Below are 72089 nucleotides of genomic sequence, written 5' to 3' on the forward strand. Positions count from 1 at the left end.
CCTCTTTTTTTAGTACACCACGTGGGAATATATGATTGAACCTCCAACCTTTAGAGAAAAGAGTAAAATACCTTAACTATTTAGATAATACTCATGTTGGTAATTTTTACCGCTCTTTGAGTCGAGATTAAAGCATTATCCCTTCAACTCTTAGGGATAACTACACAAGTAGTCCATTTAGAGCTTATATTTTCATTAGTGTCCATTCTTAACTAAAAAGTTCACAATGGTTTGAAGGCTCACCCGTTTGTAGTAGAAGGTCAATAAAAATTACACAATTTTCTATAGGTAGATATGTTATATTTTTCCAACTGTTGGAAGACACCATTGGAAGGACGCTGGAGGAGGCAGAGTGGGAGAAGAGAAAAATGGGGAAGTGTTTGAGAGGAAGTTTCTCTTAGTTGAAATCGGGGAGAAGTTTCTCTTAGTTGAGGGAATTGGCTACTAAATCGGCTGCTACTAGAGAATAACGGATTTCCATTGATGGATTTTCCAGAAAGTTCTAATTTTCTAAAAAAAATGTGCTACTAAATTAAAATTTTTTGCCATGGTAATCAAAAGTCGTTTGAAAAACAAATTGAAGCAACTGGTGGATTCTTCTGTCACTTGTGATTTCAGTGGGGCTTTGTTTAAGTACTATCAAATTTTGTTCAAGTACAACAAGAGAGTTCATTGGTTTGCAGCAACTGGTGGATTTTTCTGTAGATCATTCATATTTCTACTTGGGCAAGTCCTATTATTATGACCTTTTTCATTGCATAGTTTGCAGGTGTATGTTCTTCGAGGGGTTGAATCGTTGGCTTTCCCGTCAATATCGGGACAGTTTCGCCGATTGTGACCCTTTTTATTGCAGATTCTACAATGATACTGCCTCAATCTGCTATTTTCATTAGCCATCCTATCTCCATTGATCAATTTCATGTTATCCGACTTCAGGCAGTATCTCCATTCTTAATTATAATGAAAGCTGAACCTACGCAAATAGAAATTTGAATACAAAAATTGACCTTTCATTGCAACGCTTCACTTTCGACGATTCTCTGGATCGCTGAAGAATGCTTTCAAAGCTTCAGAAGTACGTTTTCTTGCTTCAGCACTTCCTTTGGCTTTCTGTGTTACAAAGAAAAGATCATACATTTGAAGGACTATAAGGATTAGGAGACTTGAAATTGTTTGACAACAAACATGCATTGAAAAAACACTGCAAAATGAAATTTAAGTTCTTTTAGCTAATGAACCAACCCCTGGTATTGAGGCATAATTCCCATAAAATAAAATTAAAAAAAAAAGGAGAGAAAGAATAAAATCAAGAACAACCAGAACAAAACCCAATTTCACTTGATTTAATGCTTGCAGTAACCTTTAAAGGAAAAGCATCTTATAAGAACAGGTTCAGTCTTCTTTTCCTTTTAGGAATATATTTGAAACATCTCAAATTTGTAAGAAAAAGTAATTTGGTAATTTTGAACCGTTATGTTTCATATCTGGCTACCAAATGACTCTCTGAAATTTTAAGAAAATCGTATAGATAAATTTAAATTAAAAATTAGTTTGCATGTCAAAACATGAAACCAGTGCTTTTGATTTCACTAACTTGCCATTTTTGATCAGAGTGATAATCAATTCAAATTGCACAGTTGGGACAAATTGGTAATTTGAGTGTCTTAATCATTCTGTATAATGAGGACTTGCATAAGCTTGTAAGCTCACTGCTCAGCTCTTTGCAGGTAGAATTTTCGTTCTTTTATTTTCGAGCTGAATAATAGGGCCAAGACAATTACCACACCACAACATACATGGCTCAACAAAACACCCATACCCCTAAACTTAAACTTTATATTGTCCTTGATGCAATAGGGGCTACTAGCCTGGGTTTTAATTAATACATCAATATCAAGGAGTGAAAAAGGATAATTCTTTAAGAAATTGAACTAGGATATTTGAGTGGCACTGGTTCTGAATATTTGAGTAGCAGTACGTCTGACAACTGCCCTTGTAGTAAATGGGCCGGATAGGGAATCTGTCTTTTCCATATATCCTCTTAAGATAGGAGCGATGCTCACTAACGCTGATGCTTGAACATCTCATCCATTCAGCTAATCTTGATAATTCATCCTTCTAATGAAATTCCTGTGCAGTAATTCACCATGGGCTGGGGTAGAATTCTACTTGATAAGATTTTAAACTACTCTATCTAACCAAATGAAATGACTAAGCTCAAAGGTAAAAGCAGAACTCAACATGAATTAAATGCAGTAAAAGGAAAATTAAAAGTAAAGTTAAGTTACAGGAGGTGAAAATGATTTTGCAAGAATGATACTCCCCTTTGTATTCAGCTTCAATTTTCTTCGAACCTCCTTTAGATGGTGAGATGATTGGCATCTCACCATCTCCCCCAGTTAGGCTTTAATTGCTAACCATTCATAGTGAGATAACTCCATATGAGATGATCGAGATCCTTTGTCACACTCACACCCTTACAAAGGATACAACACTCACACCCTTACAAAGGATACAACACTGCGATCCTATCATGAGGGGAGACTTTCTCCAAACCAGATCCTACGTATTGGCTATGTCATGTAGTACCTGTCACAAAAAATTTTACCTCCTTGGGAATTTTAACTTCCCATAGTGAGGAAAAGACGTGACTATTGGAGGAAGAGGGATCCACTAAACAATGGAAAAAATATCTACAAGAAAGCCCCTCTAAAGGATGGGGACCTTGACGAATATTTCTTCTCCTCGGACTACCAGAGAACTCCCCAAGCAAAGACAAGAGCCACTAAATCCTTTGCTTCCCTATTGGATACAAGACGGCAGAAACCCAAAGCAAGAGAGGTGAGTTCCAAAAAGAAGGTAAAATAAAGACTACTGATTGATTTCTCGTAGAAGAAAGAAGATATAAGAGAGGAAATGGTGCTCCCCTCATGACAAAAGCCACAAACTGCTCAAGGATGGCCAAGCCATGACAGAGGCCACCAACTGCTCAAGAGGGTGGCCTAGGGATGGGGAACTTAAAGATTAAAAATATCAGCCTCTTAGCCGAATGAGGATGTGAGACCTCCGGTGGTGAATAACTATAGTAGACGAGCAGAGTAGAAACTTCCTACCATGAGTATGGATGTTTGTAGGAGGGGCGGGGAGGGAGTGATATAAACCTGTGGGCATTCCCTTGTGAGGTAGGTTTCATTTTGTTGAATAGTTTGAGGCTATTGTAAGAGAGACTCCCAGCACTTTCGAATTGGATGGTTGCTTGTATGCCTTCGGGTGTAAGTTTGCTATCTAATACCATGAACTTATGAGGGGTTACCTTCCATATTGGTATCAGAGCATTCATCCGGGGGAAATTGAGCAAAATGGCACAAAAGAAATTGGAAGAGAGGTGCGAAGCAATGGAAACTAAGATAAGCAGTATGAAGAAATCGATGACAATCATTCGTGAGCAGCTAACGAACATGCAGAAACCACTGAGATGTTTATGGTTGAGATCATCGGCAGGAAAACACCCCAATCAGCATCTACCATTGGTGAGGGGTCTTCATTAAGGAAGAAGAAGATGGAGGACATTCCGCAAATCTTGGAAACACACGAAAAGGGAACAATAACAGTAAATTCAAAAAGATTGAGATGCCGATTTTTACAGGAGTCAACCCGAACTCGTGGTTTTTCAGAGTGGAGCACTACTTTGATATCCATAAGTTTACGGACTCGGAGAAGATGGTAGTGGCGGTGATCAGCTTCAGCGGAATTGCGCTAGCGTGGTATCGATGGACAGATAATTGATAGAAATTCATGAATTGGAACGATCTGAAGGCATGTACCAGAGATTTCATCCATTGAAAGAAGGTAAGCAGTGTCACGCCTTTTACCCATTAAACAGGAAAGTATCGTTGCGGAGTTTAGGGAATGGTTTGAAGCACTGGCGACACCCTTACGGCAGATTTTGGAGGAGGTGTTGAAGAGTGCACTCTAAACGGGCTGGACCTAGTTGTACGAGAAGAAGTGTTGGCTTCGAAACTTGAGGGATTGGACAAAATCATGCGAAAGGCACAATTGATTGAGGATATTAACCTAGAAGTCCTAGAATCAAGTGAATCGAACCAAGGTAAGAGTGAAAGCAAACCAGCAACAATGGCGACAAAGACCCTAAGGAAAACAATAGGGTTAACTCCAGCGGGCACTGTCACATTAACGAGTAAGGGACTAGGGCCTACGCTGCCAGCGAAATTGGAAACAGTACAACGGAGACTCACTGAGGCTGAGTATCAGAAACATAAGGGAAAGGGGTTGTGTTTTTGCTGCAAAGAGAAATACTCAATTCATCGGTTGGTCATAAATGCAAAAATCCAGAGCCGAGAGTCTATGTGGTTCACAATGATGAATCAGTAGAAGAGGAAACTACAATTGAAACCATCTAAGAAGGACAAGGCATACTAGAGGACAAAGAAAAGATAGTTGAATTCGTGGCTTTCAACACCATCGTCGGATTTACAACTTCGGGTACAATGAAACTCGACGGTACACGGCAGGGAGGTGGTGGTGTTGATCAACTGCGAGGCCACGCGTAATTTTATATTGCAGTGACTGGTAGAAGACTTGAAATTACCTCAAATATAGACCTCCAATGCTACCCTAGATCAAGATCAACAACTACAGCTAGCTTAACGAGATGAAGCTATTGATAGACTGAAGGAGCATATGAGGCTGGCACAAGAACATATGAGGAAGTGTACGGTCAAGAGCCGACATGATGTGGAATTCAATGAGGGAACCAGGTATTCTTGAAAATCAGACTTTATCACCATAAATCATTGGCCAAATGCCAGAATGAAAAGCTACCTCAGAAATATTTTGGCCTTTTGATGATTTAGCATTGGCAAGGTAACATATATGTTGAAGCAGCCAAACGAAGCCCGAGTTCATCCGGTGTTTCATGTGTCCCAGCTCAAAAAGGCTATAGGTGCGACGTTGATAGTCCAACAGATCACACCATGGCTGACGGAATAGATGGAATGGGTAGCTAAACTTGAAGATGTTTTGCCACACGGATCAACCCAGATTCGGGGACAGTGGAGGCCTTAGTAAGTTGGAAGAATCTAGCGAAAGTAGAAGCCACGTGGGAGGCAATCCACAAGTTGGAAGAGCAATTCCCTAACTTCCATCAACAACACTTTGCTAAAAGGTTTGGGAATAGATGGATATCATGGATCAATGGGTGTATTAAGGACACCAAGTTCTCCATTTTCATTAATGGCAGGCCAATGAGAAGAATTCATGCTTCAAGGGGCTTAGGCAAGGTGATCCTCTCTTTCCATTTTTGTTCTGAATTGTGAGTGACATATTGAGTAGTTTGCTAGATCACATACACTCTATAGGGGCATTTTAGGGGTTCATAGTTGGCAGGAATTTGTTGCATATTTCACATTTGCAATTTGCTGATGATACACTCTTGTTTTGCAAAGATGATGATGATATGTTGGCTGTATTGTTTGACACAATTAAAGCTTTTGAATGGCTTTCGGGTTTGAAGGTTAATTGGGAGAAGTCTTCTCTAAGTGGACTTGAAGACCCAAAACATTCAGCAAATGGTATCTAGATTTTGTTGCAAAACGGAAAAGCTTCTGTTGTATTGTCTGGGAATGCCATTAGGGGATAATCCAAAGCACGACAATTTTTGGAGCCCTATTCAAGACAACATCATGAAGAATTTAGATCGATGGAAGAGGTACCAATTATCGAGGGGTGGAAGATTGACTCTTTGTCAATCGGTTCTTGAACATCTTCCATTATATTACTTTTCTTTCTTCAAGGTTCCTATGCGAATTTGCAAGTAGATGGAGAAAAGCGGTCGTTCCTTTCTTTGGGGAGGTTCTTCGAAAGGTTCAGTAAATCATCTAGTGAGGTGGGGCATAACCTCTTTAGATCGTGAGGAAGGAGCCTTGGCATTGGGAACTTTGCTAAATGAAATAGAACTTTGCTTGCAAAGTGGGGGTGGCGTTTCAGTGTAGAATCCTCAAGTTTATGGAGGCTGGTGGTGGCTAGTATTCATGGTACTAATTTTGGCGGCTGGTGCACTTTGCCTAAGTCGACAGGTTCAGGTAGAAGTCCTTGGAGGAACATTTCCAAAGCTTGGAAGCAAGTGGATTCTTTCTCCCATTTAAAAGTTGGGAACGGTAAAAGGAGTTTGTTTTGGCATCAACTTTGGGTGGGAGATGTTTTGCTTAAAGATAGATTTCCAGCAATCTTTAGGATCTCGTTTGATCTTCTCATTGCGGTAGCGGATGCTTGAGATAGCATTGGTTCTTCTTGGAGGCTACCTACTAGGCTTTCATTGAAGGATGAGGAAGTCATTGAACTGGCGAATCTTTTATCCTTACTCTCTTCTATTTCCCTCAATGATTCAGAAGATCATCAGGTATGGAGTTTGGAAGCTTCGAGCATCTTTTCCGTTCGTTCGTTGAGTTAGTCCGGGCACTCAATCTCTAATATTCCTAAGGAAGTTTTATGTATCTTATGGAGCTCTTTTTGTTCAAAGAGAGTTAATTTTCTAGTCTGGATTCTTCTCAGGGGCAAAGTTAACACTATAGAGATGTTACAAAAGAAAATGTCCGATACTTTGATGCAGCCATCGATTTGTTTAATGTGCAAGCCAAGTGGAGAAACCCAAAGACATCTTTTTTTCATGTAGCTATGTGAAGATTTGTTGGAAGAAATGCCTTTCAATGTTTGAAGTTTCATGGGTGTGGGATCTGTAGGTGTCTCAAATTATATTACAACTTCTCATTGGTTTGCAAGCAAGCTCTAAAACCAATCTTCTTTGTGCTTTTAGGATAAAAGCTCTCCTTTCGAATTGTGGTCGGAAAGAAATCAGCTGGTCTTTGAAGGCAAGAATCGTTCTCCAATAGAGTGTTTCTCAATAGCCAAATTTAAAACCTCATAATGGTGTGTTCGTTCCAATCTCTTCTCTTCTTATTCTCCTAGTATGCTTTGTATGAATTGGGAGGCTTTTATAACTCCCTTTTAATAAGGTTTCTTCATGTTCATGGTTTTTTCCCTCTTTATCTTAATTATTTCTATTTGTTCAATCCTTGGGAGTTTGTATCTTTGAACAATTTTGTTCCTTTTCATTTATCAATGAAAAGTTCGTATCTTGTTCAAAAAAAAAAATCACTTTCTTGAAACGCACCTTGGGACAAGGTGCTTCTAGAATTAGGGGGTGATGTGAGACCTCCGGTGGTGAATACCTGTAGTAAGAGAGGCAGAGTAGGAACTTCCCACCAAATTGTTAATACCTACACTAGGAGGGGTAGAGTGGGAACTTCCCACCAAAGTTAGTTAGAGAATGAGTATGGATGTTTGTAGGGGGGGAGAGTGAGTGATATAAAACTGGGGCACTCCCTTGTGAGGTAGGTTTTATTTTACTGAATAGTTTGAGGCTATTGTAGGAGAGACTCCTAGCACTCTCAAAAAATATTTGAGGATTTTAAAATTTGTAATTTTGTATTTAATATATCTGTGTAAAATAGATCTCTAAATTTTTAACAACCGGGTATCCTAGGATGCTCATACTTAAGGCATTTGAGTCGATTGGGATACCCTTTCGAAACATGGGTTTCCGAGATTCTCAGGTCCAAGGCATCTTCTCTTTACATTTTTGCCCTTCATTCGTTTTTCATATATTTTCTTCCATCAATTTTCTACATTTTTATTTTTAATTTTATAATTTAAATAGATTATGAACTCATTGACTAATAAACAACTTTATGCAATTAAATATATTTATATATTAAATTTACATATAAAATAAACTTCAACTAAATTATATAATATCTCAATTTATTTTTAATATTTGGAAGAATTTATTATCTTGAATATATAATTTTAAAGCAACGTTTTTTTAACAACCAACATACATTTTTTATTGTTCTTCTTAAAAAAATATAATTTTATAATATAAATATTGAAAGTGAAAACCGAGCAGGACGTATGTTAGTCATAGAGGGCGTAGGACCACATACGGTTATGCATCCTACGCTGCAATGACAAGGAAGACGCGTTTCCACTACCCCGGTACAGGGAGCACGCCAAGCTCGTGCCGGGCGGCAAGCTCACAGCCTCACAGTCGGCAAGCGGAGGCACCACACGCCTATTGTCGGGGATGCACAGCCCCGACATGCACCGTACACCACGACGCGCCCTTGCCATCCTAACCGTTATCCTCCCTAGTCGAGCATCCAAGCTTATATAAGGGAAGACCTTCACCTTCACCAAGTAAGTGAAAAACCTAGTTAGTTGTACTTAAGATGTCATTTCCTATTTTCTACTACGATTACTGACTTGAGCGTCGAAGGTTATTAGGCGGCGCACTGCACTGGTGTCGAGTTTTCTGGTTGCAAGCTCATCAGTTCTCCGTCAAAGCTGTTCACACGAGATTTCCGAAGAAATTATATTTCGTGGAGTTGAACTTTTATATTGTTTGTATGTATTGTATAGTAGATTCAATCTCTAATCTTTATCCTCCGATTCATTCTCTCGAACTTGATGTGAAGATTGAGATGCTTGTACTTGAATTTGGATCTAAGTTATATGTTCTTCGAGAATCTTCAATTCTTCAAGTTTTCAAAGTCTTCAAGTTGGTCTTCGAATCTTCAAGTCTTTCGAGAATCTTCAATTTGGTGTGAATTCTCTCAATTCTAAAATTCTGAACCCTTGAAAATGAAGTAGACTCCCTTTATTTAGAGATAATATCTTGGGATGGCTGTTTCAGAAACTTATTGACACAAATGTCTAAAGTTTTCTAATTTTACACTTTTAGAATTCTGCAGGTAGAATTTTATTTTAATACTGATTTTACCCTTATTTATTGCATTTACATTTATTATACTTATTTGTTTTTTAAAAAAATATAAAAGATTTAATTCCATAAATTGTTATCACAATTTTTTAATTATTGTGGGTCTCATACAATTTTTCAACATCAATCTCGTAATTCATTCTTTCAAAAAGATTCATTATCTTGATTTACCACTATTATTAATTACAAAAATATTCAAATCATTCTCTTTCCGTAATTTCCCAAAGGGATCTCCCCTTATTCTATAACAAGTTCATCTCTTCACTAACCTCCTCTTGTTCCTTAACTTTTTTGAGTGGTTGTTCCTCTTTCCTATTTAAGTGACGTGCAAGCTTTTTCTATTTAAGTGGTTGTTCCCCTGTCTTATTTAATTATATATATATATATATATTTCTTATTATGATTCATGTTGTTTCGTTATTTCATTTTTACGTTTATGTTATATATAGGTTATAACATATATTCTATATGTACTTTTGAAATCTACTATTATTCGCGATGTAATTAACATTCTGTATATACACCTTTTAAGTAGGATATAAAGTACATTTGACTATTGAGTTCTTATAACTACCCAATTTTACTTAGTTGTAGATATATATTATATCCGCATATATACAAGAATTCATGCCTAAATCACATTTGAAACTTCAAAAATATGGACTAAGAAAAAAAAACTGCAGTCTTCGACAATATCAATAAACCAAGTGTGTAGTCTAGTACAGTCAAATAATTTCAGAAATGACATGTGTAGTATAACTTAAGTAGTTTGATGAAAAATCCTTCAATATATCAAATCAAGTGAAGTCACAATTAAGAAGTCATAGTGAGTCATATTGAATATATCTAGCCTCAAAGGAAATAATAACTAACCAAAAACTCAAATGTAATCCAGTACATAAAGTCAATACTTAAAATTGTTATAACAAGTTGAAACTTGGAGCATCAAAATCTTGAACACTAGATAGCGTAGATCTCTTATCTCCTGCTGAACCAAACTTTGTAGTGTACGATAATTGATTGAACTTAGAAAGCAGCACCACTCTATAGTTTTTATTGTGTATAAAATATATATATATACACATACACACATATTTATTATAGTTTTTATTGGATTTGTAATCACGTTAATTATTGTATATAATCATCTTTTTAGTTAAAGTCAACTATGGTGTAGTGGATTTGTACTCACCTTATATTCAAGAATTCTCGTGTTCAAGCTTTGATTGATGTGTTTCTCATTTCTTATTATGTTTTTAATGTTGACCAATTTATTTTTACTATCAGATATCTCTTTTAACGAATTGCCTGATTGCGACAGCTTACCGAGACTTGTTACTAGACCAAGAAGAAAAAATTCCTTAGAAGAGAACTTAAAGAGAGCTGAAGTTTAAGGAAAAGAGACCATAGAAAATTAGTCCTTAACTCCAGAACGAAGGAGATAGATTGAATACTGAAATCGTATTTCACTACTGAAAGATTGAAATTAGTCGAGAAAAAGAATGCAGGAAGCGGAAATGCCAAAGAGAAGAGGAAAGATTCCCGACCCAGAGCATGTTATTGACTCAACCACAAATCTGTTGAATGAAGGTAGCTTGCTTACTCTCAACTGCTAGTTAGAAGGAAATTCATTGACTTTGTTTATGCCCTTATGCAGTAAAAAAAGCAAGTGAGGCGGGCTAAGCTTCCGTTCGAAGTAAGATAAGAGGATTCGATCTTGCACCATCTTCAACTCTTCTCGGGATCTGGTGTTTTTCAAGTCATCCACTGTGCCACTAATTAGTATCCCAAACAAATGTCTACTTTTTAATATATAATAAATAATAATATTTATTATTTACTAAAAATCTAATTCGTCCCGTGAAGAAACGACCGTGACCAACAAGAGACGACCATGCCTTGATTTTTTTTAAAAATCAGACATGGGGCCAATAAAGCGCCACGTCCTTATGGTCGTCTCTTCAAGAGACGACCAAGTGGGGGACTAATTTCAAAGACATTGTTTTTGGAATAAGTTTCAAAAGAAGTATTTTTTCTTTAATTTTATTTAATGTAGCATTATTTTAAAAATAAGTTTAAATAAAAACATTATTTAAAAAAATCCCAAAAAGTCTTTCGATTATTTTACAAATATATTATCATTTGTCTACTCTCATCATTTTTATCAGCAAATATTTAGTAAAGAATCAAATGAAAAAAGTATTGTCAACATGGGAGGAAACATGTCAACTATTTTCCTTTTTTTTTTCTTTGCTTATGTTTTCTTTTTCTTTTTAATGAATGTCTTCACTTGATATGAGATATATGCATCAAGGTAATTTCTCAACCATATCAGATTTGGTGGGGGACGCTTTTTTAGATGTATCTCATGTACAAGTTTAGAGAATCATCAAAGGTAATTTATTAGCATTGTGCATCTCGTTTGATTAAACTACTTCATAACATCAGCTTTGTAACTGACAAAAATGTTGAATACAAGAGAACAACTTTTGACATTAGAACTAATGATAGAAACCATGATTTTTCAACAAAGCTTAATGATGAAGAAAAACAGTGAGCTTCTTTCTTCCTGGAAGAAAGGGAAGAGAAAGATAAGAGTTCAAGGATATCATTTGACAAATATCTTGAACAATAAGAGATTTAATAGTTTCTAAAGATTTAGTATGAATAAGAGTTAAAATGATCCAGTTTCTCTGGATAAATAACCTTGAAAATTAGTTGCATAATTCCCCAAGAGTTCACCTCATATACCTCATTCCTTCCTTGAGCTTAGTTGGGGAATTTTAGATGCCCAAAATTTTAGATGTCTGACATCTTCAGATATTCATGTTTGTTTTGTACGAAAATTTATAAGGATGAGAATATTTGGATAGCTATGTTTATTTTTTAGGATTTATTTTTGGAATGTTGTAAATTTATGTAATGTTCAAAAAATGCCCTTACTAATATATTCATATAATTTATATAATAAATTTGTTTTTTATTAATTTAGTATTTTTTTAATATAATTTCGTATATATTAAATTTTTTTTTTGTTATTATGTTGAATTCATATCAATATAAGATCTTTTTAAAGAAGAAAAGTTATTAATAGTAAATATAAATTTCATTTTAACTTTAATATTTTTTTATATGCAGATATAAATCATATCTAGTTTAACTAGTTTAAAAATGTTATCTTAGATGAAGAAGTATTAGAATCTTTTGTTTGTGTGGTGCAAAATTTAGGTGAATAAATACAATCTGTAGACTGCCGTTATGTTTTTTCTTAATCCATATTGTAAAAAGATTCAAATGTGATTTTTGTGGTACAAAATTTAGGTATGAATTTTTGTATATATGCAGATATAATATATATTTACAACTAGGTACCAATTGGGTAGTTACAGGAACTCAATAGTCGGATATATTTTATATTTATCGTATAAGTTTATCTTGTAATTGTATTTGATTGAATTTTCTAGGTTAATGTTATAAAGATTAATTCATAATAATGAAGCATGTGCTAGGGTGTCTAAATTGATAGAATAGGTTTTCGATCTTTGTTTGTTAATTGAGGATTGATGTAACACTATATAAGTTTATATCAGGATGTATTTTATATCTATCATTAAGTACCAAATTGCAAAATACATTCCAATTCTGTTGCTTTTTGTTGCAGCTAAAAACTTCATAATATTACTTTTGTCGTTTCTGTATCTGTCTGCTGAATTGTTTCCACTAATGAAAATGAAGCAAAAGATTGGTTTGGAACATGTTAAACTTTTGATGTCAGGTTTTATGGTTTTATACATTTATATTCAATGTCTTTTTAACTTGTTCCTGCATGCTAATGCATCATTTCATTATAAGTTGTTATTAATATCCTCATAAATATAAAGTTAGTTACCAAGTTGCATTTTCACTATGCTGAAAATAATATGTATATCCTAGACGTGTAGTTGCATTATTTATATGCTTTTTACTGTCTATTCAAGATGTACAAAGTATTTTGTTATGCAATATATTTTTATTTAAAAGAAGTAGGGAAGACATTAATCATCTTGAATTGTGACTCGTGCAAATCTCGAGGTTGGGCCTTTAATGCTGTACACTTTTGTTTACCATATTTTTTACAAAAAATGATGTTCTTGCCCATTGTGCTCTTACACCATCCTTTCAGAGGAAGGCTAAGGTTGTTTGGATCGACTCCATTTTTTCACTTTTGTGCTAACTTTGGACAGATATGATGAAAAAAATAATCAAAACTGAGCAAGGTACGTTAAAGAAAGAAAGATCTTTAACTATTTGTTTGATGTTTTTACTCACTGTTACAGTAAGATTAGCAATCTATGTTACTATGATTTCACAAAGTAATGAAGTTATTTGTATTAGTGCATTTTGGCTTCAAGTTGATAGGGGAGGCTTCATATTTGTTCTATATAATATATAGTTGTACGATGGAAATTCTTAGCACGACTAGATTTAGGTTCCAGTTTTAGACTTATTCGAAGTTCCTTTCCTCGTTGATAGAGAAGTTAAGACAGCAAGTATATGCTTAGGTTCAATTTTTGTATTCAAATTTCTATTTGCCTAGGTTCAGCTTTCATTATAATTAAGAATGCTAGTGTTATTGTTAAATGCTTTCAAGTGATTAGATTGATGTAGAAAAATAAACATTTGACCAAAGTGATCAGCACGTTATACAAACGCTCACCTTCTTTCAAGTACATTATACTGGAGCTGATATTGACTGCCTTCTTTTTCAATGTAGGAGTAAAATTTTACTGTACAAACTGCGGTCGTGAAGGGCATCGAAGACACTATTGTCCCGAACTTATTGGCAACCTCGATAGGCGATTCAGATGTCGAGCATGTGGAGATAAGGGCCATAACAGAAGGACCTGTAAGAGGTCTATATTGAGTAGTAAACCAATCACTGCGACAATGCAGCGTTGTTGTGGGATATGTGATGTAAAGGGCCACAACAGGAGGAACTGCCCGAAGTCGGATAGCATGAAATTGATCAATGGAGATAGGATGGCTAATGAAAATAGCAGATTGAGGCAGTATCATTGTAGAATCTGCAATAAAAAGGGTCACAATCGGCGAAACTGTCCCGATATTGACGGGAAAGCCAACGATTCAACCCCTCGAAGAACATACACCTGCAAACTATGCAATGAAAAATGTCATAATAATAGGACTTGCCCAAGTAGAAATATGAATGATCTACAGAAAAATCCACCAGTTGCTGCAAACCAATGAACTCTCTTGTTGTACTTGAACAAAATTTGATAGTACTTAAACAAAGCCCCACTGAAATCACAAGTGACAGAAGAATCCACCAGTTGCTTCAATTTGTTTTTCAAACGACTTTTGATTACCATGGCAAAAAATTTTAATTTAGTAGCACATTTTTTTTAGAAAATTAGAACTTTCTGGAAAATCCATCAATGGAAATCCGTTATTCTCTAGTAGCAGCCGATTTAGTAGCCAATTCCCTCAACTAAGAGAAACTTCTCCCCGATTTCAACTAAGAGAAACTTCCTCTCAAACACTTCCCCATTTTTCTCTTCTCCCACTCTGCCTCCTCCAGCGTCCTTCCAATGGTGTCTTCCAACAGTTGGAAAAATATAACATATCTACCTATAGAAAATTGTGTAATTTTTATTGACCTTCTACTACAAACGGGTGAGCCTTCAAACCATTGTGAACTTTTTAGTTAAGAATGGACACTAATGAAAATATAAGCTCTAAATGGACTACTTGTGTAGTTATCCCTAAGAGTTGAAGGGATAATGCTTTAATCTCGACTCAAAGAGCGGTAAAAATTACCAACATGAGTATTATCTAAATAGTTAAGGTATTTTACTCTTTTCTCTAAAGGTTGGAGGTTCAATCATATATTCCCACATGGTGTACTAAAAAAAGAGGGAAAAAATACACTTTTCGTCCTTGAAGTCTCGAGTAGGTGTCTATTCGATTTTGAAGTTTTAAAATGAACACTCTTGGTTGTTGAAGTATGGAATAGGTGTTTATTTTTTGTCCTTGAAGTCTCAAAATGAATACTTTTGGTCCACTACGATGGGAATTTCTTTGACAGTTAGTTGACTAATGTGAAAATGAACACGGTGGTTTAACCTGTTGATTTTACAAAATAATCAATTTAATAATATATTTGTACTATTTTCCTTTCTCTTCCCCATCTCTAGCGAACGTTGCCACTATGCCAGTCGTTCCTATCCTCGCCCACCGACTGTCGTCATCCTCGTCAAAAGTCGTTCTAGTCACCCTCATTGGAGAGAAGGAAGAGAATCGTTGGAGATTGGGAGAGCTCCTCCTTCTTTCGTTCTAGTCCCTACGCTAAAGAGGATAGGAACTAGAATCATTTTCGAAACTTCAAAGACCAAGAGCATCTATTTTGAAATTTCAATGACCAAATAGACATCTACTCCAAAATAAAAAAAGGTTCTTTTTAAACTTCAGAGATCAAATAGACATCACCTACTCTAGACCTCATAAGTAAAAAAATCAAAAAGCGTATACGTGTACCAAAAATTTTCACACCTTAGTGTTCCAATCCAAAAAACATCTTTCCTCGTTTGCAAAATCAAGGTTGACAACGACGGGAGCAAAATACTATTTTACAGAAATCTTGAATCATTCGAAAGATACAAACCACATAGTGGAAGAACAGGATCCTGTCATATACCACTTTACAATTTACAACATGCAAGTGTAAATTTACCCATTTGTCCTTAATTAAATAATGTATCAAATAATTTAAATTTAATACTCAAACTATAAAAGGAATTAAATTTCATGAGTATGCGACAACATTATTACACATTTCCTAAAAACTCATCCTCAAATGAACTTTGAACTCACTTTCCTAAAGCCTTCCCAAAATTGGTATTGAACTGTGCTTCTTCCACAGGTTCCACAAAGAATACAAAGCATATCTGCTCAAAGACTACTATTTTTTCAATATGTAAACAAAATTAATACAACATTTCAGTGATAATCTTTCAATTGAAATTGAATCACACAACAACCAGAAGAGTTTTTATCTCAGATATGCAGTAAACTGCACTTCTGCATTGCAGCAAGGTCACAACTTGAATTCCAGTTGGACGAGTTACGGTCAACACCCAAAGATCTCGACAACCTTGGGAAAGGAATAGTAGCATACAACGGATTGGCGTATAAATATGCATTCGTCAGAAAAATGTGCTAATGTGTAAGATATATTCTGCCGTGCATTCTAACTATTCTTCATACTCCAGGACTTCGCCATCTGCAATAGGAAAGATCACCTTAGTAACTCGTAAAGTTTACGGTTACTAAAATTATTTAAGAGAAGCATTACCAGCAAGAGTGATAGCCAAGTTTGCTTGAGCATCGGCTTCAGAATTAAGATTCTTTCAAGGATGGAAAAGCAGAATGTTAAGATTTTAGAGGATGAACGAGTAAATATCAGCAGCTAAGAAAATGGGGATCTAATAGTTGCTTGAAGAAATTGGCATCTAGTTTCATTCACTTCTTCCTCATTCCTCTTCTCAGATAAGAACTTTTTCCCTCATTTTCAATAGAAATGATTATATCATCGACAGTTTAAAGATGCTAAGAAGCACAGACACTACAATTTGAGCAAAGACACTGATTCATGTTTCGGACATTTGTTAGCTCAATACATGTGTGTCACACACTAGTGGTACAAAATAAATATGGGCCGGACACTTGTTAGGTACATTTCACGCACTTGTTAAGCATAAGAAATAGACATAAATAGTAATATAGGGCAAAACAATAAATTTTGAGAGCAAACATACATTAAATTCATTTTTTTAAGCATAAAAATGCATAATTTTATTGACTTTGAATTTTCATCTTAAAAATTGTATTTTTTAACAAACGTGTCTTTGTCATATCCGCATCCCAAATTTTCTAGGAAATAACGTGTCACCGTGTCCATGTCATGTCATGTCCGTGTCATGCGTGTCCGTATCCGTGATTCTTAAGGTTTAAGAAGCAGACATAAGTGTCTTTTATATGGTAGGGCAGATGGGAAGAAAGCAACGTGCAAACTCTAACTTGACTGATAAGGTCACTGGTTTGCTAGAAACTGAACTCGAAAGCGTACAGTTTAATCCTATATTTATATGGGAAAAAGAACGCACGCTTAAGTATGAATGAAATCTAAACTAGAAAAAGCAAAAAAAAAAAAAAAAAAACGTATGAATCAGATCAAAACTGTAGTAATGAACAAACGCGGAAGTGCTCAATTAACTGTAGAAATCAACGAGTGGGATTAAGGTTCAAAATATCTTTTACCAACCTTCAGATCTCGAATAGCAAAGAGCCTACACTGAATGCTTAAGAGGACAAAAACAGTAATATACAGAAACAAACTAACATCACCGTAAGATATGCAAATAGAAAAGAATTAATGCACTGACCCGTAGTACATGACTGATCTGGAACGAGAGAAATTTATCCTTCAGCTTGATTACTTCATTACATAACTCAGAGATGTTCTCATTTTTTACCTTCCACAATCCTTGGACCTGTTAAATGAAATATGCTTGGTTTAAAATATTTAAGAAGTTGGGGACAAACGAGATGCCATGGGATCAAAATACAGATGAATCCAGGTACTGCACAGAGAGCTAGAACTGATAGATTAGGTTGTTTTGATATAAGGAGGCTGAAAATTACAGAATACTAGCAGGTTTAATCCGAGTTTAGAAGTCCCACATACAAAATATTCAAATAAACACTGTATTAGTATTTCAACAAAACCATGCTACTAGAGAATGAAACTGAAGATGAGAACTTGTAAAATAAAACTAACCACAAGATGGAGCTGGATGCATTTTAGTTCTTTAATTGAAACGAGCATGCCTAGTAATTATAGAACAACATGTAAAAACTGTGTTTGGGTTCAAATTTGGATCTTCCCCAACACTTTCTATAGAACCTCCAAAATGCTAATCCACATAACAGAATACTGGGAATTCAAAAGTACTCACAACGTTATACTTTTCAAATCCAAGACCGGAATTGTTAACACCTCGAGGAAAGGTCTTCCACCCCCCACCGGCAAAGAAGATTTTAAGCAATGAGCTAGTTATGATGAGTGGTGTGGCATCAGATCAGATTCAACTCCATGCCAAGAGGTCGTGATCCACTTGGCACTCCATATTTGTGTTTAAAACATCAAGTTGGCAAGGTGAGCTATTGGTTCATCCTATCCTATATTAAGACATTGGCTTTCATGCAACTTGGAACATTCTTTACCTTCAACACAAATGTTCCCTACAAAATAATAATAATTTCACAAGATTTGACAAAAGAAATCTTTTAAATACGAAGTTTTCAGCTTTGTTTTTCTTGCTGAATCCAAAGATCGACAATTAAACCCATCCCTACGAATTAAGACAAAAAATAATTCTACCCAACAGGTTCATGGATTTAGAAACAACAAGAAATGAGTTGACCAGGTTCAAAAAATAACACAACAAAGTTTGTTAGCGAAAAAGATTTTAACTAACCTGCATACAGACAAGTTTGGAGTCACCTTGGACATGGATCCTAGTAAACCCTTTCTGAAGAGCATACTTCAACCCTAAAAGAATAGCTCGATATTCAGCAACATTATTGGTTGCTGTACCTAAGCCTTCACGCAGTCTACATATCTACTCCAAGGGAGAGAGAGAGATTAGACATACATGAAAAAGAATAAATAAATAATGTGGGTTCCAAAAGGAATAATGTATACCACACTTCCATCATGTGCTCGCAGAACAGCTCCTGCTCCAGCTTGCCCAGGATTTCCTTTCGAAGCACCATCGAATTCTAGAAAGCAACATTCCTGTACATGAAATATTATGATGGCAACCAAAATCTGTTGTTCAGGTAAATTGAAAATTTAAACTAATATTTTAAAAAGATCTTTTAAGAATTTGGACACTGAGATGAAAGCAAAAATAGCAGTTAGTTTAGCAACAAAACTAAAAAGAGATTCCACTAATTTTCATCCTCGCATTTTTTAGTACCCAAATAAAATATGATAATCATTAAGTAACCATTTTTTTTTTTGGATAAGAAACTTTATATATAGATGAAAAGCATAGAGATAAAAGACAGCCTAAGGGCGGGGGAAGAGGGCTCCCCCTCCCAAAAACTAGTGAAGTAAAGCACTCTAATCTTGCATAATTGACGAGAGGCTATAATTACAAAAGAATTTTCTATGCTTATAACACCACCAAGACCTGTGTAATTGAACAGAGTTACAAAAAATTTCTAAAGAGGACTTATCTTTAAAAATTCTATTGTTTCTTTCCATCCAGAGGTTCCATATAAGGGCTCTAGCTGCACAATTCCATAGAATTTTTGCTTTCCCTTTAAAATGCCACCCCCGAAGAGCTTCATTCACCCACCCATCAATATTCTGAGACAAGCAAATGGAGTACCCAAAGATTTGCAGCAGAAAGAACCACCCCCGAAGAGCAAACTGGTAGTGAAGAAAAATGTGATCTATGGTATCCACATTCTGATTGCAAAGAACACAAACGGAAGGAGAAAGAGCCCAATTTGGACATCTTCGCTGCAGTCTATCTGTTGTGTTTACAGCTCGGTTGGCTAGGATCCAAAGGAAAGCTTTTGCCTTTTTTGGAATTGAGAATTTCCAAAGAAGGGAAGTTAAAGGAGAGTTCAAAAACTTGGGGAGTCGGAGCTTTGCTCCCTCATACCCAGAGGCACCCGCACCCGCCCAAGGCTCGAACCCAGGAGACATTAAGGATTTTTGGTATTAAGCTCATTGGAAGGTTCGAACTTGAGACTTCTAAGCCAGTATGACCAAGAGATCCCAAGTTATTGCCAACTGGGCTGCCCCTTGGGGCCGATTCTAAAATTATATACTTGTATCAAAACTACCATCATACCATGCATGCTAACAAACTTATCATGATCTAACTTGATATCTCAGTTGACAAATGCAACAATTCCGCAGATTACTGTGCTGGCAGGTTCTGAATGTTACAACGAGACAAGGAAACAATCAAACAAATAACTAGTTTAGAAACAGAAATCAATAGTTTCTAGCTGAAGGTCTAAAATAAAAATATTTCCCAGGGCTGTTTGCCATTTCTTTTAAACCTGAAGCTGTGATAGCAGATTGCTGGTGTAATGTTCAGAGAACTTGGGATCTAGGCTTCGGAAGAGGGTTGTTCGACAGAGAAATGGAGAACTGGATGAGAATTGTTCAACGTTTGGAAGCTTTTGAGATAGGAGATGAAACAGATGTAGCAGTGTGACCTTCGGACCCAAACGGACACTTCACTACGAAGTCTGCATACCTCAAGCTAAAGGAAAATTCTCCCAAATTAAATTCCTCTCTAATAACTGGAAGGACCAAAAAAGGTGAAGGTCTTTCTTTCGTCCCCAGCTCATCGTGCGTTAAACACCCAGGAGAAGCTCCAAAGAAAGTGTCCGAATTGGTCTCTGTCCCCATCGGCTTGCTGTCTCTATTGGAAAGGGGCAGAGACTCTAGATCACTTGTTCATTCACTGTCCCATTGCTACTAAAGGATGGCAGTTCTGTTTCAGTGTTTTGATATTAACATTTGTATGCCAAAAGACTTGGAGAGTTGGATTTTGGAATGCTTTCATGGTTGGCACTTAAAAGGAAAGGCTAGAGTCTCATGGAGATGTGCTTTTCGAGCTCTTTTGTGGAATTTATGGCTGGAGAGGAATTCACGCTCCTTTGAAGATAAAGATAAGTCTTGGGAATCTTTTTGTGACAGTGTGCAAGTCTTAGCTTCCTGGTGGTGCATACGAAATACGAAATTCTTTTGTAATTACAGCCTCTCTTTAATCTTACAGGATTGGAGAACCTTTTTGTGATTAGTTCGTTTTTTGGAAGGGGCTGCATTGGCCCCTGTCCGTAGGCTGTTTTGTCCTCTCTTTTCATCAATGAATTGTTTCTTATCCAAAAAAAAAGTCTAAAATAAAAATTGATAGAACTCAAAGGCCAATAGACACATGTTAATAATTTACTTATTTTTTAGTTAGCCACTTAAGATACACTAGGCAATAGATACTGGATTACATGCACCCAATTATTGCTCTGCACCCAATTATTGAGCTAGAGAGCAGAGTATACAGTTGATAGTATTGGTTGATTGTTATGGCAGTGTCAAGACTTTGACTTACACGGTTAGAGGATATTGCTCGGGACACCATGGAATCGTGCGACTTGACATGCTTCCTCAAGGCATCTTTTGGTGTAGAAGCTACAACAGTTTGACCCCCGCAAACATTTAAATCTACATAAACCACAAGTAAATAAGCATTGATAATCAAAGACCATAAGTTGCATACTAGAAGAGCGAAGAAAGACACAGTGCACAAACATTATTTTCTTCTATTAAAATTTCAGTTTAGAAGATAACATGAAATCAACTTACAACATCTTCTGATACAAGAGCTTCTCTTGATCTCTTCTTTGTGGCAGCCTAGTCAGAAGCTTCACCTTTGAGAGAAGTAGTTCCATCTTGGCACAGGAAAAGAACTATATATATACACTACTGTCAAGAGTACATAAAGACAGTCCACGTAGGAGATTGGATAAATTAGGATTATTTATTTTTTTGATAAGAGATAAATCAGGATTATGAAGCCCATATAGAGCCTTCTTTAGTTACAAACTAGATGGCCAGATCTAGGAGCAATGAAGCCCATAGGTTGTTCCATGAGAATTATGAAGTAATCAATGTAGAAAAGCATTGTTGATGTCGATTTGCCTTAGATCCCAACTATTAGCCAAGGCCAAAGTAAAAAGTACTCGAATAGTGATGGGTTTCACTACGTGGACTGTCTTTATGTACTCTTGGCAGTAGTGTATATATATAGTTCTTTTCCTGTGCCGGGATGGAGCTACTTCTCTCAAAGGTGAAGCTTCTGACCAGGCTGACACAAAGAAGAGATCAAGAGAAGCTCTTGTATCAGAAGATGTTGTAAGTTGATTTCATGGTTGATTTCATGTTATCTTATAAACTGAAATTTTAATAGAAGTAATGCTTGTGCAATGTGACTTTCTTCCCTCTTCTAGTATGTAACTTATGGTCTTTGATTGTCAATGCTTGTTTACTTGTGGTTTATGTAGATCTAAATGTTTGCAGGGGTCAACTGTTGTAGCTTCTACACCAAAAGATGCCTTGAGGAAGCATGTCAAGTCGCACGATACCGTGTAAGTCAAAGTCTTGACACTGCCAAAACAAGCAACCAATACTATCAACTGTATACTATGCTCTCTAGCTCAATAATTGGGTGCATGTAATCCAGTATCTATTGCCTAGTGTAGCTTAAGTGGCTAACTAAAAAATAATTAAATTATTAACATGTGTCTATTGGCCTATGAGTTCTATCCATTTTTATTTTAGACTTTTTTTTTTTTTTGGATAAGAAACAATTCATTGATGAAAAGAGAGGACAAGAGGCGAACATCATTGCACCAAATAACAATGAAAGGCTCAATTTCTTTGAGTTAAAAAAAAACAATGTGTTCAAGGCTTCAATCATTTAAGTCCTCTTGAAAGTTATGGTATTATTAATACAAGAAAAATTAGGCAATATCTAATGTTTGCTTGTTGCAAGCTTTTGGGGTAAAACAACACTAGTTTCACAAACACGGATAAAATCTCAAATTTTAATGAAATCATCTTAGAATAAGAATAAAGAAATGCATAATCTCAAGATCTTTCTCTCTAGTCTTAAAAAAACTGGAAAATTTTACTACTAAAAAGAAGTTCTTCAATTTATTAATTCAAGATTCAATTTTCAAATTATGCTGTCAAATGCATTTTCAAATTCAGGAACTAGAATAGACACGATCCTCTATTGTATACTTATTTTCAAGAACTTGTTTTCAGATCAGAAACCAAATGGCCTAAATTTTTGGAACTTTCCACTCCAATATCATTCTTTCAAATGTATGGATTTTATTTCTTTTCTTTCTTTTTTTTTTGGGTAAATTCAAATGAGATTTTTTTTTAACAAAAATGAAATGATACTTATAAAGGAGCAATATTCCGTTTGATCCCTCAGGAATAGAATCAACATGAAAGAAAGAGAAATATATAGTTCTTTTCTTATGCTTTTTCTCTTTTTTAGAAGGGGGAGAGAGTGACTTAGATAAAATAAAACTCACAATTGGTCCATTCTTCAGAACATGTTCCTTATCAAACTTGCAAGCCTGTTTGACAGCAAGAGCATCCATGCCATCCACCTGTAACCCAAAATTATGGTAACTTTTTCTGGATAGGAAAATTATGGTCACTTTTTGAACTCAAGGAATTAGTTGTAAAACCTATACTATAGATACTGTTCAAGAAAATAACTGCTTCTACAGAGAAAACAAATGGAATATTTATTTTTATAAGAAACATAAAATCATTTCATAGATGATAATTGATATGGAATTACAAAAGAGAGGGATGAAAACCAAAGCCCCAAAATCAAGGAAGATTACGATTACGAAAAACTTTCAACAAGTGATCAAATTATCTCAAGAACATACTTTAATTGCAGCAACTCTCTGGGCATGAAGAGTGGGGTCACGATGGATAATCTTCATTCTCTTGCTAAATAGACCTGTTTTGGCATTGAGACTCTGCAATCATTCAACTAAACAACAAAGATTAAATTCATGAATTGGCAAATAGCAAACAAGTACATTTGGAGAGCTGATATTTCTCCAAAATCTCATAATTAAAATCATATTATTGACTGTATCCTCAACATCAACTGAAGAGCTGACAGTATATGCTTCTTCTATGTTTGATACTGAAGGATGTCAGCGTGCATATGTTCATCCATAGTTCTTTAGGTTATCTTTCCAACAGCGCAGCATGCATGAAATATCTAACAGGTCACATTAAGGGAAGGTAGAGAACAAACTTTTAATGATCGACTGATCTTTAATCCAACTTCAGGAGAAGGTGATTGGTATACACGCTTTGATTTCTTCTTTTCTTCCAGCTTTATTTCCAAGTTATCAACTTCATCATCTTCCTTCATTCTTAATGGAGAACTGATATGATATAAACACATGAAAAAACTTAGGTATCCAAAACCACTAAGATTTATCTGAAATTAGAACATTAAGCAAGTAGAACTGAGATTGCATAGTATGGAAATTCAGTAAGTGTACTGAATACATACTTGAGGAACATTAGTAGGAACTGGGAAATAGGGTACTCATAAACTATGTCTTTTCTTTTTCTAAAAGAAAGAAACTTTTCTTGGTTTATCCCTTTGGTTGTCTTGGTTTTTTCATATAATTTCTCAGTTTCTTATCCAAACCTTAGATTAAAAGAACAAAAGGGCAGGGGGGAAGAGGGAAGAGGGATCCCCTCCCAAAAACTACTTAAGAATGGATCTTCAATCACGCATTATCAAGGAAAGCATGCAGTGACAGTCCTTTGGGAGAAAGCCAGTTGAAGGAGGAACGGATATGCCCCCAAAAAGTCTCAGCAAAAAAGGAGCAAGTGATGGAAATGTGACTTTGTGATTCAGAATGTTTTTTTACAAATGGAATACCAATTCAGAGAAATAACCAACCATGGGAACCTTCTTTGGAGTCTGTCAAGAGTTATCATGCAAAAGTGTCTAAGCTCCCATAGGAAAATGTTTTACCTTCTTTAGTTGTTTCAATATTCATAGAGGAATGAAGGCATGTGTGAACCACTTCAAATGGGAACTTAAAATAGCAAGTTAAGTTATTATGTGGTCTTTTTTTTCTTAAACTACGTTCTTACTTTATTTATTCTTCATAGAATATATAGGCATTGCATAAGCTGACATCGTGTTGTTTCCATGAACATTAAGTCCGTGGCAACGACAATAGTGTTGTGCGCCTCAATGAAGGTGCACTAGGTTCTTAAGGCAAGAGGTATTCACCTCAATAACACCACAAGTGTCAAATACTTTGTCCTTTATATAGATAACTTTCCTAGATTATCATTGCTCTACACTGCATATTAAGAACAAATTTATGCTACTTTTCTTCATTTTAAATCCATGATTCATACTCAATTCAACACCAGGATGGAAATTGATTCTACAAACCTTAACTCTCATCAAGACTAATTCTAAAACCTAAACCCTCATCAAGATTGTTCTAAAATGTCTCCCTTGCACCTTTTCAAATATCCATAAAGTACTTCCATGCTTACTTTTTAAATATCTATATACGTTTTATTCTTTTCTTTTTCTTTTTTTAAATAAAAAGAAAAGAAAAACTAAGAAAGAAAGAAATATACTTAACACTTCCCTAAATTCTTATTGAATTCAACCAAACAACCTTCTGATCAATTCTAAGAATCTGGAACAGAGTTTCCCACTTCTTTTTGGGAAAGAGATGCTCTAGTTGAGACTAGAGAATGATTCACAATAATCAAGTTTTTTGGTTTTGGATTTAATAATAGCAAAACGGCATGATTACCACCCATGATTATTTCTCCCAGTAGAGTAAATAATAATGCCAGAATCTACTTTCCCTTAGCCGGACTCTTTCACTGCCTAAAAGCTAGTATCCAACAAAATCTAACACAAAATAAAATGAATAGGAATAAGAGAAAGAGAATGGTGCTAGTACGTGGAGCGCGCTTTCTCCCATGGTTGTTCATCAATGGACTCTTCCCATATGACACGATCTCCCAAGCATTGGTGGCAGGTCACTATACCCTGACAACATGAGGTAACGGTAAACAAACAAATAGAAACCGGCAGAACAACCAACATCTCCATGCTTTATGATTATTCCCAAATCCAAGAGCAAATGCTACTAGATTAAACAGTTTTGACGAGTATTTCAGGTCCTAGAAATCTTCCGACAACCATCTGTTACTATACATTAAAGAGGTTGATCATTAGGCCATCTAAGTTCAGTCTTAAAGAGGTCTGTATCCTTGGGCACCCTTATTTTACATGTTAAATTCCATCACTATGGTGTTTTGTGCGAGCAGAAAACGAGAAGTTGACTAAATATCAACCACATAGTTCAGATTAGTCTGCTAGAGCATATACCTTCCCATTACACACGGAACAGTCTGCTCGGGATCTTTCAATTCCACATTCCGTACACGGCGCATAGCCCCTACCTCGGCAACTTGGGCAAGGTAGTTCTTTAATATACTGACCATTCGGGCCAAACCAGGACCTGGGTTCAGGTGCGCTGGAAGCTGAATTCCTGACATGCACAATAAATTTCTAAGTTCTGAATTCAAATCACAAAGGATTAACGCCCAATAGTAGCGTAACTGAATACCAGATACTAAACCTTGGGTTTAAATCGACGCCAAGTCCGTACAACTCCTCCGAAGGATCGAAGGCCAGCTGCGATAGAAAATGAAAACCAGAAGAAGCAAACAAAAGAGGTGAAATGCGAAAACAAAGTTGGAGAGAATGAGTACCGGCGAGGGTTTGGGGATTGCAACAGAGTCGTCGTTGGTCAAGCAAGCAACGAAGCGAGGCGCGAAGCATAAACATCTCTTGGATTGAAACAATGCGAATCTGGAGTTGTTGGGGCGCCCGTGGTGCGGCGGCAATGCCCGAATTGACGAGCAGATTGAGGAGGACATCTGATAAATTTGTTTGGAGTGGGAATGCGTTACATGGGAAGAAGAAGAAGAAATACGCACGCTGCTACGAGCGGCCACAGCGCGAATTGAAGAACCAAACTGGAAATGGTGGGCGTTGGAACGAAAGATTTTGGCTTTGCATGTGTGGTCAGAAAATGCCACACGCCGTCGCGGTATTGTTGACGTGGTTGGAACAAGCACGACATCTTTCACTATTCCATCACACTCTCACTCCATGTTGACTGGATGGTCTGAAATTTTACAACCAAAATACTTATGCTTGGTTGGGGAAATGGACAGATACGACTTAAAATAATTTTCAATTTGCTTAAACGACCTAAAATCTAATTTTTAACTTTTTTGACCCAATTTACTTTATTCAATTAAATAATGTAGGTTGAAATGACGATTTTAGCCTCGATATTGCGTGTAAAACATGTCGGAGGAGTGTGTCAACGAAACACGAACAAACAATGCCCTGGAATTTATTGAAGCATTGTTCATCGGCGTGGTTGACGGGGGCACACCACGGTCGGGAAATTCAAAATCATGGCCGTGAAATGGAATTTACAGTTATACCCCCCATTTTAAATTCTAACCGTTGGTATCCTTTTCATCTTCCACACTTCAATTTCTTGCACTTTCGGTTTCCCTCGTTTCCATTTGTTCCATATTGCAGACTTTTTCATTGCCTACATAGTTCTGGGTGTTTTTTGCTCTGAATCTCATCTCATTTTTTATTTAAGGTTAGGATTTCATATTGTTCGTATTTGTGTCGCTGTTAGTTAGGGTTAAAAGAGCAATTTTTTTCGGTTTCGTTTCTGTTTTGGTCTTGGTATTTTCACTCTCCCCTTTTTTTGTGTTGCTTTTAGTGGATTCAATTTTAGGGCTTAATTTCGGCACTATCTGAACTGTTTTTGGTTGATTTCATTAGCGAGCATCGTTAGTTGTTCGTTTACATATTTAGGGATTCCGTTTTTACTGTATGTCTGGGCGTTTTATGTGCATATATGTAGGATTGGTTGTGTATATGTTATTTGTATGCTTTTTGGCCCTTGAAATTTGATTTGGTTAAGGATTATTGCCCGAGGTAGGGTGAGGTCGAGGACTATTTCGTGAATTTTTGGCCCAAACTCGGGCGTGGTGCGACCGTGGATTGCAATGGAATAAAACTGAGTTCTGTAATAATTCACAGTCACGCTAACGACCGAGGTAGACCGTGATTTATGAAAAGATCACAATCCTGATCGAGGCTCAATGGGAATTGCAATTTTGTCACAACTCACGGTCAAGACCATGGCCGTGAACGTGACCGTAATTTTCACAGAATTGCAATTCTCGTGAAGATTGTCATGGTTGGACCTATAATTCGAACCCGATAGCGGCCGTGGTTGGACCCAGAATTTTAACAGTTTTATGCATATTTTTTATGTTTTTTGTTGTTTTGTGTGCCATATGTATTTGTGTTTAGCTTATTGAAGGGATGCGAATCCCGGAGCGAAAGCGGATTTTCGTTGCTGATTTTAGGGGTACAAAATCGAAATTGAAAGAGGGAAAATATAGAGGAAATACGAACCTTTGAAGAACGTTTCTTGAACGAGTTTCCCTCGAACACCACCACTGTGTCTTCCTCGCTATCCTCTTGGGTCTCGGGATCGTGCTGGTGGGAGCAATCCTTTGAAACGAGAGGAAGAGCTTGAGAGATATCTTCTTGATTGAGAGAGAAATGGTTGGGCGTTGTTCTTCTTTTGTTCTGTGTTTTGCAGAACTGCAAAAACGAAACAGAAGCAGTGACGTGGGTAACTCCCACGTCACACTAACCTCCCACTCCCCTCAAAAGTTTAATATTATTAATATTAATAATATATATATAATATAATATAATATAATATAATAATAATTATAATAATATATATATGTAATAATTAATATATATATAAAATTAATTAATCAAATTAATTAATATAAATAATTATTAATCCAATTAATAATTAATAAATATATATATATATACATAAATAATTAACACTTAATTATTTATTATAAAATTAGAATCATATTCTAAAACATTTCTCTCGTATAACCTATAGTTTTAATATGCATCTCATTCATATTAATTTTATTTGAATCTCATTCAAATAATATCTCTCATAATATATAGTTTTAATTTACAATTAACTATATATTATAATGTATCAATATACATATAATCCCTTAAGTAATTTGAACAATTCAAATTCTTCAAAAAAATTTGATCCTCGTTTTACCCGTTATGAGCTAGCAAGGGGACCTAATGGACCCACAGATCCGAAGCTCCAACGATGCAAGATTAAACTGTCAAACTCATTGACCGAGTTAATCTAGATTTGTTAACTACGGGTCATTCCACTAAAGACCCGCATTTGCACTCTTCTCACTGCAAAATGTATTCGTGTCCATGGATATACGACCATTAATGACGAGTCAATCCTTCACGAGTGTTCGTAACTGAAGTTGGGTCAAATTACCGTTTTACCCCTGAGTTACATCTTACTCCTTAAACACCACTGCTCCTCTAATGAACAACCCGGTTATGGTCCAACCAATAACTGGAAGTCCCTCTCGGCCAATGAGAGGGTGGGCCCCTTGTTCAAGTCCCGGAGTCAGCATTTAAGGAAACACTCATCTACTCCCCTAAAGTCGGGGAGGAGTGAATTCCATCTTGTGAAGTTATGTTCCCAGCTCCCCACTCGGTCTCGTCCCTAAAATGGTAGGAATATTGAGTCGGCGACTCGGGCCACTCTCACCCATACAGATCAAAGGACGAGCCCTCACGGGCAGGAGTCCATAACTCACTCAGGATTGAGAATGAGTTGCCTGATCATCCTAAGAAATAGTAATCTATTAGTTAACGGTGTTACACCTAAAGATTGCCTATTTCGCGGTCCGGTCTTATACAAACTCATTGTATAAGATACCCCCACTCGCATGTCTCCACATGAACGACCTGGATCGAGTCGTCTGTAACCTTTACAGAGTGGGCCGTATCCATAGTGTTGCCAGGATAAGGTACCCAGCCTTATCCATATACTATAGACCCTTTAGGTTATTCACGGGATATTATCCATATATCAGGGGTATATCAAATATATGCCCCGTATATCAACTATATACCCAGTATATATACTGTCCCGATTACATCAAAAATAACCTTGGATGTTTAGTTTATTGGATTTTGGAGAATGCAAAGCTATGATTCAACAACAAATTTATTGAATAAAACTTTATTAAATAGACATTTGTTTTTACAAAATACAAACTACGAGTTTAGGGCAACACACCCAACAAACGCCCACTTGAACTAAACTCGAGTAGGTGTACATTATCATAAAGCAAATGGAAAATACAATAAACTAGGGCATACACTATACCCAATTACATTTCTCCCACTTGCCCTAGACGAACTATACAAAACTCGTAAACCTAGACTTTCTAGATGGCCCTCAAACACTTTAGCCGTGAGTGCCTTTGTAAAAGGATCAGCAATATTGTGCTCTGTAGCGATCTTCGTGACAATCACATCTCCTCGCTGCACTATCTCCCGTATAAGGTGGTACTTCCTTTCGATGTGTTTGCCTCTCTTATGGCTTCGAGGTTCTTTAGAATCTGTCACAGCACCACTGTTATCACAATAAAGTGTGATGGGCAAGTTTATGTTTGGAACGACGTCCAAATCTGTCAAGAACTTTCTAAGCCAAACCGCCTCTTTTGCTGCTTCACAAGCTGCAACATACTCAGCCTCCATCGTGGAGTCTGCGATGCATTCTTGTTTGATGCTTCGACAAACTACCGCTCCTCCGTTAAGAGTGAATACTGACCCCGACGTGGATTTCCTTGAATCCTTGTCTGTTTGGAAGTCAGAGTCAGTGTATCCTGTAAGGATCAAATCCTTAGCGCCATACACGAGCTTGTAGTCCCTCGTTCTCTTAAGATACTTGAGGATTCCCTTAATAGCAGTCCAGTGATCATTTCCTGGGTTGGATTGGTACCTACTGCCTATCCCTACCGCATAGTAAATGTCAGGCCTAGTGCACAGCATAGCGTACACCAGGCTGCCCACTGCTGAAGCATAGGGTATACGTCTCATATCCTCAACTTCTTGAGGTGTCTTAGGAAATTGTTCCTTAGACAGATGAATTCCATGCCTGAAGGGTAACAAACCTTTCTTGGAATTCTGCATCGAATATCGAACAAGCATCTTGTCGATATAAGTTGCTTGAGACAGGGCTAATGTTCTGTTCTTACGATCCCTTAGGATTTGGATGCCAAGAACATACTGAGCTTCTCCCAAATCTTTCATTTGGAACTCAGTCGCTAGCCACTTCTTTATGTCAGTGAGGTATCCTACATCATTCTCAATGAGTAGGATATCATCCATGTACAACACTAAGAAGGCTACGATGTTGTTGACGATCTTCTTGTATACACAAGGTTCATCAACGTTTTGGTCAAAACCATAAGATTTGATCGCAATATTGAACCTTATGTTCCAAGATCGAGATGCTTGTTTGAGTCCATATATGGACCGTTTAAGCTTGCAAACCTTTTGCTCTTGACCTTGTTCTATGAACCCTTCGGGTTGAGACATATAAATACTTTCTTCAAGATTGTCATTCAGAAAAGCAGTCTTGACGTCCATTTGCCATATCTCATAGTCATAATATGTGGCAATGGACAAAAGTATTCTAATAGACTTAAGCATAGCTACAGGGGAGAAGGTTTCTTCATAATCCACCTCTTCCCTTTGTGTGTAGCCTTTTGCCACAAGTCTCGCCTTATAGGTCTGTACCTTTCCTTCGGCGTCTCGTTTTCGCTTGTAGATCCATTTGCACCCTATTGGTTTTACCCCGTCAGGTTGATCTACAAGTTCCCAAACGGAATTGAAGTACATCGACTCCATTTCCAGGTCCATTGCTTTGACCCATTTGTCCTTGTCAGTATCTTCCATTGCCTTCTTATAGGTCAATGGATCCTCGACGCCGTCATCAGGTATGACAACTTGAGTTTCAGTTAAACCCACGTAGCGGTCAGGTTGTGACACAATCCTCCCACTACGTCAAGGCACCCTCAACACTTGAGGCGGATGCGACTGACGCGATGTGCTGGCTTCATCAACAACTCTTGTTGTAGTGCCAGTTTGATCAACAACTCTTGTTGACGTGTTTGTAGCTTCTTCGGAAATCTCGTTAATTACTACCTTACTCCGTGGTTTATGATCTCGAACATGGCCTTCTTCTAAGAATGTAGCATTTGTCGATACAAACACTCTGTTTTCTTTATGATCGAAGAAGAGACCACCTCTCGTCTCTTTAGGGTAACCTACGAATAGGCATACTTTTGAACGAAGTTCCAGTTTCTTCGGGTTAGTCATGAGCACGTGTGCCGGGCATCCCCAAATGCGAAAGTGACGTAAACTAGGTTTACGACCCTTCCACAGCTCAAAGGGTGTTTCAGAAACACTCTTTGATGGAACTACGTTCAAAATATAAACTGCAGTCTCCACTGCATAACCCCAAAACGAGTTAGGCAACTGAGCATAGCTCATCATTGATCGAACCATGTCCAACAGGGTTCTGTTTCTCCTTTCTGATACACCGTTTTGTTGAGGTGTACCAGGGGCTGAGAGTTGGGACGAGATTCCATGTTCTATCATATAGTCCTGGAATCTCAAGTCCATATACTCTCCACCCCGATCTGATCGAAGTGTTTTAATGGTTTTACCTAATTGATTTTCAACTTCAGTCTTGTACTCCTTGAACTTTTCAAGGGCTTCAGACTTATGTTGCATTAGATATAAATAATCATACCTTGAATAATCATCTATAAAATAGATGAAGTATTCATACCCTCTTCGAGCTCTAACATTCATCGGACCACAAAGGTCTGAATGTATAAGTTCTAAGGGCTCTTTGGCTCTATAACCTTTTCCAGTAAAATGTCTTTTAGTCATTTTGCCTTCAAGACAATACTCACATGGTCGTAAAGAATCGTCTTCTAACTCACTTAGAATGCATTCTTAACCAACCTCCCAATCCTATTGAGATTAATGTGACCTAATCTTAAGTGCCAAAGATAGGTATCTTCCTTTTGAGAAACTTTTTGCCTTTTATTTTGAGTTCTAGCATTTTTAAACAACTCGATATTTAAAACTGCTTTAGTTATGGTTGATCTTAGCACATACAAGTTATTTTCAAGCAAAGCAGAACAAATATTAACACCTTTTCTCGAAATGAACGCTTCATTCATATGAAAAGAAATTGAATACATATGTTCTAACAAACAAGAAATTGAAATTAAGTTCCTTTTAATTTTAGGAACAACGTACACATTATCTAATAATATATACATATTCTTGTTTGTAAATAACTTGAGCTCCCCTACTACCACAGCTGGGACGACTTCTCCCGTTCCGACCTTGAGAGTCATCTCTCCGGCGTCAAGCTGCCTCCAGGAACTAATTCCCTGAAATGAAGAACAAACGTGATTAGTGGCTCCTGAATCCAGTATCTAGGCGAAGTCATCATTCTCCACTAAACATGTTTCCAATACAAGTAAATCATATTTACCTTCGTTGGCTTTCTACTTCTCGGCCAAGTATTTTGGGCAGTTGCGCTTCCAATGCCCGTCCATATTGCAGTGGAAACACTTTCCTTTCTCTGCAACCTTGACCTTGCCTTTCTGGGCAGCAGCAGCTGAGTCAGGTTTAGACCCCTTACCAGCAGCCTTCTTCTTCTTAAAAGTCTTACTTCCAGAAGAAGAGGGCGCAAACCCGGTTCCAGAGGACGATCCTCTGTTGAACCTCTTTGAGGTGGAAACATTTGCCTCCCCTTCTTGTCTCTTACATTTCATAAGAGACTGGTAGGTCTGAAGCTCGTTTAGGAGCGTGGTAAGAGTGTACTCCAGCTTATTCATAACCGCATTGCTGCGGAATGGAATGAAACTCTTCGGAAGAGATTCCAGAATAAAGCTGACCTGACTCTGCTCGTCTATGACGACCCCGTTCGACTCAGCCACGTTGAAGTGGACCATCAGGTTGAGAACGTGTTCTCGCACTGAGGAGCCCTCCTTCATGCGGGAGTTGTAAATGAACTTAAGGGCTTCATGTCGAGCCTGTGAGGACGGTTGTCCAAACATGCTCTGCAGTGAGTCCATGATCTCCTTAGCGGTGACCGTGTCCTCGTGCTTCTTGGCAAGCACATCAGATATGCTCGCCAAGATGTAGACCTTGGCCTTGTCATTGGCCTTGATCCACCTGTCATAGGCGTTGCACACCGCCACAGTGGCGTTAGGCGCAGGAGCTTGAGGACAATCCTTTTGCAAGACGAACCTAAGATCATCTATCACGAGAATAGTATTTAGGTTTGACTTCCATTGTTTGTAATTTTCGCCATTAAGTTTTTGCGCGGCTAAGAGTGCAATAATAGAAGTAGACATGCTGAAAGTAAAAACAAATCTATATTAGTTTCATGCATTAGCCTTTTAAACCCAATCAAAATTTAGCAAAAGTAATTAAGCACCCTAACAAAATGGTTTTGCAACGACGCTTCAGTGATTTAGAGCAACAGCCACCGTAGGGCGGACAGGTACTCCTTCACTGAATTGAGACATTCTCAACTAAATTTTACACCAGAATAACTCTTATTCCTATAAATTTTAGTCATTGTTTATTTGGTCAGGAAATTGCTAACTAACTTAAAAACTCCTCGTAAGTGTGACCCAACATTTTCGGACCTCAGAGGTCCACCCCAATAATCCTGTCGTAGGGAAGGAAAATATTGGAGCAAAACCTAAGAGACTCCTATTCATTTCTGGAGTTTGCCTTGATTTTGATTCTCATACAATGAACCCTTCATAGGGATGGTCGCTCTAGGACGACACGCAGGTCATGTATGAAACCTCACGGTGCAAACCAATTGCGGAGACCGCAGGATGTGTTGTCCCACGTCCTTCTCCCACTTACTATGAACACTATTTCCATTCACCTCGATATTGAACCATGCAAACACCTTCCGTAGGGAGGCCGCGCCCAGGGCGACACGAGGCCGAGCATGGAACTCACAGCGTGAATTTAAAGGAGAACGTGAGAGAGAGAGTAAAGTATGTTATATATACTTTGTATATCAAATATATACGCTGTATATTACATATTCTCTTTTGCTCCCACTTAGTATTCTAAGACTAGGGTATATTACTTAGATAAATTCCGGCTAAGTGAAATTAACTAAGTGTATTTTTAGTCGGCCCAATATAACTATTATATCGAAAGTTGTACAATAATGTTTTAGTTCGTTAAACACTTTAATGAACCAACGACATTGTTGCTTGTATATAAAATATTGACTAATTCAACCCCCAGGTCGGTTCCCAGGTAGAGGTGTTCCCTTACGGTCAGCTTAAATACCTCAGCCTAGACAGAATCTTCCTCAGACAGGGTTCCCTTATAGACAACATTTTATATTTAGTCTTTTGTTATTTCATTTTAAACATAGTTAAAACAAAATAAAAGACTACTCCCTAATCACATTAGAAGATATAACCTAAGGTCTAATTAATTTTAAACCCCTTTAAAATTAATTAACTTAGACCTTATGTTTGCATGCAACTCTTTATTATAGATTTTAATTTCTATCTACCACATTTTATAACTCTTATAAAATTTTAAGAAATTAAAACTATAAACATGCATTGAAAGCATACATTAATATAACAATTATATTATCCAAAATAATGTCATGCTCAATGCAACTTTATTTTCATATAATTAATACAACACTTACATTAATTATGAAAAAAAAAACATGCATACATACAATATAACATTTATAACTATATGATGCATGACCATACATACATACTATATATCAAACATACATATTATGCATGTAACCTATGGTGGGATTTTAAAACTATATGGCATACAATATGCTATATGATTTTAATTAAAATACACATTCATAATGCATAAAATAATTAAATAGCAAAGTTGGAACGGTTTTTGGCACCATAAGAAAACGAAATAATACAAAATAAGAAAACCGACTGCATCCGCCCTCGAATTGCGAACCGGAGCCTCGGAACCGCGTCGAAAACACCCGGGACAGCGCCTCGGCGCCTAAGGGCAGCGCCGCGACGCTCTGTGCTGTCCCGCAACGCCATGGCGTTGCTGCATAGCGCCATGACACTGTCTGCGCAGTCTGCTTTGTCTTCTTCGCTGTTTTCGCCCAATCAGACGCCACGAACGACTTTTGAGAGACCCAGACTTACAAAAACAATACAGAAACTAAATGCCCAAAACATCGGGCCCTTACATGATCAAATCACGAAGAAACACGCTATCTAAATACCAAAAACCGGAAATTTTCCAACCCGCAAACCCATATTTCGAAAATATGAAATCACCCACCAAACTCAACGATTTTGATCCCAAAAAATTAGAACTACAATCTGGCTCTGATACCAATTGAAGGGATGCGAATCCCGGAGCGGAAGCAGATTTTCGTTGCTGATTTTAGGGATACAAAATAGAAATTGAAAGAGGGAAAATACAAAGGAAATACGAACCTTTGAAGAACGTTTCTTCAACGAGTTTCCCTCGAACACCACCACTGTATCTTCCTCGCTATCCTCTTGGGTCTCGGGATCGTGCTGGTGGGAGCAATCCTTTGGAACGAGAGGGAGAGCTTGAGAGAGAAATGGTTGGGCGTTGTTCTTCTTATGTTCTGTGTTTTGCAGAACTGCAAAAACAAAACAGAAGCAGTGACGTGGGGTAACTCCCCACGTCACACTAACCTCCCACTCCCCTGCAATTTTGCAGGGGAGTTTAATATTATTAATATTAATAATATATATATATATATATATAATATAATAATAATTATAATATATATATGTAATAATTAATATATATATATAAAATTAATTAATCAAATTAATTAATATAAATAATTATTAATCCAATTAATAATTAATAAATATATATATATACATAAATAATTAACACTTAATTATTTGTTATAAAATTAGAATCATATTCTAAAACATTTCTCTCGTATAACCTATAGTTTTAATACGAATCTCATTCATATTAATTTTATTTGAATCTCATTCAAATAATATCTCTCATAATATATAGTTTTAATTTATAATTAACTATATATTATAATGTATCAATATACATATAATCCCTTAAGTAATTTAAACAATTCAAATTCTTCCAAAAAATTTGATCCTCGTTTTACTCGTTATGAGCTAGCAAGGGGACCTAATGGACCTACAGATCCGAAGCTCCAACGATGCAAGATTAATCAGTCGAACTCATTGACCGAGTTAATCTAGATTCGTTAACTACGGGTCATTCCACTAAAGAACCGCAGTTGCACTCTTCTCACTGCAGAATGTTTTCGTGTCCATGGATATACGACCATTAATGACGAGTCAATCCTTCACGAGTGTTCGTAACTGAAGTTGGGTCAAATTACCGTTTTACCCCTGAGTTACATCTTACTCCTTAAACACCACTGCTCCTCTAATGAACAACCCGGTTATGGTCCAACCAATAACCGGAAGTCCCTCTCGGCCAATGAGAGGGTGGGCCCCTTGTTCAAGTCCCGGAGTCAGCATTTAAGGAAACACTCATCTACTCCCCTAAAGTCGGGGAGGAGTGAATTCCATCTTGTGAAGTTATGTTCCCAGCTCCCCACTCGATCTCATCCCCAAAATGGTAGGAATATTGAGTTGGCGACTCGGGCCACTCTCACCCATACAGATCAAAGGACGAGCCCTCACGGGTAGGAGTCCATAACTCACTCAGGATTGAGAATGAGTTGCCTGGTCATCCTAAGAAATAGCAATCTATTAGTTAACGGTGTTACACCTAAAGATTGCCTATTTCGCGGTCCGGTCTTATACAAACTCATTGTACAGGATACCCCCACTCGCATGTCTCCATACGAACGACCTGGATCGAGTCGTCTGTAACATTTCCATACGAACGACCCTTTAGGTTATTCACGGGATATTATCCATTCATATATCAGGGGTATATCAAATATATACCCCGTATATCAACTATATACCCAGTATATATACTGTCCCGATTACATCAAAAATAACCTTGGATGCTTAGTTTATTGGATTTTGGACAATGCAAAGCTATGATTCAACAACAAATTTATTGAATAAAACTTTATTAAATAGACATTTGTTTTTACAAAATACAAACTACGAGTTTAGGGCAACAGACCCAACACTTATATATATGTATTCTTACTGTTTCTCATGTTTATAGGATGACAATGGTACCTAAGATCCCTTTTCTAGTTATCGCTCTGCCAGTCTGACCTGTCTATCCCACTTAGGGGGTATAGTGAAGTCGATTAAGAGTAAACTAACACATAGACAACTTAATATGTTTAGGAAGATCATTTTTGGTCATTTTCTAGATGTGGACCTTGTACTTAACGGGCCACTTATACACAATCTATTGATTAGGGAAGTGGACAATAGTAGACACGATGTTATTACCATGGATGTGCTTGGTAATAGGGTATCCTTTGGGTTGAGCGAATTCAATTGATCACAGACCTAAAGTATAGTAGACGGCCAATTCACAAGAACACTTACCACGTTAGGCTTAGGACGTTGTACTTCAATTACAAAGTTGACATTTTACTAAGTGAGCTGGAGACGAAGTACATGCAGTTGCAGTTTGAAAATGACTTGGATGCGGTGAAGGTGTCAATGGCATTTTTTGTGGAGCTCGTGTTGTTTGGTAGGGAGAAGACTCTGAAATTCGACACGAGCCTATTAGGTGTTGTTGACGACTTAGAAGTATGCTGTAACTACGATTGGGGTGGGATTGCTTTTGAGAAGACCATAAAAAGTCTTAAGCGAGCCCTGGTCAGAAAGGCGAAAGATGGGGGATTGAGAAAGATGTATAGTCTATACGGTTTCCCATGGGACTCATTCATGGCCATGACACTGTTGCCGAATTTGGAAGATGAGTTGAAGCCGATGCGAACGATCATACCGGCTCTTATTTGCAGGGCGGGTGTTCGGTTAAAGAGGTCTGAGATCCCAATCACACCATGGCACATACGTAGAGTTTCATCCGCACCACATTAGGAGGGAGATGTTGACTGTGGTATATTTTGTGTAAAGTTCTTTGAATACAATATGACAGATTCTAGATTAGATACTTTGACACAGGATAGGATGTTATTCTTTAGGCAGCAGTTCGCGATACAGCTATGGGCGAACAAATCCATATTCTGATGTTTTGGTGTTGTAATGACTTACCTAATTAGCGTGTTTTGTTTGGTACGTTCGAACGCTGATGTTTTGATCTCTTAACATGTTTGATGAATGATAGTGTTGACTGTTTAATGGTAGTTTGTGACTTCAAACTCACATATTTGTGATTAGGATACATGTTTGAATACGGGTGGATTGAAATCAGTGACACTAAGCAGTTGGGATAGTCTAAGACCAATTCATGGTTGAAACATATTAAACTCCCAACCGTGAAATTTTACAGAAAGCACATGAATTCGTCCATTGACACTTACCAATTCATGCTTAGATAAATCTCAGATGTGTGTGACACAATTCACGGTCGAGAAAATTTCCAAAATTTTAGCTGTAAGTGGAATCCCGGCCATGAATTCATCCATTGACGCCCGTGAAATATTCCAGAAAGCATTTTCTACCATAGACAGACAACCATAACAATTTCTACTGAATATTGAATGACTAAAGTGCTGAATAAGCAAATAAAGCACGTTCATAGTTATAAGTGGAGTACAACGTTTTACCCACCATCAGCGTCTCGTCCAGTAGTTCTAAGTGGCTGGCAACACGTTTTTCTATTGTGTCCCATGTTGCCACATCGACCACATTTGTGGACTTGGCGAGTCTCCCCAGCGGACGGTATTCGTACAGTTTGGCGTTGGCCAACACGTTTTATAAGTTTGGGTGGCTTCCTTTGAACTTCACAAAGTCCTTAGGTAAAATCCAGTCGTTTACATCATCCGAGGTACACAGGTTCGACATATGCAGTAATTAGATTTTGGAGACTATATGGAGGTGAGCATAGTGTATACCTGTTCACGTTTCGAGGGGTTGCCGCTGCAATAGCATGGGAGCAGGGGAACTAAAAGTAGTCAAACTGTTTACATCCACAAGTCATTGTATTTAAATTCACACACACCCTTTTTAGTCCATCGCTCACCTCCAACTCGTGGTGGTCAATGGGTATGATGGAGTTCAAGAAGTGCGGTTACTGGCAATGCACGTGCATGTACAAGGACTGCATTCATGGACTCCGCAACGTCGGATGTCATTTGGTCGTACCTCAATCCCGATTGAAATGCACGTGTCCATTTATCAAAATCGATTCCTTCCAAGTACCTTTGGACCTCTGGAAATCCTACAAGTTGGGAGAAATAGTACCTAAACTCTGACTTCTGGAATGTCTTTACTGCTAGAATGAAATTTTCTTGAATAATATCGTTCTTGAACTTGTCCTTTAAATTTGTGGACAAGTGCTGCATGCAAATTCCGTGGGACACGTTCGGAAAACCTCCCTAATGGATTTTGTAATGGTCATGTGCCAGTCAGATACAAATAATAACCCATCAACCTCTCTAATACAACGTTTCACCATTTGCAGAAACCAAGTCCATGATTGATCACTCTACTGATCTACAAGTCCGAACGCAAGAGGATATATTTGGTTGTTACCGTCAACAGAAGAAGCAATAAGGATAATACCTCTATATTTACCCTTCATATGTGCACCATCTATTACTATCACTGGGCGGATACAACTGGAGAACCCTTTAATATAGCAACCGAGGGCCATGAAGCCGTACTTGAAATACTTATCATCTTCCAGCTCCATTTCAAAAATAGTTCCTACGTTGACAGCCTTCAAAGCTTCTCCATACTTTCGTAACAAAGTATATGACTCTTTGGATGATCCCATAAGCAGATTCAATGCCACCTCTTTTCCCCGCCATGCCTTTTCATATCTAATGTTAACCTCATAGTTCTTTCGCATGTCGCTAATAATGTCCTTCGGCCTGTACTGACGGCTTACATCTTCTAAATTGGACTTCAATAACTTACCGACCACCAACTCTCAGCTTGTCTGTGGTCATGGTTCAGTACCTCACGTCTGTAGTTGTGGACATCGGTAAACTTCGAAATGATGAATGAGTCACAACCACAAATGTTCTTTCCACGCAAACCTCATTTGCAACCTTCATCCGTACATCCGACGGTGTACAATGTATTCGTCGATTTTTTTACCTTAAATTCAAAGTTGAGCTTCACAGCCAACATAGACAGTCTGAAGCGTAGTTCTTCCTTCGAACAGAAAACACCCTTAACAACAATCTCACCTACAGACTCAGCCACATCACCAGTTATGACATTCTACATTGGACGGGAAACTAATCTTTCAAATGTGGGCTCAGGTGCGTTCACACTCACTGGATGCGACTCATTTACAGGTTGACCTTCATTCTCAAAATGTTATTCGTTGACATCCTAGTTATTGTTATGATACTCATTCCCACCATCGTTATGAAAGTCCATTCCAACATCCTCGTCATCAACCCCATCCTTAGTTTGATTCTCGTCATAGTCATACTCATCGCCGCTCTGAATGTCATACTCGGCATCATTGTCGTACAATTCCTCATAATATGGTGTTTCGTCATTGCCTTGATTACATGGGACAACTTTATTGGTCAGCAGTGTAATACGTGAGACAAATGAGGGAGGACAAGCATCATCCAAGGGAGAGTGAATAGAATGTGACGGGCCAAAACAAGGATCAGCCTGACTTGGGTAGTATGGGAATGAAGACGATGTCTGCGTTTCCAAAAAAATATTTCCTCGGTTGTTACCACTACCATATGTTGCTTTCGACAGGACAATATATAAAAGGGCACCTGAGGAGGACCTGGAGGGCCATTCAAGTAAAATCTCCAACTGACATCATCAAATATGTGGTAGTTGTTGGGTGTGTTGCCCTAAACTCGTAGTTTGTATTTTGTAAAAACATGTCTATTTAATAAAGTTTTATTCAATAAATTTGTTGTTGAATCATAGCTTTGCATTTTCCAAAATCCAATAAACTAAACATTCAAGGTTATGTATGATGTAATCGGGATAATATATATACTGGGTATCTAGTTGATATACGGGGTATATATTTGATACACCCCTGATATATGAATGGATAATGTCCCGTGAATAACCTAAAGAGTCTATAGTATATGGATAAGGCTGGGTACCTTATCCTGGAAACACTATGGATACGGCCCACTCTGTAAAGGTTACAGACGACTCGATCCAGGTCGTTTGTGTGGAGACATGCAAGTGGGGGTATCCTATACAATGAGTTTGTATAAGATCGGACCGCAAAATAGGCAATCTTTAGGTGTAACACCGTTAACAAATAAATTGCCATTTCTTAGGATGACCAGGCAACTCATTCTCAATCCTGAGTGAGTTATGGACTCCTGCCCGTGAGGGCTCGCTCTTTGATCTGTATGGGTGAGAGTGGCCTGAGTCGCCGACTCAACATTCCTACCATTTTGGGGACGAGACCGAGTGGGGAGCTGGGAACATAACTTCACAAGATGGAATTCACTTCTCCCCGACTTTAGGGGAGTAGATGAGTGTTTCCTTAAATGCTGACTCCGGGACTTGAACAAGGGGCCCCACCCTCTCATTGGTCGAGAGGGAGTTCAGGTTATTGGTTGGACCATAACCGGGTTGTTCATTAGAGGAGCAGTGGTGTTTAAGGTGTAAGATGTAACTCAGGGGTAAAACGGTAATTTGACCCAACTTGAGTTACGAACACTCGTGAAGGATTGGCTCATCATTAATAGTCGTATATCCATGGACACGAAAACATTCTGCAGTGAGAAGAGTGCAATTGCGGGTCTTTAGTGGAATGACCCGTAGTTAACGAATCTAGATTAACTCGGTCAATGAGTTTGACCGATTAATCTTGCATCGTTGGAGCTTCGGAACTGTAGGTCCATTAGGTCCCTTTGCTAGCTCATAACGGGTAAAACGAGGATCAAGTTTTTGGAAGAATTTGAATTGTTCAAATTACTTAAGGGATTATATGTATATTGATACATTATAATATATAGTTAATTATAAATTAAAACTATATATTATGAGAGAAATTATTTGAATGAGATTCAAATAAAATTAATATGAATAAGATTCATATTAAAACTATAGGTTAAAAATAATGTGCATAAGATGTACATTAGAACTATAGGTTATACGAGAGAAATGTTTTAGAATATGATTCTAATTTTATAAATAATTAAGTGTTAATTATTTATGTATATATATATTTATTAATTATTAATTGGATTAATAATTAATTATATTTAATTAATTTGATTAATTAATTATATATATATTATTATATATTATACATATATATATTAAATATTAATATTACTAATATTATTATTAATATTAACTCCCCTGCAAAATTGCAGGGGAGTGGGAGGAGTTGTGACGTGGGGAGTTACCCCACGTCACCCTTTTTCTTCCTCTCCAAGTGTTGGAGAAGCAGAAGAGGAAGTGAGATACAGAACAGAAAAGAGAACTCCCACAATACTCTCTCAAAATTCTCTCAAACTCTCCCTCTCTTCTATCAAGGTGCTACCACAAGCACGATCCCGAGACCCAAGAGGATAGCGAGGAAGATCCGATGGTAGTGTTCGAGGGGAACTTACTGAAGAATCGTTCTTCAAAGGTTTGTTTTTCCCCTGTATTTTTCTTCTTTAAAACTAGATTTTGTATCCCGAAAATCCGCTTCCACTCCGGGATTCACATCCCTTCAGTAGTTTGGGACTTCGTGTTGAAAACCAAATCTATATACACACTGTATCACAATGTCAAATTGGTCAGGATCAATTCTAGTAAGTCTGTGCAGATCACTTACTAGGTTGGTAAATGTTATCATTTCATCAACTTGAAAACCACCCATAACGCCACCTATGTACATCGTACCAACCTTATTCCACTTGCCACAGGAGATCACAAATATTCGACACATTCTACATAAATTTACATCACACAACAATTAGTTACATTGCAAATCCGGTCCAATAATACAAACAGCCGAGTTAAGATATAAGAAAATTAATTTACATTCACGGCCGAGGTAACTTCCAACACGGGCTAGAGTGATTATCTCACAACCACGGTCGGGAATTTTATAACCACGACCTGGAATCGTATAACCACGACCGGGAATCAACCATTATATAAAAGTTTCTTCATTTTCCATAACATTAACCTTCATAATGCATAAAAAATAGTACTCTGAACAAATAAAAAACTAACCTCTTGAACCTATCGAAAATGAAGAAATAGCTTTCTTTGAAGTGTTGAAGGTGTTAAAAATGTTGCAAAAGGTGTGGGATTTCTTCAAAAAAACGTGCAACATGTGAATAAGGATAATAAGGATTGAAAAAGGAAGGTCTTTTTTTCTCTGATATCAGTTCAAATGTAGGAGAATGTGTTTAATGAAAGTACAAAATGTGTTTAATGAAAGTACAACAATTTGGTGGGGGAAATAAATACATTGGTTGTAAAGAAATTAAATCCCAGCCGTGTAGCATTTCAACCCTGGCCGTGAATTAATTAACTTCAAGCGGTACTCGTCCTTTCTTCTGTCAAAAGTGAAGGGCATGTCCACCTTTACCCACTTTCTAAACTATCAGAAAAAGTAAATTGGGTCAGAAAAGTTAAAAATTAGATTTTAGGTCGTTTGAGCAAATTGAGAACTATTTTTGGGTCAAATCTGTCAATTTCCCCTTGGTTTGGTGTCTGAATGGATAGAAAATGATTTCATATGGAAATGGAAATAAAATGATTCTAAATCTTTTAAATTAAAATTTAAGGTCAACTTGATATATGGTAAAAAAAACTCTACATTTTGATTTTCATTTGATTTAAATCTAGTATAAATCTGATATACTACTGATATGAGTGTGTGATATACTGCTGATATGTATATCTTATATACATTTGATATACTATTTATATGAGCATCTGATATCCTACTAATATGAGTGTTTGATATACTACTGAAATGACTATTTGATATACCACTGATATGATTGTCTGATATACTATTGATATGATAATCTAATTTACATTTAATATAATGTTGATTTTACTTTAACAAAAGAATGAAATATGGTATTTTAATACAAAATGCAACAATATTTAAAATTAGAATCAATAGATAACATTCTCAAGATGTCAGCACTAACCCAAATAGAAATCTTTAGAATTGATCATTTGGACACTTTCTGTCGTTCAATATTAGGAGATGTCCACTACAGTTATTAGTGCATCTAGTTCGCCGAATATTTGAAAAGAGCCCATGAGATGCACTGATATTCAATGTAAATGGGAACTTTGTAATATTTGGATTAAGGGGGTTTAACTTGATTACAAGTTTAAACTGTTTGAATGAATACCTTAATATTAACCTGATTCAGGTGTGTATCAGATGTATATCAGGAATACATTAGATGTATATCAAAAATATATAAGAGGTACATTATCAGATGTATATCATATATAGTTAGATGTATATTATATGATATAGATATACATCAGATATAGATTTGATGTATATCAGATATCATGAGGGTAAAATTTGAATAATAAAAATTTAAAAAATAAAAATTCAAATATTTTGCTATATTTGAAATTTTGAAAAACTGGTGACATTTTGCAAAATACATAAAATGATTTTGCTACCCCCCACAATTACCCTAAAATTTATTGTTTGAATATTCGATGATAAAAAATATAACATTTTACTATTATACTCTCAATAATTTACAATATATTATATTATTAATATATTTTAATATCAAGCAGTCATTTTAATCATAGAAAAAATAAATAATTTAATTAAATCAACTTCATAAAGTTAAAATTTTACCATGTCATCTTTATTTTGAAAAAATAAACTAAAAAAATTGCACATGTCTTGATTCAAATACAAATTAAGAAAAAAAAATTAAAATCAATATGTTTTAAATCTAAACCAAATGAATCAATTATTATTGCTTATCTTCCGATATAATCATTCTTAGCGCATGACTTCTTGACATCCAAAAACTGTCTTTGTTATCAAAAAGAAGAAAAATCTATCAAAAAACTATAACCAAGATCGAAGTAATAATTAAATAGAAGAAAATTAAATACACTATAACAAAAGAGAAAACCAACATGGAGTTTACTTTATGATGCAAAAAAGTCTGCTGGTAGAGATTTAAATTATAGTTATTAAAATAAATAGAACTATTAGAATAAAGAAAACTATAGAAGATAAAAGAAAATTTTGAAACATTTTGTTCGATGATCTGCATAGTATAATAGAGTTGTGCGTAGAAGAGAGTATTTATGGGTGTAGGTAGGTAAAGCTATACAACAAAATTAAATTGTTATTTTTTATCTGAAAAAAGAGGGCAAAATAGAGATTTATTACCCTTAAAACTGAAATCCTCACAAATCTGAGCTATTTTAAGAGGTAAGATCAGTCCTATGAGATCGAGAATGGCGAAAGGTAAGGTGTTCGTAATTTCGAAGAAATAGCATGTGCTCCATTCTAGGCCGGCTCACTTAGTCTTCCATACATTTTCAATGTCTGCTAAAGCCTTACTCGGGTGCGACGGCTTCAGAGCTAAATAGAAAAATGATGTGCGCTAACCTTCCAACGGTTGAGATGACTTGACTTCAGAAAATATGTCATTTCACACCTCTATAATTGATTATGAAATCATCATTCGGATCTAGTAATGATTTCTTCAACCGAGTCTTGAAGGAAAAACGGGATTTGAAATTATTTGAGATTTGATTTTTTTTTTAATCAAAATACTAGAAATGATTTCAAAATCTGTTAACCTCCAAATCAAAGATTCCATAAAGGGGTTAGGCTCCGATAAGGAGAAAATTGTTCTCACCACCATTAAATAGTTGCAAAAACATGAATTGTTTTAAAAAAAATAATGAGTTTTCAAATTTTCAACGGTGGTGAAGACAACCGTTCAGGAGCAAAGTATTTTTTAAAATTAAATTAAAAGTTGAGTTGTATTTTTTTAACAAGTATTGTGGATGCGGGAACTAACAATAATATAGTTGGTGATAATTATCATTAACCAGACGTTCAAGTTGGTAGAAGTTGAGTTGTGTCATGGCATATTCAATCGCTCCATCCCCACATTTGTTGTATTGAAAAAACTTTTAAAAGTGTGTCTAATAAGAATCTGAATTGAAAAAATATTTGGTGGATTTTAAAATTTTTAATTTTGTATTTAATATATCTGTGTAAAATAGATTTCTAAATTTTTAACAACCGGGTATCCTAGGATGCTCATACTTAAGGCATTTTAGTTGATTGGGATACCCTTTCGAAATATGGGTTTCCGAGATTCTCATGTCCAAGGTGTCTTCTCTTTACATTTTTGCCCTTCATTCGTTTTCCATATATTTTCTTTCATCAATTTTCTACATCTTTATTTTTAATTTTATAATTTAAATAGATTATGAACTCATTGACTAATAAACAACTTTATGCAATAAAATATATTTATATATTACATTTACATATCAAATAAACTTCAACTAAATTATATAATATCTCAATTTATTTTTAATATTTAGAAGAATTTATTATCTTGAATATATAATTTTACAGCAACGTTTTTTAACAACTAACATACATTTGTTATTGTTCTTCTTAAAAAAAATATAATTTTATAATATAATTATTGAAAGTGAAAACCGAGCAGGACGTATGTTAGCCACAGAGGGCGCAGGACCACAAACGGTTATGCATCATACACTGCAATGACAAGGAAGACGTGTTTCCACTACCCCGGTACAGGGAGCACGTCGAGCTCGTGGCAGGCGACAGGCTCACGCCTCACAATCGGCAGGTGGAGGCTCACAGCCCCGACATGCAACGTACACCACGACGCGCCCTTGCCATCCCAACCGTTATCCCCCCTAGTCGACCATCCAAGCCTATGTATGGGAACACCCTCACCTTCACCAAGTAAGTGAAAAACCTAGTCACTTGTACTTAAGATGTCTTTTCCTATTTTCTACTACGATTACTGACTTGAGCGTCGAAGGTTATTAGGTAGCGCACTGCACCGGTGTCGAGTTTTCTGGTTGCAGGCTCATCACTTCTCCGACGAAGCTGTTCACACGAGATTTCCGGAGAAATTATATTTCGTGGAGTTGAGCTTTTATATTGTTTGTATGTATTGTATAGTAGATTCAATCTCTAATCTTTATCCTTCGATTCATTCTCTCGAACTTGATGTGAAGATTGAGATGCTTGTTCTTGAATTTGGATCGAAGTTATATGTTCTTCGAGAATCTTCAAGTCTTCAAGTTTTCAAAGTCTTTAAGTTGGTTTTCGAATCTTCAAGTCTTTAGAGAGTCTTCAATTTGGTGTGAATTCTCTCAATTCTAAAATTCTGAACCCCTGAAAATGAAGGAGGCTCCCTTTATTTAGAGACAATATTTTGGGAGGGCTGTTTCAAAAACTTATTTACACAAATGTCTAAAGTTTTCTAATTTTACACTATTAGAATTCTGCAGGTAAGATTTTATTTTAATACTGATTTTACCCTTATTTATTGCATTTACATTTATGATACTTATTTATTTTTTTAAAAAAAATATAAAAGATTTAATTCCATAAATTGTCATCATAATTCTTTAACTATTGTGGGTCCCGTACAATTTTTCAACATCAATCCCTTAATTCACTCTTTCAAAAAGATTTATTATCTTGATTTACCACTATTATTAATTACAAAAATATTCAAATCATTCTCTCTCCATAATTTCCCAAAGGGATCTTTCCTTATTCTATAACAAGTTCATCTCTTCACTAACCTCCTCTTGTTCCCTAACCTTTTTGAGTGGTTCCTCTTTCCTATTTAAGTGGCGTGCAAGTTTTTCCTATTTAAGTGGTTGTTCCCCTTTCCTATTTAATTATATATATATATTTCTTATTATGATTCATGTTGTTTCGTTATTTCATTTTTATGTTTATGTTATATATAGGTTATAACATATATTTTATATGTACTTTTGAAATCTACTATTATTCGCGATGTAATTAACATTCTGTATATATGCCTTTTAAGTAGGATATAAAGTATATTTGACTATTGAGTTCTTATAACTGCCCAATTTGTACTTAGTTGTAGATATATATTATATCCGCATATATACAAGAATTCATGCCTAAATCACATTTGAAACTTCAAAAATATGGACTAAGAAAAAAAAATTGCAGTCTTCGACAATATCAATAAACCAAGTGTGTAGTCTAGTACAGTCATTTGTAGTATAACTTAAGTAGTTTGATGAAAAATCCTTCAATATATCAAATCAAGTGAAGTCACAATTAAGAAGTCATAGTGAGTCATATTGAATAGATCTTGCCTCAAAGGAAATAATAACTAACCAAAAACTCAAATGAAATCCAGTACATAAAGTCAATACTTAAAATTGTTATAACAAGTTGAAACTTGGAGCATCAAAATCTTGAACACTAGATAGCGTAGATCTCTTATCTCATGCTGAACCAAACTTCGTAGTGTATGATGATTGATTGACCTTAGAAAGCAGCACCACTCTACGTTTTGTCCGTCTCAATGGTTCAATTTCCTGATCTTTCACTTCTGTCTTCATCTTTCCGTTACCTCCTTTTTTGAACAGACTTGTTCCTCTCAACTACATATTAATATAACTATATGTGTTAATTATAAAATATATATGAGTATATTCAAAAATTTTAGAAACTTAAGGTGTTGCGTTATTATATATTTCAATCATACTAAGGCAAATCAGCACGAAGGCTTCTTCAATATAGACTATATTATGGTATGAAGGCTCCTTCAATATAGAAATCTTTCAATGACTACCAATCTCTTATGCCATGCATGAACAATACCATGGAAGTAACAACAACAATTATTATGCGGCAGCAATGGAAACAGAGTAAGGAGACAATTAATATGACTAGCAACTAAAATGGACTATTTATACTACCTATAAATATGAAACATGTACTTGTCTTAATTTCACTATCAACGAGGAAAGGAACTTCAAATAAGTCTAAAACTGAAACCTAAATCTGGTCGTGTTAAGAATTTCCGTTGTACAACTATATATTATATAGTAAAAACAAATATGAAGCTTCCCCTATCAACTTGAAGCCAAAATGCACTAATACAAATAACTTCATTATTTTGTGAAATCATAGTAACATAGATTGCTAATCTTACTGTAACAGTGAGTAAAAACATCAAACAAATAATTAAATATCTTTCTTTCTTTAATGCACCTTGCTCAGTTTTGATTATTTTTTAATTATATCTGTCCAAAGTTAGCACAAAACTGAAAAAATGGAGTCGATCCAAAGAACCTTAGCCTTCCTCTGAAAGGATGGTGTAAGAGCACAATGGGCAAAAACATTATTTTTTGTAAAAAATATGGTAAACAAAGTGTACAGTGTTAAAGGCCCAACCCCGAGATCTGCACGAGTCACAATTCAAAAAAGGATGATTAATGTCTTCCCCACTTCTTTTAAATAAAAGTATATTGCATAACAAAATACTTTGTACATCTTGAATAGAAAGTAGAAAAGCATATAAATAATGCAACTACACTTCTAGGATAGACATATTATTTTCAGCATAGTGAAAATGCAACTTGGCAACTAACTTTATATTTATGAGGATATTAATCAATAACAACTTATAATGAAATGATGCATTAGCATGCAGGAACAAGTTAAAAAGACATTGAATATAAATTTATAAAACCATAAAACCTAACATCAAAAGTTTAACATGTTCCAAACCAATCGTTTGCTTCATATTCATTAGTGGAAACAATTCAGCAGACAAATATAGAAACGACAAAAGTAATATTAGGAAGTTTTCAGCTGCAACAAAAAGCAACATAATTGGAATGTATTTCGCAATTTGGTACTTAATGATAGATATAAAATACATCCGGATATAAACTTATATAGTGTTACATCAATCATCAATTAACAAACAAAGATCGAAAACCTATTCTATCAATTTAGACACCCTAGCACATGCTTCATTATTATGAATTAATTCTTATAACATTAACCTAGAAAATTCAATCAAATACAATTACAAGATAAACTTATACGATAAATATAAAATATATCCGACTACTGAGTTCCTGTAACTACCCAATTGGTACCTAGTTGTAAATATATATTATATCCACATATATACAAAAATTCATACCTAAATTTTGTACCACAAGAATCACATTTGAATCTTTTGCAATATGGATTAAGAAAAAACATAACGGCAGTCTACAGATTGTATTTATGCACCTAAATTTTGCACCACACAAACAAAAAGATTCTAATACTTCTTTATCTAGAGATAACATTTTTAAACTAGTTAAACTAGATATGATTTATATCTGCATATAAAAAAAACAAGCGAGATCGATATATAACTCTATAGGAATGAGCTTAATCAGTACCAAAATAATTTATCTAAAGGAATGGTGTCATCTTAAAGTGTGTTTCGAAAAGGGTTAAACAATATAAAAAATCGAGGGAAAAAAGTATTGTTCAAAGTAACACACAAAATCAAAAATCCATTTACGGGTATGTAAAATATACCATTGCGAATCCTAGATTATTTATGGACAGATTACCATAAATACAAGACCAAACAAACCTCGACTTTGAGGGGCGACCGTCGACGAGAATGGAATAAAGCAGGGGTGATCAAACCAAGCCGAAAAACCGATCAGATCGACTAAAGCCGATCGAACCAACGTCGGTCGGTCGATTTATGGAATGAGTCGGTCGGTGTCGGTTTTTCTCTATATAAAACAAACCAGTCAGTCGGTCGGCTCTTCCAATATCATAGGAACTGACCGACCGCGACTTATTTAAAAAAAAACATATTCCAGTATTACTCCCGAGAAAGCTCAAGAACCGAAGAAAAATGAATGGAAAAAGAAAGATGGTGAGAGCAAAGAGAACAAAAACGAGGGAGAGAAATTGGGATGAAAAAAATAGGGGGAGAAAAGAGAGGGAAAAATAAATTCAAAAGAAAGGATATTGAAAAGGAAAAAAAGAGAGCGGCTGATAACTAGCCTCGTTAGTTAAAGTGTGAAATAAAATTAAAGAAAAAAAAAAACAAAATTGCTACACATGAATCATGTGAAAAAAAAAACAAAATTGCTACACATGATTCATGTGATTCTTTTACTTATTTCTTTTTTTCTTTTTACCCATTTTTCTTCCCACCGACGTGGCACACTAATAGCCATTTCTTTGTATCCCCTTTTCAATTTCTCTCTTTTTCTTTTCTTCCTCCCACTCTCTTCTCTTTTCCATTTCTCATTTTCGTTCTCTCTCCACATTTCTTCTCTTTCTTCCTCCATCTTCTTCACCTCTTCCCTTTCTTCTCTTTCTTCCTTTGTCCGTTGCTCCCCTTCTTCCCTCTTCAAATCACTGCGTTTGAGTCCCCAACACTCATTTTCCATTTTCTTTTCGAGTTTAGTATTTAGTCCAAACCGACCAAATCGACCGGTCGAATAGTCGGTTAAACGGTCAGTTTGTACAAAAGGGTAAAAAAAATTCTCAACCGACCGAAACCGACAAGGTCCGATTTTGACCGATTCCGACTGACCGATGCTCACCCCTAGAATAAAGGACTGCACGGTCTGTTGCAACGAGAACGGACTGCACGCTCTTCTACGGCTGCTACCGGCGACGAGAACGAAGGAGCGATCGGAAAAAATGTTGTTCGGAGAAGGAGAAATCGGCGGCAGAAGAAACTGCGGAAAGAAAAGAGGAGAAATCGAAAGGATGAACGAAGAATAAACTGAAACGATTTCTTTTGAAACTGTAGGCGGGAGAAAAAGAGATTTTTGGGATTTTTTTTGGAAAGTTTAAATGGTCATAAAATAAGGGATTTGAAATCTAACCTACCATATAAACTATTTTAATTTTCATAAATTTATTAATATTTAGGTGTAAATAAAGAAGGATATAAAGGTAAATTGATTATGGGTACCATCTTATAGAAGACTATTTTAAGACAAAAGTGTAAATTTTGTACATTCAATCCAGTTACGTAATTATAATCTCTAAATAGGCTATCAATGTACTAATCTCCTCTATTTATAGGGGGGTTTCCACAGGTTTGGTGGGCTATTGAGCTTGAGTGATTTTGGACTCAACTCATGAATTGGGTTTCATTCGGGTTATGAACCCAATTTAATTTCAAAACATTTTGGCTTGGATAATTTTGGACCCAACCCAACTCTTTTAGTGAATTTGAATTTATTTAAATTAAAATATTAATTCACCCGGTCTCATGGTAATTTCGGTTTTGGGCCAAGTTTGTGAACCAAATTGATTAAGGTCCAATTCTCATATGACCCAATTAAACCAATTAAATTCAACCCAGGGGCCGAATGAGAGACATGTGATATATTTCAGTTGTCAATTTATCTTAAATGTTAATTTAGGGTTAAATATATAATTAATACAAAAATAAAATAGATAATGACGTGGTCGTTTATGATTAGCCCAAAATTTGTGGTTCTACAGAAGCCACTCACCCGAAGGACACGTGGACCTCTCGAAATTCGCCGCCAACAATGATAAATAAATTTCACCTCATATAATATTAATTATATAATTGTCTTTGAAAAAAATATTAAAGTTAAAATGAAATTTATATTTAATATTAATAACTTTTCTTCTTTAAAATGGTCTTATATTGATATGAATTCAACATAATAACAAAAAAAATTAATATATACTAAATTATATAAAAAAACAAAATACTAAATTAATAAAAACAAATTTATTATATAAATTATATGAATATATTAGTAACGGCATTTTTTGAACATTACATAAATTTACAACATTCCAAAAATAAATCCTAAAAAATAAACATAGTTATCCAAATATTCTCATCCTTATAAATTTTCGTACAAAACAAACATGAATATCTGAAGATGTCAAGCATCTAAGATTTTGGGCATCTAAAATTCCCCAACTAAGCTCAAAAAAGGAGTGAGGTATATGAGATGAACTCTGGGGGAATTATGCAACTAATTTTCAAGGTTATTTATCCAGAGAAACTGGATCATTTTAACTCTTATCCATACCAAATCTTTAGAAACTATTAAATCTCTTATTGTTCAAGATATTTGTCAAATGATATCCTTGAACTTTTATCTTTCTCTTTCCTTTCTTCTAGGAAGAAGGAAACTCACCGTTTTTCTTCATCATTAAGCTTTGTTGAAAAATCAGGGTTTCTACCCTTAGTTCTAATGTCAAAAGTTGTTCTCTTGTATTCAACATTTTTGTCAATTACAAGACTGAGGTTATGAAGCAGTTTAATCAAACGAGATGCACAATGCTAATAAATTACCTTTGATGGATCTCTAAACTTGTACATGAGATATACATCTAAAAAAGCGTCCCCCACCAAACCTGATATGGTTGAGAAAAATTACCTTGATGATATCTCCTATCAAGTGAACGCATTCATTAAAAAGAAAAAGAAAACATAAGCAAAGAAAAAAAATAAGGAAAATAGTTGATATGTTTCCTCCAATGTTGACAATACTTTTTTCATTTGATTCTTTACTAAATATTTGCTAATAAAAATTATGAGAGTAGACAAATGATAATATATTTGTAAAATAATGGAAAGACTTTTTGCGATTTTTTAAATAATGTTTTTATTTAAACTTATTTTTAAAATAATGCTACATTAAATAAAATTAAAGAAAAAAAATACTTCTTTTGAAACTTATAACAAAAACAATACCTTTAGAATTAGTTCCCCACTTGGTTGTCTCTTGAAGAGACGACCATGACACTTTTAGTAGTTGGTCGTCTCAGACGACCATAAGGACGTGGCGCTTTATTGGCGCCACGTCTGATTTTAAAAAAAATCAAGACATGGTCGTCTCTTGTTGGTCACGGTCGTTTCTTCACGGGGTGAATTGGATTTTTAGGAAATAATAAATATTATTATTTATTATTTATTAAAAAGTAGACATTTGTTTAGGATACTAATTAGTGGCGTAGTGGATGACTCGAAAAACACCGGATCCCGAGAAGAGTTGAAGATGGTGCAAGATCGAATCCTCTTACCTTACTTCGAATGGAAGCTTAGCCCACCTCACTTGCTTTCTTTTCTGCATAAGGGAATAAACGAAGTCAACGAATTTCCTTCTAACTAGCGGTTGAGAGTAAGCAAGCTACCTTCATTCAACAGATTTCAGTCTTTCAGTAGTGAAACACGATTTCAGTATTCAATCTATCCCCTTCGTTCTGGAGTTCAGGATTGATATTCTATGGTCTCTTTTCCTTAAACTTCAGCTCTCTTTAAGCTCTCTTCTAGGGAATTTTTTCTTCTTGGTCTAGTAACAAGTCTCGATAAGCTGTCATAATCAAACACATCAATCAAAGCTTGAACACGAGAATTCTTGAATATAAGGTGAGTACAAATCCACTACACCATAGCTGACTTTAACTAAAAAGATGATTATATACAATAATTAAGATGATTACAAATCCAATAAAAACTATAATAAATAAATATATATATATATATTTTATACACAATTTATTAAAAAATAATATAAATAATATATAAAATATAATGATATAAAAATAAATAATTATTATAATTACTCAAAAAAAATAATAAGTAAAGTGTTGATTAACAGTAAAAAGAAAAAAGAAATGCATTTGCAATTTATTAAAAATAATATTTATTTTGAAATATATTAAAATATAAATAATAAATAATCATAATATATAAAATATAATAATTATAATAATGTATTGTTGTATTGTTTTAAAATAATAATAACAATAATAACTAAAAAGTTGATTAATAGTAAAAGAAATATAATAATAATAATGTATTGTTGTATTCTTTTAAAATAATAATAATAATAATAAGTAAAAAGTTGATTAATAGTAAAAGAAAAGAACTTGGGTTCAAACCCATAAAGAGAAAAAAGAAAACTGCACCATTATCCACTGCGCCACTAATTGGTATCAAAACCTCTACTTTTTAAATATAATATATAATAATATTTATTATTTTCTTAAAAATCTAAGTCAACCCATGAAGAAACGATCGTGAAATGCGGTCCAACACATGGTTGGTTCTTCAAGAGATGACCATGTCTTGATTTTCTAAAAGTGGCACGGTCGACCAAGTGGAGAACTAATTCCAAAGGCATTATTTTTTTAATAAGTTTCAAAATAAGCATTTTTTCTTTAATCTTATTTAATGCAGCATTATTTTAAAAGTAAGTTTAAATAACAACGTTATTAAAAAAATCTTTGAGAGAACAAAAAATCTTTGCTTATCATTCATGACATGGGGGCAATGCACATTTACAAATTCACACATCATTCTTGTAAACGTCATTTACATGATAAGTAATGCATACTACCTTTGGAAATTTTCATTTGCATAAACACGCGGTTTGTGTTAGTCTTATCATTATGCGTAAAGTTCACATCTCATGTATTTAGACATGTTTAGGAGGATTTCTAAACCATGCACTTAGGTAAAGAACTTCTTAATAAATCAAATCACTTTACCTTTTTGGAACAATTGCATTTTATTTTATTTTTATTATTAAATTGAATCCGATCCAAGATTGAGGTCGAAGCCCGAGTAAAATGCAGGTCCAGTGCATTTCTATCCTTTTTGGTTAAATCGAACCTGATCCAAGATCGAGGTTGAAGCTGCGTAAAGTGCAAGTCCACTAATTTTCATATTTTCTAGTTAAACCGAACCCGATACAAGATTGAGGTCGAAGCCTGCGTAAAGCGGAGGTCCAGTGCATTCTCATCTTTTCCGATTAAATCGGACCTGATCCAAGATCGAAGTCGAAGCCCGCGTAAAGTGCAAGTCCAGTGCATTTTTAATCTTTTTTGGTTAAATCAAACCGGATCTAAGATCGAGGTCTAAGCTCGCGTAAAGCGCAGGTCTAGTGCATTTTCATCTTTTCTGCTTAAATCGAACCCGATTTGAGATCGAGGTCGAAGCCCACGTAAAGCGAAGGTCCAGTGCATTTTCATCTTTTCTAGTTAAATCAAACTCAATCTAAGAACGAGGTCAAATCCTACGTAAAGCGCAGGTCCAGTGCATTGTCATCTTTTTTGGTTAAATCAAACCGAATCCACGATTGAGGTCAAAGTCCACGTAAAACGCAGGTCTAGTGCATTTCCATCTTTTTTGGTTAAATTGAACCCGATCCAATATCAACGTTGAAGCCCGCGTAAAGCAGAGGTCTAGTCATTTTTCATCTTTTATGGTTAAATCGAACCCGATCTAAGATCGAGGTTGAAGCCCGCGTAAAGCGTGAGTCTAGTGTATTTTCATCTTTTATGGTTAAATTGAACCTGATCCAAGATCGAGGTCGAAGCCTGCGTAAAGCAAAGCACAGGTCTAGTGAATTTTTATATTTTCTGGTTAAATCGAACCTTATCCAAGATCGAGGTCGAAGCCCGCGTAAAGTGCAGGTCCAATGCATTTTCATCTTTTCTAGTTAAATCGAATCTGATCAAAAATCGAGGTTGAAGCTTGTGTAAACCGCAGGTATAGTGCATTTTTATCTTTTCTAGTTAAATCGAAGATCGAGGTCAAAGCCCGCGTAAAGCGTAGGTCCAACACATTTTTCATCTTTTCTGGTTAAATTGAATTTGATCCAAGATCGAGGTCGAAGCCCACGTAAAGCGTAGGTCCAACACATTTTTCATCTTTTCTGGTTAAATCGAATTTGATTCAAGATCGAGGTCGAAGCCCACGTAAAGCGTAGGTCCAATGCATTTTCATCTTTTTTGGTTAAATCAAACTCAATCCAAGATCGAGGTCGAAGCCTGTGTCAAGCTAGGTTTGTTACATCTTATCTTATCTTATCTTTGGTTAAATCAAACCCGATCCAAGATCGAGATCGAAGCCTGTGTAAAAGTTAGGTCCGTTGCATTTTATCTCATTTTCGGTTAAATCGAACTTGATCCAATATCAAGGTCGAAGCCTGTGTAAAAGGCAAGTTCATTGCATTTTATCTGATCTTTGGTTAAATCGAATCTGATCCAAGATCGAGGTCGAAGCCAGTGTAAAAGTCAGATCCGTTGCATTGTACCTCATCTTCGGTTAAATTGAACTCAATCAAAGATCGAGGTCGAAGCATGTGTAAAAGCCAAGTCCATTACATTTTATCTCATCTTCGGTTAAATCGAACCTGATCCAAGATCGGGGTCGAAGCCTATGTAAAACGCCAGATTCGTTGCATTTTATCTCATCTTCGGTTAAATCAAACCTGATTCAGATTGAGGTCGAAACCTGTGTAAAAAGTCAGGTCCGTTGCATTTATCTCATCTTCGGTTAAATCGAACCTGATCCAAGATCAAGGTCGAAACCTGTGTAAAAGTCATGTCCGTCTCATTTTATTTTATCTTAGGTTAAATGAAACTCGATCCAAGATCGAGATTGAAGGGATGTGAATCCCGAAGCGGAAACGGATTTTCGTTGCTGATTTTTGAGATACAAAATCGAATTTTAAAGAAGAAAAATACAAGGGAAAAACAAACCTTTGAAGAACGTTTCTTCAACGAGTTTCTCTCGAACACCACCACTATGTCTTCCTCGCTATCCTCTTGGGTCTCAGGATCGTGCTGGTGGGAACAATCTTTTGGAACGAGAGGGGAAAAAAATCGAGAGAAAGAGCTTGATCAAGAGAAAAGAAAACCGGGAGTTCTTCTTTTGTGTTCTGTATTTTGCAGAACTGCAAAATACAAAACCAAAACAGTGACGTGGGGTAACTCCCCACGTCACACTAACCTCCCACTCCCCTGCAATTTTGCAGGGGAGTTTAATATTATTAATATTAATAATATTAATAATATATATATATATATATTTATATATAAATAATTAATATATATAATATATATATAATAATTAAAATATAAAATTAATTTATTAATTAATCTATTAATTAATAAATAATTATTAATTATTAATCCAATTAATAATTAATTAATATATATATATATATATAAATCAAAATAAATAATTAACACACAAAAAATAGAATCATATTCTATAACATTTCTCTCGTATAACCTATAGTTCTAATGTGCATCTCATGCACATTATTTTTAACATATAGTTTTAATATGAATCTTATTCATATTAATTTTATTTGAATCTCATTCAAATAATTTCTCTCATAATATATAGTTTGGTTTTATAATTAACTATAATGTATCACTATACATATAATCCCTTAAGTAATTTGAACAATTCAAATTCTTCCAAAAACTTGATCCTCGTTTTACCCGTTATGAGCTAGCAAGGGGACCTAATGGACCTACAGATCCGAAGCTTCAACGATGTAAGATTAATCGATCAAACTCATTAACCGAGTTAATCAAGATTCGTTAACTACGGGTCATTCCACTAAAGACCCGTAGTTGCACTCTTCTCAGTGCAGAACGTTTTTGTGTCCACGGATATACGACCATTAACGACGAGTCAATCCTTCACGAGTGCTCGTAATTCAAGTTGGGTCAAATTACCGTTTTACCCCTGAGTTACATCTTACTCCTTAAACACCACTGCTCCTTTAATGAACAACCCGATTATGGTCCAACCAATAACCCGAACTCCCTCTCGGCCAATGAGAGGGTGGGACCCCTTGTTCAAGTCCCGGAGTCAGCATTTAAGGGAACACTCATCTACTCCCCTAAAGTCGGGGAGGAGTGAATTCCATCTTGTGAAGTTATGTTCCCAGCTCCCCACTCGGTCTCGTCCCCAAAATGGTAGGAATGTTGAGTCGACGATTCGAGCCACTCTTACCCATACAGATCAAAGGACGAGCCCTCACGGGCAGGAGTCCATAACTCACTCATGATTGAGAATGAGTTGCCTGGTCATCCTAAGAAATAGCAACCTATTATTTAACGGTGTTACATCTAAAGATTGCCTATTTCGTGGTCCGGTCTTATACAAACTCATTGTATAAGATACCCCCACTCGCATGTCTCCACACGAACAACCTGGATCGAGTCATCTATAACCTTTACAGAGTGGGCCGTATCCATAGTGTTGTCAGGATAAAGTACCCAGCCTTATCCATATACTATAGACCCTTTAGGTTATTCACGGGACATTATCCATTCATATATCAGGGGTATATCAAATATATACCCCGTATATCAACTATATACCCAGTATATATACTGTCCCGATTACATCAAAAATAACCTTGGATGTTTAGTTTATTGGATTTTGGACAATGCAAAGCTATGATTCAACAACAAATTTATTGAATAAAACTTTATTAAATAGACATTTGTTTTTACAAAATACAAACTACGAGTTTAGGGCAACACACCAGACAGAGATCGAGCCTTGCGTTAAGCTAGGTATGTCACTTATCTTTCCAGCATTTAAATAAAATTTTCGCCTTCCAAATACCATTGTCCTTCTGTCTTTGTCTAACTGTTTCAGTTTTTTAAGAATACACAAAGGGGATAAGATATAAACACCGTATTTGGCTGCCTCAAATTATTATTTTCTTTTTTTATTATTATGTTTTATAAAAAAAAAGTTGATATTGGTTTTTATTTGTTTTTTTTAATTATTGTTTTTAAAAGAAAAAGGAAAATAACTAAAAGCATTAAATAAATGGAAATTGATTTTGTTTTTTTTTTTATAGAAAAGTAAGCATTTCTTTAAATGGTAAGGTTTTTATTTTAGTGTGAGTTTTTTTTTTTAAGTGGATCAAAGCTAATTAATAAAAAGTTTCCAATTTTGAAAGTTTCTTAGTCAAGTGTTATACATGTGGTTTAGTTCTCCTACTTTTTATCTCTGGACTTCCTAAAAATACATTTTTTTTTTACCTATATAAAGGGAGTGTTTAATTCTTTGAAGGGGAGAGGGAAGAAACCAAAAGGAGAAAGAAGTCTTTCCACTTTATGGGAAAACCCACCATGGCCCACCATCTCTCTCTCTAAAAAAAACTCGTTCGTCCTCTCTCACGCATAAACTAGTTACCTCCTGTTGGGTGTGTTGTCCTAAACTAGTAGTTTGTAATTATGTAAAAACAAATTTATATTCAATAAAGTTTTGGTTTCATATTCAATCAATTTGTTGTTGAATTTATAGCATTGCATTGTCCAAATCCAATAAACTAAACATCCAAGATTATTATCATGTAAGCAGGACAGTATATATACTGGGTATATATTTGATATATCCCTGATATACAAGTGGATAATGTCCCGAGAATAACCTAAAGGGTCTATAGTATTCGGTACCTTATCTTGACAACACTATGGATACAACCCGCTTTGTAAATGTTACAGACAACCTGATCCAGGTCGTTCGTGTGGAGACATGCGAGTGGGGGTATCCTATACAATGAGTTTGTATAAGACCGGATCGTGAAATAGACAATCTTTAGATGTAACGCGGTTGACTAACAAATTGCTATTTCATAAGATAACTAGGCAACTCATTCTCAATCCTGAGTGAGTTATGGACTCCTGCCCGTGAGGGCTCGTCCTTTGATCTGTATGGGTGAGAGTGGTCCGAGTCGCCGACTAAACATTCCTACCATTTTGAGGATGAGATTAGATGAGTGTTCCATTTAGTGTTGACTCCGGGACTTGAATAAGGGGTCTCACCCTCTCGCTGGCCCGAAAGGGACTTCCGGTTATTGGTCGGACTAGAACCGGGTTGTTTATTAGAGGATGAGTAGTACTTAAGGTACAAGATGTAATATATGGGTAAAATGATAATTTGACCCATCTACGGTTAAGAAACACTAGTGAATGATTGACTTGCCATTAATGGTCGATATCCGTGGACAAAGAAATATTCTATACGACAACGAACGGCAGCATCATACCTCAGATGGTGCCGACAACAACAAATTCCAACGATTAGAAGAGGTGAGAAATATTTCTTTTTTTTTTTTAAGAAAGAAAAAAGTTTTCTTTAAAATAAAATTTTTTTAAAGGAAAAAAACCTTTTAAAATAAGGTTGAAGTACTTTTTTGAAAAAGAAAGTAAAATATTTAGCAAATACAATTTGTTTAAAAAAAATAAAAAGAGTTGTTTTTTTTTTAATGAAGTAAATAAAAAGTTTTGTTTTTTCAATAAAGTCTTGTAAAGTTTTTTAGAAAAGAAAATAAAAGATTTTATTTTAAAAGAAAATAAAGTTTTTATACTATTTTAAAATAATTATTTTGAAAATTCAAATGACGAAGATTGAAAAGATATATAACTTTCCAATATTTTCGAGGGGATTGATTTTCTTAATGGCCTTCGTGCTGTTAATTCATCTTTTATCTTAAGATGTGAATTAATAAAGGGTGTGACATTTAAAATAAAAAATAGTTCTTTTAGACCAAATAAATATAATAGGATAATTTATGCCAAAATTTGGTAATCTTTTTCAAACGGGTGTTATAGGGTGCTAACATGTTCCCTACGCTCAATCGACTCACGAACAAAAAATTTGTTTTTCGCAAACCGTTTTTCATTTTGGTGACCAATCACACCTCATGGATGATTAGTAACGACTCCAAACTCTTATCTCGAAAGAGGCCCATTAGGAGATGACGCAGGTTGCTCCGCATCGTGATGGCATTGTGACATACGAAAATAGAGAATTGGAGGAGTTTTGTTATAAATGGAAGGATTTATATATTATTATTGATTGGAGAAAACTCGGGGGAATAAATCAGATGGAGCCCACTAGAGCATGAATTTTAAAATTTTGAATACATCATATTGAATACGTGGAAACCAAATATGTTAACTCTGACGGTGGCGACAACAACGAATTCCGGCGATTAGAAGAGGTGAGAAAATGTGGGTTATAAATTTTTTGTTTAAGAAAGAAAAAGGTTTTCTTTAAAATAAAATATTTTTTAAGTAAAAAACAAAAAAATTTCTTTTTTTTTTTAAATAATTTTTTTTAAAATAAACAAACCAAGTTTCTTTTTAAGGAAACTTGGTTTGTTAGCCTTCGTCCCACTCATGATTGTTAATTTGTGCCAGTCATGATTGTTAATTCATGTTTTATTTTAAGATGTGAATTAATAAAGTATGAGACATTTAAAATAAAAAATAGTTTGATTTTTGGGAGATCAAATAAATATAATAGGATAATTTATGACAAAATTTGGTAACATTTTTCAAATTGGTATTATAGGGTGCTAACATGTTCCCTACACTCAATCAACTCACAAACCAAAAATCTGTTTTTCGCATACCGTTTTTCATATTTTAGAAAATCACACCTCGTGAATGATTGGTGACGACTCCAAACTCTTATCTCGAAAGAGACCGTTTAGGGGATGACGCAGACTGCTCTATATCGTGATGACGCTGTGACATACGAAAATAAAGAATTGAAGGAGTTTTGTTATAAATGGAATGACTTATAGATTATTATTGATTGGAAAAAACTCGGGGAATAAATCAGATGGAGCCCACGACAGAATAAATTTTAAAAATTTGAGTACATCATATTTAATACGTGGAAACCAAATATGTTAACTTTTGAATAAATATTAAATCTAATTATTTAAATAAAACACAAATCCCATTAAATCAAATAGTATTAATTGAAGGCAAATGTAGGATAAACAAAAACAATATTTCAAATACTATAATAATGAAAATAAAGACAATTTGTGAAATATAGTTTATATTTTGACCTACAGAATACAATTCCTCTTTAAAAAAAAGTAGTTCATTTGAATAAATTGAAAACTTTTTTAGATCATAGATGTCAATTTCCCCATTGTTGAGAGAAAATTGATAAAATCGACCTAAAAAATTTTCTACATGGTTTAGATGACCTAGGCTTTCAAAATTATTTTTCTGACTCAAATCAATATTTTATTTAATTAAAAAATTTAAAATTACAATTATGTATGTCCCTTCTCTTTTCTTCCCTCCTGCACTTATTTCTCTTCCCTTCTCAAACTTCTCTTCTCTTCCCAATTTCCATTTTTTTCATGTAACATTTCCTCACTCACATTTTTTAAAAGCAATTGTATATATGATATGAGCAGGGAGGGGCCTTTGATTGGAACCCTTCATCCCAAAAAATTAAGAGGATTATTTTTTTTTTTAAAGAAAGGTTAAAATTTTGCTTCACCTAACTTGTAGTTCGCACTCTACTTTGAAATTTGTTTTGTTTTATCTTGGTATGTTCAGTTTTTTCTTAGGCAAATTATTTGAAGAACGATCTTGCCGAAAACTTTGGGCAGAACTCACGTGAAGTTGCTCATTTTTTTTTTTGGAATTTGTATGTTTCCTCAGACTCAAACTTGGCCGCGTGTTAGCCTGAGGAATGTTATAGAGGCAAGAATGTGGAAACTTGTGTGTGTTTTTGCACAAGTTATGGTGCAAAATGATAACTCGTGCGAAACTTTAGGGGCGTCCCCAAGTTTTTGTACAAGTTTGTTGAACGTGTCTTTTACTCGGGCACAAATTTGGGTGGGTTTTAGGCCAAGGAACAGTAGATTTGTAAATTCATCTCGATTGGCGTGTAAGAAAAAACTGATTTAGGTTAGAAAAAATAAGTTTTCAAACGGTGAGTTATTTGTGAAAACTTTTTAAAGTTATTTCTACCAATTTCCCATTGTTGAGCCTATACCAAGCCCACCAAAGATCTAGTGTGGATGTTGCACACCACCATGCTCAAATGCTCTAGAATAGCCATGTGTGCATTGCTTGATTGTATATATTGTTGTGTGTTTTTGTTTGTCTAATTGTCCCCACACGCCTGCGTTCGTCCCATGCATGCGACACTCGCTTGCATGCGTGTGCATCCTACACATGTGCACGATCACCAACCTTGCCTACCATGCTAGCCAATTACTTGCATGTTCACGAGACGCTAAGCACCCAATAGCTCTCTTATGCCTTGTGCGTGCTTTACTTCATGCTTGGCCACACGTGCTACTGCCTTACCTTGTCCTCCTCTTTTGAGTTTGCTACCCCACTTCACTCTAACAATGACCCATGCAAGGTCCATCAAGCATTGTCACATGTTTCAAGTTATGACATCTCCCTGTGCTAATCTTCACCCTGAGTTGGGCCCACCTGTCAAAATCCTACCCCAACTGTTAGAATTAAAATATCTTATTATTAATTTTGTTTTTTACTTCATACAGGTCGCATGAAGAATCTTTTCCATTCTTCGGTTACGTGTGGGAAGATAGAAATAAAATAAATGTCATTTTGGGTGTTCACTTAATTTTGTTAGGTAAATGTGCTTTTCTGATAGTATTCAAAGTTCTTTATTTTGGGGGTAGGATTTTAGGTGTATGGTAATATTTGGGCTTCGGGGGTGACCCTTAGCCCCATGGTTGTATTTGGTTTCCTTTTGGAGGAGAATGATGAATTGTTAGTGCGGACAATTTGGAAGACATAGTTGGAGGGCATGTACAGTTTGGTTCTATTTGTATACTTGGTAAAATTTTTTGAATACAACATGTAGGGGTAGGGAATCGAACTTACAACATCTTGATATATGCTAATTACCACTAAACTATGCTCGCTTTGGATATACTTGGTAAAATTTGACATATCTTAACTAAACTCTTTGCATAGGCTCGTCGTGCACTTGTATGGACTGGAGAAGCTTACTTGTCTTTATATGGACCGAAGAAGCTTACTTGTCTTTTTTTTTTTTTTTAAATAGCTTACTTTTCTTATAGTTTAGGTAGGTAATCCATTTTTGATATGAATGATATAAGTTTTATTATTTTTTTTAATAAAATATAAATCACAACTAATAAAATCAAAGAACGTCAAATGCACGTGAATCACGTGCTGATACACGTACTTGAAAAAAAAAGAAGGGTAAATACTGTTGTCACAATCATTAGTTACTGGTTAATTACAATTTAGACAGGCTTGACCGAGAGTTTTCTTTTCTTATTTTCTTATTTTTTATTTTTTCCATTATTTTAAATTTTAATTATGAATTAATTTCGTTACGCAGGCAGCCTCTACCTACCTTCCACCTTTCGGCATTTCTCAAATCTCAACTCTCAAAAAACCTTCCTTCTCAAACCTTTGCCCTCCAACGATCCGGCGATTCTCATGGCCCTCTCTCGTGCCGCTTCCGCATCCTCCCGATCCAATCTCCTCAAACCGCTCGCCGCCGGCTTCCCATACTCCTCCCCTCTCCGCCGCTCCATCTCGTCGGCCGCCGATGACTCTACCACGCTCACCGTCGAGACCTCCGTCCCTTTCACGGCGCACAAGTGCGACGAGCCTTCGCGTTCCGTCCAGACTTCTCCGAAGGAGCTGCTCCGATTCTTCCGCGACATGGCGCTGATGCGGCGGATGGAAATCGCCGCTGACTCTCTCTACAAGGCTAAGTTGATCCGCGGGTTTTGTCATCTGTACGATGGCCAGGAGGCCGTGGCTGTGGGGATGGAGGCCGCGATTACGAAGAAGGACGCGATTATTACAGCTTATCGCGACCACTGCACCTTCCTCGGTCGAGGAGGAACTCTCCTGGAGGTTTTCTCGGAGCTAATGGGACGCCAGGCTGGGTGCTCGAGGGGTAAAGGTGGTTCTATGCATTTCTATAAGAAGGACGCTGGATTCTATGGTGGCCATGGTATTGTCGGTGCTCAAGTACCTCTTGGATGTGGAGTGGCGTTCGCGCAGAAGTATTCCAAGGATGAGACTGTTACTTTTGCTCTTTATGGCGATGGCGCGGCGAATCAGGGTCAGTTGTTTGAGGCGCTCAATATCTCCGCGCTTTGGGATCTGCCTGTCATTCTCGTGTGCGAGAACAACCATTGTAAGAATTTAGTGAAAAAATTCAACCTCAAATTGGACGTTGGAGTTTTTTCGCTGTCTCTATTCGTCATGTTCTTGATTGATTTAGTTCCATTTTGGTTGGATTTTTGTTAGACGGTATGGGGACTGCTGAGTGGAGAGCAGCGAAGAGTCCATCTTATTATAAACGTGGGGACTACGTTCCTGGATTGAAAGTGAGGCTTCTCTATCCATGTTTTTTTAATTGCTAAATATATACCATTGATGCTGATTATCTCAATTTCCTTTTCTCGTCTTGTCACATGTTTCGCTTCTTTAAGAAATGTTGTGGTGGTTTGTTTGATACTTGAGTCTTGAATATAGTTATCAAAAATCCTTTGGGAAGATAATATACAAAATCTTAAGTCATGAACATGGGTGCGAAGTTACCACTGGGGATACATTATCTACTTATATAACTCTGTATATCTTATTTTTTTCCCAATTCCCGCATGATTTACTCCAAAGACTTATCTGCCATATTCTCGATGCACTATGACTATAATATCTTGAGTTCAAATTGAGAGCAAAGAGGCTGACACTTCCCCTTTGTATCTGCCTATCCGGGCATGAGTGTTGTGGTTGTATCTGTGTGCTTTTAACTTCTGATAAACCATCACATAATGTTAACAAGTTTCTGCTTCTTCGTGGAGAGAGGTTTCCATGGCAAGTGCCTTCACTTAAATATCGTCGTAGTTGTCTTTTGCAGGTTATCAAAGAGGTCCAACCTTCATTTTCTTTAAGCATATTTGACTAAATTAGTAAATTATCTTCTCATTCATTAATTTCTTAAAAGTAATGGAAGGCTTCAAGGTATTTTGACAAATAAAATATATGTATGCGTAATTATATATATGATTCTTATCTAAAATATCATCTTCCTTTTTTGCTGTGTGTGTGTCTATATATTGATGAATAAGCCAACTTTCATTGAGATGAATGAAATACAAAAAAGGTTGCCCAAAACCTAGGCCAAACCAACACAGAAGCTACAGGAAGAAAAGAAAGGAGAAGAAAAGAGTCCCAAACCTTAATTACTAAATGTAGATGTAGGAAATCTATGGACAACTACTATACAACACTTTGCCAAGTGAAGATGTTGTATGGATTAATGGCCCAAACATGGCAATCTCTATGCACAGGAAAGGTATGGACTCTATTAGTAATTGAAGGAAGGGAAGATAACTTTTTTCTTTTGTCTGGCTGTTTCTTTATGAAGTCTTCGACACTCTGGTCTCTTACCAAAAAGGAAATGAGACTAACTCATAGACCTCGTTCATTAAGGTAAGGCTTAACAAAAATGGAACTGGAAGCAAAGTAAAGGGAATTGGGATGTTCTTAGTCAGGGATGATGAATATGGGGAAAACTTCTCACTGCTTTTGGGTGCCAGACAGCCCTACAAACTTGTCCAGCTATCTTCCTTGACAGTCTTTTGATCGGCCACCCATTTAAGAAGGAGGGCACAGTTCTGTGGACTCAATTCATACGGCTTTTCTTTGGAAACTTTGGTTAGAAAGGAACAATAGGGTCTTCAATGACACATCCGTCCCTTTAGAGTCTTTTTTTGATGGAGTTATTATTCTAGCCCTTGGTTGGTGTAAATGCTTCTACCCATCCTTCATTAGTTACAGCCGAAACGACCTTGTTTCTAGTTGGAAGGTGTTTTTGTAACTTGCCCTTGCGGCCTTTTGTACACTTCTTACCATCAATGAAATATCGTGTTTCATACCAAAAAAATAAAAATGTTAAATAAAAACATCTAGAATCCAAGGATCCTCCTAATAGCAAATCTTACTACCGGTCGCAATAGAGTATTTAACAAAGAATAAGAAAATGTGAAAATTTTGAGAGATTACTTTCCAAAGGTTCCTTAAGATGTCCTAACAACCTAACCTCAAATCTCAACCATTTGAGTGCGACCCATAGTTGCACTTTATGACTTGATACCACAAGTCTCAAGAAATTGCTATGACCATTTAGATAAGAAGGCAATGTTTTTAATCTCCTAGTTCCCCATTTCTAATCCTCACTCCTCACATGGTTTGAAAGCAACGTGCTTTTCTAGATTTGACCCCTCCATCTGTACACATAAAGTTTCTCAAAATCCTTTCCAAATCCCTCCATGAATCCCTAAATTTTGAAGAGGGATAAAAGTAATAGAGAATTGTATTCAAGAAAACCACCATGTGTTGGTCTAGCGACTGGAGAGTGAAAAAGTAAAGGAAATTAGTGGGGATGAGTTCAATTTTCATGGTAGCCACCTACCTAGGATTTAAAAATTCTATGAAGTTCTTTAGCAATCAAATATTGTAAAGTCAAACGATTGTCTCGTGCGATTAGTAGAAGTGCGTGCAACCTAGTCCAAACACTCACCCATATACAATAAAGAAAAATGAATTTTGTTCAAGATAGACTGGATTAGGAGGGCGAGTATGCCACTTTCAGAGAAGGAGGCTCTCCAACACCTTAGTCACCATTGCCACCATTGAGTCCCATAAAGAGATAACCTTAGTTTTACGATTGAAGGTATGCCTCTCAAATACACCATCAGCATAGACACAACCTCAATCAACCAATTACCAATTTGACTTGCTGATTTCTAAGTTTGACCTTTTTACGACTTCCAATCAACTCCCACATTTCTCCCTTTGCACCTTGAGCTTTTTCATCAACCCAATGGTAAGGTTGAAAAAAGATTCCTTCTCCCAGAAATAGAGGATACTGTCCCCAGGATTATGTATAAATTTTCATCGTTTGATATGTTACTAAAATGAGAGGAGGTCCTTTGTGTTGAGGGGTAAAGCCACTTTCCAATACAACGATGTAAGAAACTCATTCCAGAAACTTGATGCAAAACATACTTATGAAATTTCGTGTTATATTATCGTATAAGCTATCTTTTATTTACAAGATATATATGTATAAATACTTTTAAAAATATACTTTATTTGGATGATGCTTGTTTTTTGGTTGCTTTTATTATGCTTTGCATTTAACACTATTTATATTCCATTGTATTCTCATATTGGCAAATTCACTGATAATTGTTATGTGCAGTACTTACGTGGTGTAAAATTTATCCTCCTTTCAATGCTTATACTCTTGTTGAAAGTTTTTCGTAATCGTAATCTTCCTTGATTTTGGGGCTTTGGCTTTCATCCATCTATTTTGTAATTCCATATCGATTATCATCTATGAAATGATTCTATGTTTCTTATAAAAAATAAATATTCCATTTGTTTTCTCTGTAGAAGCAGTTATTTTCTTGAACAGTATCTATACTATAGGTTTTACAACTAATTCCTTGAGTTCAAAACGTGACCATAATTTTCCTATCCAAAAAAAGTTACCATAATTTTGGGTTACAGGTGGATGGCATGGATGCTCTTGCTGTCAAACAGGCTTGCAAGTTTGCTAAGGAACATGTTCTGAAGAATGGACCAATTGTGAGTTTTATTTTATCTAAGTCACTCTCTCCCCCTTCTAAAAAAGAAAAAAAGCATAAGAAAAGAACTATTTATTTCTCTTTCTTTCATGTTGATTCTATTCCTGAGGGATCAAACGGAATATTGCTCCTTTATAAGTATCATTTCATTTTTGTTGAAAAGAAATCTCATTTTTATTTACCCAAAAAGAAAAGAAAAGAAATAAAATCCATACATTTGAAAGAATGATATTGGAGTAGAATGTTCCAAAAATTTAGGCCATTTGGTTTCTGATCTGAAAACAAGTTCTTGAAAATAAGTATACAATAGAGGATTGTGTCTATTCTAGTTCCTGAATTTGAAAATGCATTTGACAGCATAATTTGAAAATTGAATCTTGAATTAATAAATTGAAGAACTTCTTTTTAGTAGTAAAATTTTCCAGTTTTTTTAAGACTAGAGAGAAAGATCTTTAGATTATGCATTTCTTTATTCTTATTCTAAGATGATTTCATTAAAATTTGAGATTTTATCCCTGTGTTTGTGAAACTAGTATTGTTTTACCCCAAAAGCTTGCAACAAGCAAACATTAGATATTGCCTAATTTTTCTTGTATTAATAATACCATAACTTTCAAGAGGACTTAAATGATTGAAGCCTTGAACACATTGTTTTTTTTTTAACTCAAAGAAATTGAGCCTTTCATTGTTATTTGGTGCAATGATGTTCGCCTCTTGTAAATGAAAATCTATTTATGTTTTCTCCTTGTTTCTCTTTAGATTCTTGAGATGGACACCTATAGGTACCATGGTCACTCCATGTCTGATCCTGGTAGCACATACCGAACACGTGATGAGATCTCTGGTGTCCGACAGGTTTGTTTCATTCTGGATATTCATCAATTTCTAAATAGCATTTTACCCCATATAACCAGATTCCTATAACCAGATTCTGTGTTTTGACTGTCTTCATTATGATCTAATACCAGGAACGTGATCCCATTGAAAGAATTAGAAAACTGGTATTATCTCATGATCTGGCCACAGAAAAGGAGCTAAAGGTATATTGTTGAACTTGGATCCGGATGCTAACTTTTATTGTTTGTAATTTGAAATATAATTGGTGGTGATTGATTTAATTATCATGTTTCTCCTGCCTAGACCTATAGACCGATTGCTTTACATGCCCTGCATCATTTTGTTCGGTGGATTGATCTGTTTGACCGAGTGGGTTGCATGTTTTTTACTAATAAATTGTTTCTTTTTTGTTCATTAGGATGTTGAGAAGGAAGTCAGAAGAGAAGTTGATGAAGCTATTGCTCAAGCTAAGGTGAGAAGCATGTAGTTAAAAATTTATAATCCCAATTGTGTTTGTGCATGTTACTATTTATGCAATGCATCCATTTATGAGCCAATCTTTAGGAACCATTTTGTAGAATATCTTAGTTAAGAGTATATCCGAATGATAGTTGTTACTTGTGCCATGTTTCAGGAAAATCCATTGCCAGATCCTTCTGAACTCTTCACAAATGTGTATGTGAAGGGTTTTGGAACTGAGGTATTATTGATTTCCTCTCTCTTAACTCTTTCATTACATATATCGAAGTCAACTCAAGCACAAATGCTAAAGCAAAACAAAATTATGAAATTCACATGCGAGGTGGAATGATTAACAATATGTAAAAGAGCATTCTTTTGTCTTAGCATGACTCTTTTTATACACTATTCATGAAAAAAGACGAATAAAAGAAAGGGTAATAAGAATGTTGTACCAAATGCTTAGAAAAAATAATTAAAAAAAAAGTCTATGAAAAAAAGAACGTTGTACCAAACGTTAAATTGTCTCCTTAAGATTATTTAATTCTACAAATATTTTACTCTATTACTAACTTGTACTTCCACACGTTTCTTTACTTTATCAATGCTCACCCACTTGATTCACTGCTGCTGATCATCATGTATTGTTTGCAACCCTCTCTTTTCCCACATCACATTGGAGGACCTTCTTGTTTATGCCAATTGGAAGTTCTTTCTAATCCTTCGCTTTCTTTTATAATCTCATTTATCCAATGAAGTTATTTTCCTTACCCAAAAGAAAACGGAAAGAAAATGTACGAT

At 35.7% G+C, this 72089-nt stretch overlaps 3 protein-coding genes and 1 long non-coding RNA gene across 7 annotated transcripts in view; 1 reads left to right on the forward strand and 3 right to left on the reverse strand.

Moving 5' to 3' along the window:
• Nucleotides 1-15627: 15627 nt before the first annotated feature.
• Nucleotides 15628-26683, reverse strand: LOC111025599 (uncharacterized). Of its 4 annotated transcripts, none has more exons than XM_088127516.1 (12): nt 26316-26665; nt 26183-26238; nt 25930-26092; nt 25499-25587; nt 23800-23932; nt 23420-23512; nt 23051-23128; nt 18621-18713; nt 18394-18537; nt 17299-17406; nt 16209-16260; nt 15628-16136 (listed from the first exon to the last, which is right to left on the reverse strand). In XM_088127516.1, the coding sequence occupies exons 1-12, from the start codon at nt 26481-26483 to the stop codon at nt 16108-16110; spliced, it is 1206 nt and encodes a 401-aa protein (XP_087983642.1). In that variant the 5' UTR covers nt 26484-26665; the 3' UTR covers nt 15628-16107. The 4 variants fall into 4 exon arrangements, 3 of the variants coding, with proteins under 3 accessions (XP_087983642.1, XP_087983644.1, XP_087983643.1); XM_088127518.1 differs by having other exon boundaries at nt 26171-26238; nt 26316-26656; XR_015792819.1 differs by lacking the exon at nt 15628-16136 and adding an exon at nt 17872-18157 and having other exon boundaries at nt 16226-16260; nt 26171-26238; nt 26316-26683.
• A 13083-nt stretch (nt 26684-39766) lies between these two features.
• On the reverse strand, nt 39767-40581 carry LOC111025601 (uncharacterized). Its single transcript, XM_022303490.1, has 2 exons — nt 40228-40581; nt 39767-40105 (listed from the first exon to the last, which is right to left on the reverse strand). The coding sequence occupies exons 1-2, from the start codon at nt 40579-40581 to the stop codon at nt 39767-39769; spliced, it is 693 nt and encodes a 230-aa protein (XP_022159182.1).
• Nucleotides 40582-48972: 8391 nt separating this feature from the next.
• On the reverse strand, nt 48973-52316 carry LOC148209800 (uncharacterized). The gene is made up of 2 exons (XR_015792671.1): nt 51350-52316; nt 48973-49346 (listed from the first exon to the last, which is right to left on the reverse strand). It is a non-coding gene; the product is annotated as an uncharacterized LOC148209800 (long non-coding RNA).
• A 13410-nt stretch (nt 52317-65726) lies between these two features.
• LOC111019280 (pyruvate dehydrogenase E1 component subunit alpha-1, mitochondrial) overlaps nt 65727-72089 on the forward strand; it is a 7123-nt gene continuing 760 nt past the window's right edge. Inside the window, exons 1-7 of the mRNA XM_022295621.2 lie at nt 65727-66529; nt 66643-66722; nt 69916-69993; nt 70752-70847; nt 70961-71032; nt 71248-71301; nt 71464-71529. Of these exons, the coding sequence (XP_022151313.2) occupies nt 65818-66529; nt 66643-66722; nt 69916-69993; nt 70752-70847; nt 70961-71032; nt 71248-71301; nt 71464-71529 (1158 nt within the window). The 5' untranslated portion in view covers nt 65727-65817. The remainder of the gene's footprint in view (nt 66530-66642; nt 66723-69915; nt 69994-70751; nt 70848-70960; nt 71033-71247; nt 71302-71463; nt 71530-72089) is intronic.

Source organism: Momordica charantia, assembly GCF_013281855.1.
Source record: "Momordica charantia cultivar OHB3-1 chromosome 8 unlocalized genomic scaffold, Mcharantia_2.0 BLBB01000008.1, whole genome shotgun sequence".
Classification (NCBI taxonomy): domain Eukaryota; kingdom Viridiplantae; phylum Streptophyta; class Magnoliopsida; order Cucurbitales; family Cucurbitaceae; genus Momordica; species Momordica charantia.

Excerpts from the sequence above, each read along its gene's own strand:
- LOC111025599 (XM_088127518.1), bottom strand. The coding sequence starts at position 26,483 with ATGTCCTCCTCAATCTGCTCGTCAATTCGGGCATTGCCGCCGCACCAC. Across the intron at positions 26,239-26,315 it reads CAATCCCCAAACCCTCGCCG|CTGGCCTTCGATCCTTCGGA; the intron begins GTACTCATTCTC and ends TTTCTATCGCAG. Across the intron at positions 16,261-17,298 it reads AGATCAGTCATGTACTACGG|AATCTTAATTCTGAAGCCGA; the intron begins GTCAGTGCATTA and ends CATCCTTGAAAG.
- LOC111025601 (XM_022303490.1), bottom strand. The coding sequence starts at position 40,581 with ATGCGAAAGAACTATGAGGTTAACATTAGATATGAAAAGGCATGGCGG. Across the intron at positions 40,106-40,227 it reads ATCCTCTTGCGTTCGGACTT|GGAGGTTTTCCGAACGTGTC; the intron begins GTAGATCAGTAG and ends AAAATCCATTAG.